This window comes from Gossypium arboreum, chromosome 3 (genome assembly GCF_025698485.1).
Source record: "Gossypium arboreum isolate Shixiya-1 chromosome 3, ASM2569848v2, whole genome shotgun sequence".
Lineage (NCBI taxonomy): Eukaryota > Viridiplantae > Streptophyta > Magnoliopsida > Malvales > Malvaceae > Gossypium > Gossypium arboreum.
The window spans coordinates 2661522-2733610 of NC_069072.1; the positions used below are offsets into that span (position 1 = coordinate 2661522).

At 31.5% G+C, this 72089-nt stretch overlaps 3 protein-coding genes and 2 long non-coding RNA genes across 6 annotated transcripts; 4 read left to right on the forward strand and 1 right to left on the reverse strand.

Annotated features, from left to right (window-relative positions):
* The first annotated feature begins 4774 nt into the window (after positions 1-4774).
* On the forward strand, positions 4775-5934 carry LOC108475474 (transcription factor MYB73-like). Its single transcript, XM_017777442.2, has one exon. The coding sequence runs from the start codon at positions 4909-4911 to the stop codon at positions 5617-5619; it is 711 nt and encodes a 236-aa protein (XP_017632931.1). The 5' UTR covers positions 4775-4908; the 3' UTR covers positions 5620-5934.
* A 1684-nt stretch (positions 5935-7618) lies between these two features.
* Positions 7619-12330, forward strand: LOC108474713 (uncharacterized). Of its 2 annotated transcripts, XR_001869925.2 has the most exons (4): positions 7619-7985; positions 8176-8432; positions 8522-8603; positions 12294-12330. It is a non-coding gene; the product is annotated as an uncharacterized LOC108474713 (long non-coding RNA). The 2 variants fall into 2 exon arrangements; XR_001869924.2 differs by having other exon boundaries at positions 7634-8432.
* Positions 12331-16039: 3709 nt separating this feature from the next.
* LOC128290330 (uncharacterized) lies at positions 16040-17018 on the forward strand. Its single transcript, XR_008280076.1, has 2 exons — positions 16040-16130; positions 16827-17018. It is a non-coding gene; the product is annotated as an uncharacterized LOC128290330 (long non-coding RNA).
* Positions 17019-49626: 32608 nt separating this feature from the next.
* On the reverse strand, positions 49627-51629 carry LOC108475618 (cinnamyl alcohol dehydrogenase 1). Its single transcript, XM_017777602.2, has 5 exons — positions 51436-51629; positions 51229-51342; positions 50902-51129; positions 50084-50523; positions 49627-49997 (listed from the first exon to the last, which is right to left on the reverse strand). Exons 1-5 carry the CDS (start codon positions 51522-51524, stop codon positions 49792-49794), a joined length of 1077 nt encoding a protein of 358 aa, XP_017633091.1. The 5' UTR covers positions 51525-51629; the 3' UTR covers positions 49627-49791.
* Positions 51630-63833: 12204 nt separating this feature from the next.
* LOC108475558 (UDP-glycosyltransferase 84B1-like) lies at positions 63834-65547 on the forward strand. Its single transcript, XM_017777536.2, has one exon. It carries the CDS (start codon positions 63981-63983, stop codon positions 65376-65378), a length of 1398 nt encoding a protein of 465 aa, XP_017633025.1. The 5' UTR covers positions 63834-63980; the 3' UTR covers positions 65379-65547.
* The last annotated feature ends 6542 nt before the right edge of the window (positions 65548-72089 follow it).

Genomic DNA, 72089 nt, shown 5'->3' on the forward strand with positions numbered 1-72089 from the left:
GGTGTAACAGTAAACTAACGTGGCCCGTTAAATCATCATTTCAAAAAAAAACATTTGGCTAAATCATACAATTAGTCCCAATATTTTTTTCATTTTGAGCATGTTTTTATTTTATGTTCTTTTAACTTTCTTTTTTTTCCTTTATTTTTCATTCTCTTCTGCTTCTCCATCTCTTTTAACGTAAAAGAAAAAAAATGCTCAAAATAAAAAAGATATAAGGACTAATTGTATAATTTAACTTAAAATTTTCGTTTAAAATGATGATTTAATATGTCACATCAACTTATCATTACACTGTTAATAACAATTAACACTCAGTGGCTAAAATATTACAACACGAAAATATAAGTAACTAAAATGTAACATAAAAAAAATAAAAATGACTATTTTAATAATTTATCCTGTATATATATTAAGATTTTAGACAAGTGATGTAAAGGTTTATATATAGGCTAATTATGGTGGGATGTGTCAGTGTAATTCTCATATACATGTGGCGTAAAATGGAGTCACATGTGCAGTGGCTATGGAGAAAAGCAATATCATCATTTAATTAATTAAAAAAACATTGTAAGTTGGCATAGGAAACATCCTCGATTATTCTCTATCTTGATTATGTTGTCTTTGAGAATCTAGATGTTTGATTATGACTGTTAATTGTTCAATATAAGATATTGTTTTTTAATATCTCTACTTGTTGGTAGTAGTGGTGCTTTTCAATTTCATCATTTCTTTTTTTATTTTCATATTCCTCACCCGCATTTTATTTTCTCCCCGATTTTTTTTTTTTAGTGACAGTACAATGTTTTTAGCGACACTTTTACCGACAATTGAATTCTATAGGGAAAAAAGAGACGCTCGTTTACCCTTTTTGTTTCCTTTGAGTCAGAATGTTAACTATCCTCATTCTAGGGTCGAAGCCAACAACTCATTATTTGGAAAGGGGGGAAACAGAATTTTAGAAGTTTGAGAGTTAAAGTTTAAACTTTTGTTTAAAAGGGACTAAAAGGTTTATTAAACCTGTCACCCTCTGGCTACACTTGAACTTCAAATCATTTTAATTACATCTGTAAACTATCGATATTATATCAATTAGGTCATTCCGTCACTAAAATTATTAATTTAACTGTTAAATGAATATTGTATAAATTTTAGTTTTGATGTTTTTACAGATTTTGCAAAAGCTTTTGAGTTGCTCTCTTTTATTTTAAGTTTTAATTTATTTTTTGCTTTTTCTTTTAAGGTAACTTTTTTCTTTAAATTGAATATGAGTATAGTAGCTTTGGAGACATTTATAACTCTATTATCAATATAAATTTTTTTGAATAGTGAATTGAGTCAAATCAGATTGAACCAAAGTTAAAAAAATTAAACCCAAGTTAAACCCAAAACAAATGATAAGAATCGAGTGAATGATAAGCACCGTCATCTGTCCATCACAACTTGTGAAGACAACAAATATACCTACAAAATAAATCTGCAAACTGAAAAGAGAGAAAACATGTGTAGTGAATGAGAAACAGAAAGAAATAAATGGTTGATGAGAGAGGAAAAAAGCAGGCGATAACCAGCTCGGAGGTTAGCATCGCTGCCAAGCAAAAAAATAAATAAAAATCGAGCTAATTGACCCAAATTTTAAAAAAATAAACCCAAATTTAACTCAAAACGAACTGAATCGAGTGAATTACCCGACTCATGAACACGTCTAACCCATTCTCATGATTTGTTTTTATGTTATTATTTATGGTTTCTTTCACTTGCACACAACTATATTATTACTTGCAATATAACAAAATTGAAAGCAATTACTACCATGTTTATTTACATTTCATTTTAATCCATATCTATCAACAATATTCAAGATTTAGGGTTAGTTTAGAAGTTTTCAAATTGGATTGTACAAATTCCAAACATGGTATTAATTTTTAAGAAGATAACTTAAATTCAACAAATCAATTTTCATTTGTTAAAGTGATTAACATAAATGAATTGGTTTTTTTTTAGGTAAAGTCTAAGAGAGTTTAAAAGTCTTAGGAGAGTTTAATTACGTGAGGTTTACATTACATAAAATTTTCAACCTTGTTTGTACAAATTTGACTCCTATAAATATACCTAATTATTCACGATTCTGATTACTTTCGGATTATTTTAGTTGTTTTATCCTTTAATGTTGAGCCTATTTAAAAGGTCTTTGTAATCCTGATTTATACATGCCAATCAATAAAAACTTTTCTTTGAGGGCGATAAGATATAGTCGCAGATGGGCTTTAGTAAGAGTTTTCGTGATAACTATGGAAAAAAAATTTGTATTCCTTTTGAAAGAACTCTATGAGAGTTTGGGAATTTTATTCGAGGTTTTGAATAAAGTGACAAAAAAAATACCTCATGAATAAATTAATTATACTTATTTATCATAAATAATATTTTATTTTTGAAAAAATTAAAGAAAAACAAAATTTAAACCATCTTATTTATCTAAAAAAATATAATTCTTTAGTCAATTGTGTTCTAATTGGATTGACAAATGTTATTATCAAAATAGTGAATTCGAGCATATAATATCTTACAATTTAATTACTCTAAGGTTTAAAGGAGTTTTAGAGTAATTTAAGAAATGAATAAAATATTTTTAATCTTTTAAAAATACAAATAAAAGGGTAACCCAATTATGCTTGCGTCTTTATTTTGGTTATCCAACTTTAAAAATTTTTAATTCAAGCAGTCGTTATTGTTTTGGTCACCCATTGTTAAATTGGTAATGAAAATAATAATGTGGTCTTTTTTTAATTGATATAATAACATATTTAGTTCTTAATACTTACATATTCTATCAAATTGATCCTAATTTTGAATAATTCATAAATTTATTCATTCATATTTACGAATTCTATCAATTTAATCCTCAAAGTTATTTTACCCTCAACCATAATCCCATCACATTTCCTCCCAGCCAGCTGTGCCTCCATGTCTGTCCTAATTCCCAAAATCAAAATGTAAAGTTACATAGGTATGTAGACCCCGAGATGTTAGTTCTTGCATTATTTCGGTTGTATCAACTTGTAATTAGAAATATTTTGATTTGGGTAAGGTTTTCTATTGTTATCATTATATCATCTTTGAAAATTTTCATTATTATTATTATTATTATTATTATTATTATTATTATTATTATTTTCGGCCAGAACAATAAATTCATAAATTGAATGAAAAACATAAAACATCACAGCATTAGCAAAGAAAAAAAAAGTCTAACAAAGATAAAAGAGCAGACAAAAATTCAACTCAATCTAAGTTAGGCTGAATTCAACATTATGCAACCTTATGCAACATTATTTAGTAAGTTAGATTAACAAAAAATTTGTATACCCAAAACTTAATTTGAGCTCAAGCTCAAGAATGGGTATCTAGTAATCAAGCCAAATCAAACGAGCTCAAGCAATTGATTATATCTCAATGATTAAATTGATAGAATTTATAAATGTGAAGGGTTAAATTTATTGAGTTATTAAGAATTAGAACCAAATTAATAGACTATGTAAGCACTAAGGACTAAATGTGTTATTATACGAGTATGAAAAAGGCCCCACCATTATTTCTATTTTCAATTTAGCGATGGTGACCAAAACATGAAGGAATACAATCCTTATTGCCTAAATTGAAAATTTTTAAAGCTAGGTGAATAAAATAGTTTACCCTAAATAAAAAGGTTAAACTACGATATTGATCCTCCATTATGCTTAGTCTTAAAATGTTGATATAATTTGTTTGTATGTGCTGAAAAGGGTTTTTTTTTTAATTTGATGTCAGCAATTTGACAGAATTTGACAGAAGTATTTAATAAAAAATAAAAGGGTTATTTTTATTATAAAATAAGAGATTAAATTATATCAAATTAATATATATTAATAGATTATTGAAAAGTGTGAGATTTTTAATATATATTTTTAATATTGAAATTTTAATCCTTACTTAACCATTATATCAATTAACTACAATATCGTAATTATTTTTAGTATTTTGTGATAATAATTAGTTGATATAGTATTACATAATAATACGATATAAGATTTTAGAAATAATAAAATTTAATAAATTTTATTAAATTAGGATTAAAAGGTAAAAATAAAAGAATTAAATCTATAAAATTTTAATATTACGAGCATCGAACTGTTGGGATAAAATTTGGTGATTTAGGTAAGGAGGGTCGGTGATGAACCCCTCGTGTCGGTGGCTTGAATGCCGTTGCTGTCTTCTCCGATGGCAGGTTTACAGGCTGGAATTTTAGAAAGCTGTCAATCAATTTTCCCAGGCTTACTTTGGCTGTTTTTGTCCACATCAGCAATATTTTTTGCTTTTGCACAGCACCCAAAAACATAACAAAACGACAAAATTTAATTTGTGAATTAAAAAAAATCAAAATAAAAAATTAAAGTCCCACGTAATGGTTTCCAGCCTGGCTGAGTCAAACTTATCCTCTTCCAAAATTTCTCCTCAATTTCTCGCGATTTTCTCACTCCTTCATTCTTTCCATTTCAGTAACTTCCATAACTGTACGAGTCAAATCAGGAAACTACCGTGTTGAAATTACTAAACTAACCCCACAAGGACATATTGGGGATTATTCAAATTTCAATGTGGCTTACGTGGCTACCTTGAAGGCTATCCAGCTGTATGTGTATTCAACCGGTTACCGGTTAATACCGGTTCACCTTAACGCTTATTACCTGTATTTGTTAACCGGCTCTATCAGTTAACCTAACGCATCGCCCTTTATAAACCCTTCTTGTTCCTCTTTTGCCTCTCACGAATGCAATTCGAGAGCTTCTTCGACATTTTTTTTTCCTTCACCGCCATTGATAAACAAACTGAGATCTCTGTTTATATTTTGAAACTGTTAGTAACAAAGCAATGGATCAAGATATTGATCGTGTGAAGGGACCTTGGGGACCCGAGGAGGATGAGTCATTGCGTAAGCTGGTTCAGCTCCATGGTCCGAGAAACTGGTCGTTGATATCGAGGTCAATCCCCGGCCGATCGGGGAAATCATGCAGGCTGCGGTGGTGCAACCAGTTGTCTCCTGAAGTCGCGCACCGTCCTTTCACGGCGGAGGAAGATGATCTCATCATCAAAGCCCACGCTAAGTTCGGCAACAAGTGGGCCACCATAGCGAGACTCCTTAACGGTCGTACGGACAACGCGGTTAAGAACCATTGGAACTCGACGTTGAAACGAAGACGATCGGCTGAAGATGGCGATTCGGTTCAGGAATCGGAGAGACGGTCCAGCAAGTTTCCGAGATCCGGAAGTATCAGCAACCCGGGAAGTCCTTCCGGCTCCGACGTCAGCGATTTGGGATTGAGCGTAGCCGAATCGACGCCGCACTCTCGCGTTTCGACCGCGCTTACGCTCGGACGTTCTTGGAGCGACGAGTTGGTCGAGTTGAACAACGATAACTCGTGTACGGATAAAGAGTCGGGCTCAGTAGCGGAAAAGCACGATAACGGGACGAAAACGGCGTCGTTGGGTACGGAACTATTGGCCGCAATGCAGGAGATGATTAGGAAAGAAGTGAGAAATTGCATGGCGGAGTTTGGTTTTCATAACCAATGCTGGGGTTAACGAGTGATTAATTTTAAATTAGGAAAACCATTAAAACATCAAATTAAAGAAAAAACAACTACAGAATCAAACCCAAATTCCTTGGTATTCAACAGTACAATAATTTTTGAGGGAATGTACAGTCACAGACGATAAACAAACAAAAAAAGGGGATTTAAATCAGTTTTGTCGTATTAATTATACAAAATTTTGTTGATTAAAAACTTGGGTTTTATTTTAATTTTCTCTGTTTGTTTTTGGTTTGTTTTTAGTGTAATTCTATATTTTGACAGCTAATATATATGTTTTCTTTGGTAATTATTGGATATAGGACAGTTGGGTTTTTGGTTGGGATATGTTGGAAAACAATTGACTTATGGTTGGCTGCATGCATATGGTCATATAAAACTGTAGTGAAATCTTGACCTACTGCCTACTTAATTATTTCGTCTTGGATTTTACTATCATTTAGGTAATTACGGTATTTGAATTTCCTTTTTTTTTTTCTTTTCTCCATGAAGCATTTCATAGTCAATCTTTGATGGAATTTCTATATGGTATGATATATATATTGTTGATATTTACAACCAGCAAGGGGAGAGGATCGAAGAGGTGTAAACTATATAGAGAGAAGGATTGTTTTGGATGCCCCTATTGATGAGATAAAGGTTTCTTGAAGTGTCATGTTATTGACTTTTCATATGAAAAGTAGTGATTTGATTTTGTAAAGTTGGTGTAGGTGATGGTTGTCTTATTGTTATTAAGGAATTTAAGGATTGGTTTTAAGTGTTGGCGACAGGGGGAGGTGTGAGTGATCTTTAGGTTTTACTTGATAGAGTATCAAGGAGTATTTAGGTTTTACTTGATAGAGTATTAAGAGTTTTAGTATTGGTGATAAGTGTTGGCGGCGGAGAGAGGTGTGAATAATCTTTAGGTTTTACTTGATAGAGTATCAATGAGTATTTAGGTTTTACTTGATAGAGTGTTAAGGAGTTTTAAGATTGGTGTTAAGTGTTGGTGACAGAGGGAGGTTCACATGATATTTAGGTTTCACTTGATAAAGTATTAAGGAGTTTTAGGATTGGTTTTAAGTGTTGGCGGCGGAGGGAGGTGTGAATGATCTTTAGGTTTTACTTGATAGAGTATCAAGGAGTATTTAGGTTTTACTTAATAGAGGTTTAAGGAGTTTTAGTATTGGTGTTAAGTGTTGGTGGCAGAGGGAGGTATGTATGATATTTAGGTTTTACTTGATAGAGTGTTAAAGGAGTTTTAGGATTGGTGTTAAAGTGTTGGCGGCAAAGGGAGGTTCACATGATATTTAGGTTTCACTTGATAAAGTATTAATGAGTTTTAGAACTGGTTTTAAGTGTTGGCGGTGGAGGAAAATGTGAATGATCTTTAGGTTTTACTTTATAAGAGTATTAATGAGTATTTAGTTTTTACTTGATAAAATGTTAAAGAGTTTTAGAATTGGTGTTAAGTGTTGGCGGCGGAGGAAGGTGTGTATGATATTTAGGTTTTACTTGATAGAGTGTTAATGAGTTTTAGGATTGGTATTAAGTGTTGGCGGTGGAGAGAGGTGTGTATGATATTTAGGTTTTACTTGATAGAATATTAAGGAGCTTTAGGATTGGTGTTAAGTGTTGGCGGCGGATAGAGGTGTGCATGATATTTAAGTTTTACTTGATAGAGTTCTAAGGAGTTTTAGGATTGGTGTTAAGTGTTGGCGGCAAAGGAAGGTGTGTATGATAATTAGGTTTTACTTGATAGAGTAAAAAGATTAAAAAATAATAAAGGGACAAAAAGAAAATTAAAAAGTATAAATTTTCTTTTGAAAATTAATCTCATTATACGTTTCTTATTATTTTTACTCTTTTTGATACAATATTTAGAATTATCAATAACCCCTGAGCTTCAGCACATTTGAACCCACGTCTTCCTGCACTAATAACAATATCAATACAAATCGAGCTAAAACTCAATAGGTGAAAAATGTAATTTTTTTTAAAAGCAACATTAGACTAGATAGAAAAAAAAGAATAAAAAATACAAAACAAGTTCAAAGCCCAAAAACAAATGAGAAACATACCCAAAGAAAATAAAACAACAAAACAAAAACAAACCCAACCACAAACTTCAAAAAGAAAAAAGAATATGAAAAGTCATTCTTTATCTTAGCACCTAGACTTCATCAAATCACTATTAAATTCCCATTAAATACACCTACCAGATACCCAAGAAATAGCAGTTTCCAAAACAAAAAATCAAAACCTTGGTCTACTATTCTTTGTTTTCCAAAAACCTTTCCCTCTCCAACCTCAATTTGGGGTCCGTTGTCTTCTCCTCTCTTCCGCCCTGCGCACGAAATCCGGGACTCTACCACTCAAGTAAATATCTTCCCCCATTATCAAGCTTTCTTTAACCAAATGATGAGCAAGAGAATTTGCCGATATTGAAATGTGCCTAAAAATAATATGTTTAAAGTTCTTTTTATATTGTTGAATGTTTTTAGTAATGGATCCTATCTCCAATTTATCCTCACTATTTGAGTTGGCTTTCTTTTTTGTTGTCAATGAGCCCTTTTCGATTATCGCACACTCTATCCTCATGGGAATACCTAGTTGCAACGCCTGAACACACGCCTGTGTTTTAGCAGCAAACGAAGAAGAGATTGCTTTATGACCCATGACCATGGAAACTAATATTTCCCCCAGTGGGTTCCTCACCACCACTCCGACCCAGATCTTGCATGCTGAGGGTCATAGGCCCCATCAAAGTTAATTTTAAAGAATAGTTCATAAGGGGGTTCCCACATATCAAAATCTCTCGTTTGGGTAAGCTTTTCCTTTTCAAGTTCTTTAACATAACTTATGGTCCAATCCGAGATCTCCTTACCAGACACAATTTTCCTTTCATGTACAAGGCAATTCCGGCTTGTCTAGAGTGTCCAAAGCCCACAATAGAAGATTCTACATTGCTCAGTGGTAGCAATCTGAAACACTCAGGTAACCCAATCCAAGAAACTGTTATCCGAATTATTCAGCATCCATGAGAAATTAAGACTAACCTAAGTCTCCATTAATATAAGGTAGTCACGAAACACAAGGATAGAATCCTTTATACTGCAGCATCGTGGGCACAAAGTATTCACTGCAATTTTTCTGTAATTTAGATTAACTAAAGTAGGAATAAAATTCCAATGAAAATCTCCAAATCATAGTTTTAATTTTCGAAGGTTTTTGTAAATTTCATAGATTTTTGTAGAAATGTATAGAATCAGGATGTGATGTATTGTCAGTAGGAAGTAGGGAATCATTTTGTAATAGTCTATAGGCGTTTCTCTTAGTAAAATCACCAGTCATTTCGCCGCATCAAACTTGTAGATCTTCAGAGATTATCCTCACCAATAGAATCTGTATAATAGTATTTGCGACATCCACATGAAAGGTATTAAAAATTAACTCTTCTTTCCATTTTCTAGTGCTAGAATAAATTAAATTAGACACAAATTCAACACCATCATTAGTGATTATAACATCTTCTCTGATGGAGATTCTTTCTCCCGAACCCACCCTCCAGTCTAGCCCCTTTTGAACTAGTCCTCTTGCCATTCACTCGCTTTTCCAGGTATATGAAGGTAGACTCCCTAACTTTTCATTTAAGAAATCTGTTAATTAAAGGTATTTCACTTTTAAAACTCGGCCTAGAAGAGAATTAGGATAATTAATAAGGTGTCAACTTTGTTTGGTTAACAATGCGATATTAAATTTTGCAAATTTTCAAAAACCCATTCCCCCATTTTTCTTGAGTTCACAAAGGGAATCCCAATTGCACTAATGAATACCGTTCCTGTCATGACCTTTCAGCCACCAAAATTTGGCCATAACGCTATCTAACTCATCACATAAAGACTTAGGTAATAGAAAACACGTCATTGAATAAGTAGGGATGGATTGAAGAGCGACTTTAATGAATACCTCTTTACCCCCTTAAGATAAACCCTAATGCTCCAACTTTCAATTCACTTCTTAAATTTATCCTTAAGAATTTGGAAAGATTGCTTTTTATTTCTCCTCACCAAATTAGGCAAACCAAGGTATCTTTCTGTATTATTTGATACACGCACCCCCAAAATCCCTGATGCAAGATATCTATCGCCTTCAAAAGTATTTATACTGAAAACTACTGTTGATTTATCAAAATTAACACATTGACCCGAAAAACTTTCATATTCTTTCATGATAGTTTTCAAAGTATGAGCCCCTTCATTACTAGCTTCTCCAAAGAGGATACAATCATTTGCAAAAAGTAGATGAGAAATTTTTGGGCCGTTCCTATTAGCTTTAGCACCTCTAATCAGGCCATCTCACATCACTATCCTCATAAGGGCCAAAAGTCCTTTACTACAAATCAGAAACAAGAACGGGCTTAGGAGGTCCCCTTGTTTAAGTCCTCTAGTTAGCCTAAACACCTTGCCAGCATTCCTATTTATGATGACAAAATATGAGACAGATGGGATACATTTCATGACTAAAGAAACCCAAGCCAAATAAAAGCCCATATCTATCATCATCTCCTTAATAAACTTCTATTCAACCTTGTCGTAAGCCTTACTCATATCAAGTTTCACTGCCATAAAACATTTTTTTCCCTACTCTCTTTTGCTGAAAAGTTTGCATAAGTTCATAGTCAATTAGAACATTATCTAAAATCAATCTTCACGAAACAAAAGCACTTTGTGCTCCATCAATGCAGTTAGAAATTACTACTTTAAAACGATTCACTATCATTTTAGCTATCACTTTATAAAGCACATTACATAAATTAATAGGCCTAAAATTCTTGAGATTCGATGGATGTGGAACTTTTGGAATCAAAACAATATTCGTGACATTTAGAGATTCAAAATCCATACCTTCAATTAGAAACTTCAAACAAAAGGTCATAAATCTCTTCCAACAATATGCCAACATTTTTGGAAGAACAAGGCTGGAAAACTATCCTCCCTCTATGCTTTCGTAGATCCCATCTCTTTAATCTCTATCCAAACCTCTTCTTCAGTATAATTCGACGCGAGCTTCGCATAATCCTCAACACAATATCGCTCGATCCCGGAAAGTAGATGATTTAGATCACCAACACCGTTTGAGGAAAACAGCTTATGAAAAAAGGCCCGAGCCAATTTTGTAATGACCTAAAATTCACGGGCATCAGAAAAGTACATTAACGGGCCTCCGTCTTAGTAAATCGAGTTCGAAAATAATTACTAGAAATATTTATGAGTTTAGCTTAATTTAGAGTAATTAGTAAAAAGGACTAAATTGAATAAGGTGTAAAAGTCTAATTATAAATTAATAGGAAATAATAAGGGCCAAATAGGTAATTAAGCCTATTTGGAAAGATAAGGCGGCAAAAGGAGTAAAAATCTAAGATTTTACTTGGTAATAAAGTATGATTTTGACAAGTGGATGGCAAAAAAAATAATAATAATAATAAATAAATTATTATTATATATTATTAGTAACTAAAGTAAATAAAAGAAATAGAATAAAGAAAAGAAACAAAAAGAATAGAGAAAAGAGAACAGAAAGCATTCGAACAGGGGAAGGAAAGAAAAAAATAAAAGAAAGAAAAGGGGAAATAGGGTTTTTGAAGCTTGGAGTTTAATTAGTAAGTTCAATCAAGTCCTTTTCTCTTAATTTTGATGTTCTAAAAGTATTAAAACAAAGTTTTGATTGAATTAAGTTAGTATTTTAGAAGTTTTAGGTTTTAAACAAAGTTCATGTTGAGCAAAATGATGAAATAGGGGTTTAATTGAATGAAATTAAGTTAGAATAGAGATTGAAATGTAAAGTAAATTATAAGTTTTGTGTTTTAGGGACTAAATTGAGAAAAATTTGAAATTAGGAAAATATGTTGAAAATTTAATAGCTAAATTTGAGTTTGAATGAAATTTGAATAGAAATAAAGTGTGAATTGGTGTTGTAAATTGGGTTATTAACATTTTTCACAAAATAGTTTTGGGCAGTGGTAGTGTTCTGATTTTGAAAATTCACAAAAAAAAATGAATAAATTGAACTAGAGAATGAAAAAAATATGGAATTAAAGCTTATTGAGTCTAGTTTCTTATAGAAGAAACGGTTGTAAGCAACGGAATTGTAGATCATGAGATATTATAAGTTTTGTGAGACAAGGTCAGAATGAATTCGGGTTTCCCTATTCTAACTTTGAAAAATCATTAAAAATTGTATAAAAATAATTATGGGTTGGAATTTATATTTTTAAAATCTTTATTGAACCTATTTTCAATATAATTAAACGGGAACATCGTTCGAATCTTGTACAAGGAGATAATCAATTTTTAGTGAAGAATGGTCAGAACTGTTTGACAGCAGAACAGGGGAAACTTTAAAGAATAAAATATAGTTATTGGCTAAACCAAAAATTCTAAAAATTTTATGGTAATAAGATATATGAGTCTAGTTTCAGGTAAAATTATTGGATCTTAATTTGGAGTTTTATAGCTTAAGATATAAATTATTTAGTAACAATGACTCAAGTAGACAGCTTTGAATGAACATATAAGTAAATAGTGGAATTATATGTATAAAAATGGTTAAATTTGCATGTTTAGGCTTATGGATTAAATTTAATTGTGTTGTATTGATGATTATAAATTATTATTATTTTCGTAGTTAACAAAGAACCCAAGACATCGACGCACAAAGGAAAGGAGAAAGCTATCGAGGATTAAAACGAGAAATTCACGGTTTGTATTACTATAATTCAAATTACTTTTTATTATATGTTTATATATAAATTCTATATTTAATAAGTGAGTTATAAGATAAGTATTGATATTTGAGTCGAATGTGAAATTGTAATTGAGAAGTGATCTTGAATTGGAAATGAAAGTGAATTGAGGATTAAAATACCCTATTAACTAGTCGGGCTAAGTCGGATATAGTTGGCATGCCATAGGATCTGAAAGTGTACGGGATTTGCTGGCTTTACCGATTAGGCACTTTATGTGTCGTATTTCAGGCACCTCGTGTGTCGTATCAGGCACCTCGTGTGTCGTATACTGATCAGGTACTATGTACCGTTTTAGGCACAATGTGCCGTAATGGTGTGTTGGGTTGGAATCCGTGTATCCGTTAAAGTCCGGGTTTGTTAATAGGGTGAACATCTAAAATGAGAAATTTAAAATAAATTGATTGATTATATTATTGAAATATTGAAAGAAACGAAAAAGTTGAATAATGGATTGAAATTGAGATTGAAAATGAAAGGCATGAACTGAATGTTCATGTAGTGATTGAAATTGTTACATGTAATATGTGATGGAAATTGAAGAATAGTTAAAATTGTATTGTTATTATTAATTAATAAAAGTTTAAGAATGAATTGATATTTGTGAAATTAGATAGTTACATGTTTGGTAATTAAAATTCTTTATTGCTATTATAATTTGAATTATGGTAATACCACTGAGTATGGAATACTCAAATGCTTGATTGTTTCCGCATGCAGTTAATAGGAGTCTAGTATCCCGTCAAGATCCGAACGATCCCGACTCAAAGAAATTTTTGGTGATGTTTTCTTTCTTAATTGAAAGTGGCATGTACTAGGTGTGGTATAAGTTATATAGATATGCTTATAATGTTAGTTATAAGAAAGGTATACCATATTTTGTTATTAGTTTGATAAAATGGTAAATATTATATTATATAATTTGGTATTAAGTTGGAATGAAAAATGAGTGAAGTTATTAGTTAATTTGGATTAATATTATGAATGTTTAGTTATTAAATGACTATGTTAATGAATTTGTTGTGATTTAAATATATTTAGGTTTAAATTGTTTTGATTGTGCCATTGGTTTTGGATTAGTTGGTTTCCGGTTTGAATTTGCAGGGGGTTTTATGTAAAAATAAGAAGAAATGCTGTCGAAATTTTTTTGTAAAAAAAAAAATCCCGGAATACTCGAACAAGTCCAGTTCCATTTTACTTTTAATACTTGTGTTGGGCTTCGAAAGTCCATTATAGGGACATAATTCTTCAATTATACTATGAATGTTATAATAATTGTGAAATATCCATAAGTTGTCTGATATATCCGGTAATGCCTCGTAACCCTGTTTCGGCGACGGTTTGGGGTTAGGGGGTGTTACAAATTCCTCTTTCTCAATTTCATCATAAGTTCTACTCCCGTCCTCATATATCAAGCAGCCAAAATAATTACCATGCCTTCACTGATATGCATATTTATGAAAAAAAGCAGTATTTCTATCCCCTAATTTTAACCAGTTCACTCGAGCCCTCTGTTCCCAATAGACTTCATCTTTTTCAATAAGTATTATCATAACATTATCGCATCATTCCACATATCACTCATCAACATATTTCACTTCAATTACACACTTAATCATAATAATTCATTTTCTTTCAACTTTTACATCTTTTACAATTTAGCCATTTTTCTCATTTTTAATCTTTCTCCCACCTTTCTTCTTTTTCTCTTTAACAAACTGGAATTAAATCATCACTTTCTTTATCCTTGATCAACATCAATTTTATTTATTTATTTTTGATGTAGTATAAAAGCTAATAACCAAATATCATGTAAATTTTTATACATCTAATTAAACTTGATAATTAACTTATTTAAAGTAAGTAAAATTCTAGTTGTACTTACAACCAAAAGCTTGGAATCAAGCTTTCTTCTTCTTATTCTTCTACCCTTGACTACTCATTTGTCTTAGTCCTCTACTCGCTTCTTAGTTTCCTTCATTTTCTTTATTTCCATATCAAAACACACAATATTTACACATCACAACCATAATCAAATATTATAATCTATATTCTTTAACATGAATTTCATGAAAAAATTATCATTTCTTACCTCAATCACTTGTACTCAACACTAATTCTTATTTTTTCTCTTCTCAAAGACAACTATGGATACATTTCTTATGAAATTTAGATAGCTACTATGCTTCTCTATTGATTTCCACTTACTAATCACGAAAGAAATTGGAGAAACTAAGATTGATAGACTTAGAAATGATGGAAATAAATTTATTTGTAAGAAAAACAAAAGTTGGAATAATGGAAATTGGGTGTAACATCCTGTTTTTAATGAAATCGGAACAGTGGTTTCAGAACCACAAATTCGAAGTCAAAAGAAAATTTATTTTAATATTATTTTATGGTCTACAGTAGGATAGAAATATCGTATGAAAATTTCGTTAAGAAATTTTATCGTTTACATGTCTAATTTGATGAAAAGGACCAAATTACATATAGTGCAAAAGTTGAATTCTAGTAGCTAAAGATATCGAATAGCTATGAAATTTAAAATTTGAGGTCCCTATATGACAAATAGACTATTTAAAGGAGTTAATATATAAAGGTTGTAACGGCCCAAATTTCAGTGATATCGAAATAGTGATTTGAGATCACTAAATCCGACATGTGAGTTTAGTTATTAGTAAGTAAAAGTTAAGTGTGGTTTTAGAAATAATTTCGAATTAGTGAAATTATGAATTAAAAGAAATTTGTAGATTAAATAATATAAAAATGAGGTATCGAGACCTCGAATTCATAAAATGAGAGTTAGTATTAAAGTTTTGTTAAGAAATTTTAAGGTTTCGGTAGTGAATTGGGTAAAAAGGACTAAATTGAATTAAGTATAAAATTGTGAAATGTGATTAAATAGCTTTAGTAATAATTAAAAGAAGACTAAATAGGCAATTAAACACCTATTATTGGGCTGGACGGCAAGTGTGTGCTGGAAAAATAAAAATCAAGTGTGAACAAGGGGCAAAATTGGAATTGGGTAAATATTAAATTGTAAAATATGATATATTAGGTAAAAATCTAGAGTTTTCTTCAATTTTCTTCATCTTCTCTAGAAAAAACACCATTGAAGGGTTCTTTTAAGCTGGTCTCTCATATTTTATTACATGTAAGCTCAATTCTTGATTATTTCTTGTAATTTTTGTGATTTTGAGACTTTTACAACTGGGTCCTGATATCTAATTCATTAGTTTTTTGCTTTTATGAATATTTTAGAAAGTTACCATGAGTAAGTGCTGAAATTTTATGGTGATTTATCATGGAATTAAGGTTTTAATTTCATTATATGATGATTTTATGAAGAGATTTACATAGAAATTTATTTTAGGACCTAATTGTGAAAGTTGTTGGAATTAGAGTTTTGGGTTGAATCTTGGAATGTAAAAGGCTGTGAAGTAGTTTGTATGGTTTAGATAAAATGATATTTGAAAGGAATTAGTTTAATTTATGAATGAATTAAGTAGGGACTAAATTGTAAAAAATGAAAAGTTTGGGGTAATTGTGTAATTTTAAAAATTAAGGGCATGAATTGTGAAATAGAATGGAATTGAAATAGATGCTAATGGAGGAATGATTTTATAATTATAGATCAAGAAAACGAAGTGAATCGTGGAAAGGAGAAAATTCAAGAATAGTCCCTGAATTTCTACGACTTTTGCAAATTAGCCCAGGTAAGTTCATATGGCAAAGTTCGATGTTTGATATGAAAATCTTATGATTGTTAAAGTATTTTATTGTAGATGAATATTATCAAATTGTATTAACTAATGAATAACGTGTAACTAAAAGAACAAATTAGTTGGAACAATGGTTTGAGTACTTTCATTTTATGACCATAATAAGTTGACGGAAAAGATGTGATATGTGCTTCCGTATAAGACCATAGCTAGGCTATGGCATCGGTACAATGTGATTCATACTCCCGTATAAGACCATAGCTGGGTTATGGCATCAGTGTGATGTGAAAATGAGATTCCGTATAATACCATATCTGCGATATGACTTCGGTATGATATGGGATCCGTGTAAGACCATGGCAGGGCTATGGCTTCGGTGTGTGTTGTGCGACAATGTGAAAGTCCATAGTTTACTATGGCAATGTGACAATATGAAGCACTCAATTCCATTATTGTTCCCTAATTTGACAATGGGAATAAATAAGAAATGGGCCCAAAAGAATTAAGTTCGTGAATTGCATCATGAAAATTATTCAAATGAGTTTATTAATAAAGTTGTGATTTGCAGGATGAAATAGTTTAACTAATACATATATAATTGTGTACAGTGTTCGGTAAGATTTGTGTTATTATGCCTATGAACTTACTAAGCTTCTATAAGCTTACTTGTGTATGTGATTTGTTTTGTAGATTGACATATATACATACGGAGGATCGGATCTACACTAAGGGTCACACTATCCAGATTTACTCTGGTAGATTTTGTTAAACAAATTTTTTATTTATATGGCATGTATAGGATTTGATTTAGTAATGTAATTATATGAATAATTAAGTATGCAAACTATGTTGAATGTGATGTTTTGTGATTGGAAAATGAAATATACATGTTTTGGCTTGAAATAGTTGATTGGTTGGATTCTATTAGTGTATAATTGTATTTAGGTACAAGAAATGGATAAAAAGAATGTTATTTGATTAAAGTATACAAGTAAATGTTTTGGGCATGAATAGGGTGTGTGTTATAGGCCAATTTTGGGCCCATTTACATTAAACCCCATAAGCCCAATTACATTACAATACCCGGAGCCCAATAAGATAAACCCAATTACCCATTTACCCCTTTTAACTACCCAAACCCGAATGACCCATTTACACCCAAATCCCTTGACCCATTTACAACTATTACCCCTAACTCTAAACTAGCCCAACCGAAACCCTAGTCCCTAAATTCGACTGACTCAGCCACTTGCCTCTCCCCAATCTCCCAGGTTGTCTGCCACCAGCACCATCACACACTCCCACCGCACCTGCAAAGACAGAGGAAGGAAGCAAGCACGCAACATGAGTAAAAAATAATAGAAAAAGAACTTGTAAAGGCTATAAAAGCTGAAATGATATCAATGTACATGGGGGCTGTTTTGAGAAATAAAAATATCAGATCTTTGAAATAAAAGCCAAACAATGTGTTAGTACACAAAAAAAAAAAAAAACAAAGCAGTCCAAAGAAAAAGAGTCAAAAACGCCAAAACAATAGCCGAAACCTTAAGGTGATTTTTCTTTTTTTTAAATCGGTTTCTTTTACTCCTTTCTCGTTTACTCAATCACATATACATATATATATACATATATTATTAAGCAAAAAAAAATATTTACCTTTTCCGCCAGTGATTGGTGGCGTGGTGGTTGGCATGCGGCGGCCATGACGGTCCCGGCGATCGACCGGTGGACTGCTCCATGGCCTAAGTCCTCCTCCTCTCCTTCTCTCTTCCTTCTCTCTTTTTTTCTTTTCTTTCTCTCCTCACCAAATGATTTTTTGTTAATTTTGGCCTTTATATAGCCTCCCAAAACGACGTTTTGGGTCGCCATTTAACCCTAAACGACATCGTTTTGATGCGACCTGCCTAACCCGACCCGACCGCCTCGGGATCCGCGTGTTTTTGAAAAGGGAGAATTTGCGTCACGGTCCTTCGCGCTTTCAAGCTTTTGCAATAAAGTTTTTTATTTTAAAATTTGCCCCATGAAGTTGTCGCTTTTCAATTTAGTCCCCATCGATATATTGTGTTTTGATGGGAAGGAATATTTGCTATTTTAGTCCTCCTGTGTTATGCGTGTAGCATTTTGATCCTTTTCTTTATTTCTCTTTAAAATTACCCCAAAACTTTGTTTTTGTTCAAAATTTAGTCCTTTTTAGATTTTAGTTTATTTTCGTATTATCTTTGTTATTTTATTTCATTTTAAATATTATTCAATTATCGTTATTATTATATTAGTGTATATTTTATTTACATAGGTATATGTATTTATATCTACATAGTATTTTTTAAATTATTTTATTTTAATATTATTATATTATGTTTAGTTTTTTGAATTTCTATATTATTATTATTATTATTGTTACTTATTATTATTCTTTGTTATGTACATATTATTTATACTATACTTAATATTATTATTATTATTATTATTATTATTATTATTATCATTATTATATTTACTATTATTATTTATAAATATTAGTGTATATTTTATTTTAATATCATTATATTATGTTTACTTTTTTGAATTTCTATATTATTATTATTGTTACTTATTATTATTACTGTTATGTACATATTATTTATACTATACTTAATATTATTATTATTATTATTACATTTACTATTATTATTTATAAATATTAGTGTATATTTTATTATATATGTTTATATATACTCTTTATGTATGGTATTTTTAACATTATTATATTTACTATTATATTTATATATCTAATATATTATATTTTATTTTCCTTACCTCATTATTACGTCATACTTTCTTTTGTATTTTTACTATTATTGCTATTATTGTTATTATTATTATTATTATTATTATTATTATTATTTATTATATTTATATAATATTATTAATAGGTACTTTTAACATTATTGTTTCTAATATGTAAATGCTATGTAAATACTTTTAATACCATATTATGTATGTATTATTATTATATCTATTTTATCCCTATTATATTGTTAATACTAGTATATACATTTTATTATACGTGTATATATATACTTTTATATATAGTATTATTTTCATATATCATTATATTTATTACTATGCCTATTATTTTCACTGTCATCATTTATTATTTTATTTTAATATTATTATGTATATATTTTTCATATACGTCATGTACATACATTTTTCAATATTTATTTTATATATATATATATGTATATACTATATATATTTTAACATTACTAGTTATATATTTTTACTATCTTATGTATATACTTCAAACACTATATATAGTATATTTCTAACACTATTACTATTTATATATATATATATATATATATATATTTTACGTACATACTCTCAATATCTTTATTATGTATATATTCATTGTTTTTATTTCACGTTGGATGCTATTATTACGTTTAATATATCGCATGCATTGTTATTGTTTTAATATTTTTATCATATTTATTATTTGTTTCAATTTATTTCCAACTCGTTTATTTTTTGTCTCCCGCTCATTTTATATCATTCTGTTGTTCATTACTTTAAAGATTTTTATTCATGTTTTTACTAATTTCAATAAATAAGGCAATGTTTCGCATTCTGGAACGTCGAAGAATTGTGCCCTAACTTACGGGGTTTCTGTAACGCCCCCTTTACCCGAGACCGTCGCCGGAGTCGAGCACGAGGCATTACTAAACTTATTTGAGCACTTAAACAAATTCAAACAATTTATATCACACTTTCCAGACAAGCTGTCCAACTGTGTCATAGTTGCTAAATAATTCATATCTCGAGTTATAAAACTCGAAATCCAAATCCGTAAATTTTCTATGAATTTATACTCATATATCTACTTACCAATTTTTTCTAGAATTTTGGTCAAGCCAATTAGTACAGTTTATTATTTAAAATCTCCCTGTTTCAGGGTTTGACTACTCTGACCTTTGTGTATTATGAATCAGATATCTCTCTGTACAGAGCTTCAATGACTATGCTGTTTGTCTCTAATAAAACTAGACTCAATAAGGAATCTGTACATATAAAGTATGACTTCTAATTATCTTTGTAAAATTTATGGTGAATTTCAAAGTCAGAACAGGGATCCAGAAATTGCTCTGGCCCTGTTTCACAAAAATTTAAACATCTCATAAAATATAGCTCATATACCTGTTTTGCTTCTTCCATATGAAAATAGACTCATCGAGATTCGATTCCATAATTTATTCATTATTTAATTCCATTTCTACTATTTTAGTGATTTTTCAAAGTCAAACTACTGCTACTTACGAAAACTATTTTAGTACAAATATTGTTAACTAGTTTATAACATCTTTACTTCAATTCATTCAAACTCTATACATGCCATATAAATCTTCAAACATAAAACAAAAGCTACCGAATTGATCTGGATAGTGTGCTTTGTTGTGTTGATCCGATCTACCCACTTCACTTCAAGTCAATCTACATAAAAATATTAAACACACACAAGTAAGCTTATTGAAGCTTAGTAAGTTCATAGGTTAAAAGTAATGCTTACCAAACATAATATTTCCAAACAATACCAAAACATTTACTAAAGTTTCCTGCGATTCACAACCATTGTTATAATAATTCACATAGTTGAGCTCAACAAGAATAACTACTCAATCTCTTTCATTTGGATCACTTCTCTTTATTTCTTATAATCAAATTAGGAAACGGCTATTTAAATTGAGTACGTCGTTGCTCAATGCCACGATTCACAACTCAGTATGGTTTTCCTCATTGAAATACCATACCTACATTTTTTAACTCGGTATGGGAAATGCCATACCTACATTTCTTAACTCAAGATGGATTTGATAATACCATACCTACATTTCACATTTCAGTATGGATAATACCATACCTACATTTCACAACTCAGTATGGATGATACCATACCTACATTTCACACTTTGCCATGGAACAACCATGGTCTTATCAAATCAATTCATCACACGTCACGATACTGAACGTACTCAATCCTGCGTTTTTCCTAATTTGCATTTCCACATTTATTCTTTCATTAACAAAATCTACACAATCCCACAACAAATTAGTATATAATAACACATTATATACTTCAATCATTCACAAATAAACATCTAATTTCAACCATATGAACTTACCCGCTAATTTGTAGAAGATATTGAAATTTTGGGACTATTCCGCAACTTTTTCTTTTCCTCGTTCTTCTTTGGATTCTTGATCTATAATATAAAATATTTCTACTCATTAGCATTTATTTGATTTCTATTTCACTTCACAATTTATGCTGTTCAAATTTTGAAATTGCACTTTTACCCCAAAATTTACAGTTTTCACAATTTAGTCCCTACTCAATTCACCCATCAATTGAACTAATTTTTCTCAATTAACACTTTATTTTATCATTATAAACTATTTCAAAACCTTTTATATTCTGAATTTCAACAGCAACCTTCAATTCACAACTTTTTCACAATTAGGTCCTAAATATCATTTCCTATCAAAATCACTTAATAAAACCACCTTAATATGAAATTAGAACTTAAATTTCATAATAATTCATCATAAAATTCCTTATCCATCCAGGGTAACTTCCAATTTCACCCATAAAATCAAAAACTAATGAATTCTACAAGTGGACCTAATTGTAAAAGTCATAAAAACATAAAAATTATCAAGAAAAAGCAAGAATTAGACTCACATGATGTAAAAATATGAAAAACAGCTTTCTCCAGACCTTCTATGGCGTTTTGGCTGAGAAATTATGAAGAAAATGTCTAGATTTTTCAATTACATCATTATTTAACTATTAACTTTTATCTATTTCCAATTTTGCCCTTGTTCACATTGTTTTCTTGCTTATTTCATACCCAAACCGTCCAGCCATTAACCTTTGGGTCTAATTGCTCTTTAAATCCATCTTTTAAATACTTAAGCTATTTACTCACAATTTAACAAATTTTGTGCTATTTTCAATTTAATCCTTTTCAATTAATTAGCCATCCAAACGTTAAAATTTTCTAACGAAACTTTAATACTAACTCAATGACACTCCATAAATATTTATAAAAATATTTATAGCTCGATTTTCAACTTTGAGGTCTCGATACCTCATTTTTGACCCGCTTGACCTAATAAATTCTTTTAATTCACTAATTTCACCATTTCACAAATTCTTCTAAATTCTTACTTGACTCATAAATATTAAATTACTATCTTGTTCAATCTTATTTGTCGAATTTAGTGATCTCAAATCACCATTTCCGACACCACTGAAAATTAGGCCGTTACAGTTTCGGTTCTCTCGTTGGTTCTAAATAGCTAAATATCCTTTTGAGTTTTTAAATACACGAATTTCCAATATAAACTAAAAGACGACCTTGTGCTCGGGAATTCATGGTATTGTGTCCTAACTTACGGGATGTGATACTCCGATATCTCGAGATAAGGAAATCTTTAAACAAATCGATTTAAGCCAATTTAAGAATTTTAAAATCAGTATCAATAGAAAAGATCGTATTTCAAGTCCCTTCCCGATTTTTAATTTTCGACATTAAGATACTAACTAATCAATTCGGTACCAATTTTTGGGCGTGTCGAGGGTGCTAATCCTTCCTCGCACGTAACTGGCTCCCGAACTCATTCTCTCAAGTTTCATAGACCAAAGGCCCTGTTTTAGTAAACTAAAATTGATTTATTAAAACAAAGGTGATCCGATCACACCTAATAAAAGACCGGTGGCGACTCCTATTTTAATTTTCACTTTCAAACAAAGTTGATCCCTGTTTTCAAAAGAATGGTTTCGATAGCCTGGCGACTCTGCTGGGGACCTCGAGAGTCGAGCCTTAAATTGATTATTTTTTGTCTTTTGTCAAAAATCGAAAATCAGTTTTAAATTTACTATATTGCATGTTGTCTGTTATTTTCGCGACTCTCTTCATAATATGCTTGCTTTAAGTGGTTTAATTCTTTAAGGGATCTTTGCATATCACATCGCATTATTGGTCAATTTCACCCTCTTAAGTGGAAGTGAAAAACTACTCCTTTGTGAGGTCTTCACCTCCGTATAGGATAGTGGATCGCTTTCGAGATACATCCGTACCTGCGTCTTCGTGAGGTTTTCACCTCCGTATAGCCGTAGGGAAATGTATTCCCCTGAATCGAACTCGGTCTGTATGAACCTATAATGGGTGAGGATCGATGAATCTACTGATTCAGGTACCTTTACTTTAGAACCAAACAACATGAAATGAGCCATAGGAGCCTACCCTAGGTAGAACCACATTGAACCCTAGTGGTTACCTGATTAGATGCTTATTTACTCCTTATTTGCTTTGAATTATATTCTTTGTATATAATACTGACTTGTTGTATTTTGATTATTTTCGTATGACATTTCATCATAAAAGGGTGTTGATTTACGTTCGGTTACTAATTAGAAGAGTTTAGCATGGAAAAAGGATTTCTTGATAGACTGGAGGATAATGCGGCCGTCCGAGTGTGGTCTAAGAGAACGTAACAGGAGAAAGGAGATAGTTTGATCGAGGGATATGAATCAGAGTTATGGGATTTCACTCGCATCAGTGTGACTCAGAACGACCTGCAAGAGTTAAAGGATATATGGAATAGTTGGAATGGCGAAGTCAAACAACTCTTTTACTGTAACTACAGTGACTTACCCTATTTGCTCGATGTAAAAGTGGACAAGTACTTGTTTCGGGCCCTCGCGTAATTTTGGAATCCCGCTTACAGTTGCTTCACTTTCGGAGGAGTTGATTTAGTACTTACGGTGGAGGAATACATGGCGTTACTTAATTGCTCGAAGATTCAGGCTGATAGGGCTTATTCAAGACCTGTCAACGTCCCTCTATTTTTGAAGAAATTGATGAATATCACAGGGATGAGCGAACAATGGGTTACGGCCCGCATCAAGCAAAAAGGGGACAGTAAATGTATTTCTTGGAGGAATTTGAGGGACTTGATCCTTGCACACCCAGATTCAAAGAAAAATGTTGATGTTTTTGCCTTAAGCATCTATGGTTTGATCATCTTTCCTAAAGCACTTGGACACATAGATGAAGCCGTCTCAAATTTATTCGATCGACTTAATAAAGGTACCACACCCATCCCGGCAATTCTAGCAGAAACTTTTCGATCCTTGAATACATGCCGGAGAGCGGGCGAAGAAAGATTTATTGGTTGCGCACAGCTTCTTTTAGGTTGGTTCCATAGTCATTTTTGGAAGGTAGAGAAGGTCTCCTATCGAGTATTCTCTAAGGATTATTCCCCATTAAGAGAATTAGTGGCCACATCGAGGCGGGACGACATCTCCGAAGAGAGGTGGATAACTATTCTCCAAAATTTACGGGCCGAAGACGTTGAATAGAGGGCTCCATGGTTGATTCCTGACGAGATCTTATATAGGTGCGGTGATTTTGACTAGGTCCCTCTGGCTGGAATATGGGGAGCCGTTGGATACACTCCACTGATGGTGTTAAGGCAGTATCGATCAAGACAGTTTATACCGGTGACATAAGGGTTAGCACAATGTGAGTTCCCCTATAAAGATAACAATTATAAGAAGAGGGTTCGCGAGATATCAGATGCATGGAACCAAACTCGAAGAATAAAAGGATTCACCGCAGGCCCGATGACGACCCCCGAGTATGAATGGTGGTGGGGTAGGAGAGTCAACGACAATATCCCTAGGCAGAATCAAGGGAACACTCAACCAATAGAGGAGCATTTATGGGTCATCCCATCCGAGTTAGAGATCATTAAGCAAGATTTTGAGAAAAGAAACTCGGAGTTGGGGAAGAAGATAGAGTAGCTAGAAGAAGATAAAATGAAGTTGGGGTTAGACGTCGATATCCACAAGCTAGAGGCCGAGAAGTTAAGGAAAAGAAAGAACAAGGCCGAGGAAGATTTAGATAGTCTGAAAATCGATTACAAGAAGCTTCGTATAACGATAAAAACTGCCGGATTAGGTAAAACATCGGAACAATAGCGTCAAGAGATTAAAGAGGAAAAGACTAGAGCCAACTATTGAGAGAAAAGGTTTCAAAATGCCCGAGTACGAGAGGACACTCTGAAGAAGAGTTTGTTAGAAACCCAAAACGAAAAGGAGAAGTTACGAGCTCGGGTGGCTGAATTGGAAAGATTACTTCAGCAACATCGTAGCCATAATTCGATAATTAAACTGAAGGCTAGTCTGAGTAGGAATGAAGAGTTGAAAGGGAAAATAGAAGAACTCGAGACCGCACTGCGTGATAGCAAAAGTCGAGTGGAACTTCTTGAGACAAACAACGACCATTACAGAGAACAGCTTCACCACTCTCAAAATCAGATTAGAGAAAGAGATTATGTCATGGGCGAAGCTATAGCTCAGGTTCGGGAGGTAGCTGATCACTTGCAAACCTTGGCAGTTCAGGCTGATATATTGAGTTTGAAGTATGAGTCAGAATCAAACCGAGGCGAAGCTTAGCTTGGCTTCTTAGGAAAGTTAAGACTTTGGGCATTAGGGCGAATTCGTATATGTAATCATCCGTTCTATGTAAAGAAATTTTTCTTCTAGTAAAGTTCTTCTAATGAAATTAAATTAGAATCAACGCATCTTTTTGCATTCATTCATTGCATGTGCATGTCCCATAATTATTCGCTAAGGTTAAAACATACAATTTGCAGTTGTAATACCACAAGACTAGAACCACGCAATTCGTATAGAACGTGCTGACAAGCTAGAGTAATGGAGGCCGAATTCAACGGAAGGATTGAGAGGATGGAAAGAATTCAAATAGAATTACAAGAGCAACTAGCTAAGTCACAGCAAGAAACGAGGGATTTGATAGTAAGATCTCGAGAGGAATCACTTGAACAAAAGGATCAAATGGCTAGAATGATAGAGATGATGTCAGTTTTGGTCAAAGGAAAAGGACCCATGCAGAACCCCGACAGTATGGAACCTCAATCAAGAATTAATCATGACCAGAATCTACTCTATCCCCCAGGATTCACTCCACCACATGCCCACGTAGCATAAAAAGGGTATACTCAAGGGGAATCCACAGGCTTGGAACAACGACCTATGCCATTTGCTTATCTAGGGCAAGGAACATTTATGTCAAATCCCTGAGCAACCCCTGCCAATCCTGTAGTTCCAGATTTAGATGATCCAGTCGAAATAGCCAAGTTGAAAATAGATGATCACGAGGCTCAAGAGAAGTATAGGAGTTTGGAAGAAAGACTCAAGGTAATAGAAGGCACTGAAGCCTTCTCGGTACTAGGTGCTAAAGAACTCAGTTTGGTACCTGACCTAATCCTGCCTTTGAAGTTCAAGGTGCCTGATTTCTAAAAGTACGATGGGACAAGATGTCCAAACGCACATATTGTCATGTTTTGTCGAAAAATGAACGGTTACGTGAATGAAGATAAGCTACTTGTACATTGTTTTCAAGATAGTCTAGTAGGATCGGCTCTTTGGTGGTACAACCAGCTCAGTAAGGAAAGGATCCGATCTTGGAAAGACTTGGCGTCGGTATTCTGTGAGCAGTATAAGCATGTATCAGATATGGTGCCTGATTGGATGACTTTTCAAATGATGGAGAAAAATCCGTCAGAAACTTTTAGACAGTACGCGCAGAAATAGAGGGACGTCTCAGCCCAAGTGGAACCCCCACTAACGAAAACGGAGATAACCGTACTTTTTATCAACATCTTAAAGACGCCGTTTTATGACAAACTAGTGGGAAGCACCACGAAGGACTTCGCGGATATTGTAATATCCGGTGAGCTTATAGAGAACGCCGTCAAGAGCGGTAGAATAGAAGGTTCAGAAGGTTAAAAAAGGACAGTGCCCATGAAGAAGAAAGAATCAGAAGCCCACATAGTGGGAGTAGAAAGCCGTTATGCCCCTAATCCATATCCAAACCAACCCCGACCTCGAAGTTATCTACCTACAAATTTCTATTATCCCCCTCAAACCCCTGCTACCAAGCACCACCTCCTTCCTACCCCGTATACGCCACGAACAACCAAAGACCCGTCACCATATTCCCACAAAACACGGCACCCGCTCAAAGCCAGCCCAGAAATGAACCAAGACCAGCAAGGCCTAATCCCGAGAGACCGCAATTTACTCCTATCCCAGTGTCGTATGGGGAATTGTACCCAAAAATTTTGGAGAAACAACTGATTTCTCCCCATTACATGGCACCCCTTAAACCTCCATGCCCAAAGTGGTACGATCCAAACGCTAGTTGTGCATACCACGCGGGGAACCAGGGGCATTCCACGGAGAATTGCCTAGCCTTTAAGAGGAGAGTTCAATGACTCATTGACACGGGTATTCTACGATTCGATAGTGCCAGTAACGCAACTGGGAACCCGTTCCCTAACCATGCTGAAGAAAATGTGAGCACAGTGGGAAAATAGGACGAATGGAAAGTCAGAAGATGTGTTTCGGAAATAAGGACGCCTCTGCAGAAAATCTGGGAGGTACTGGTTAAGAAAGGATTGCTTTGTCACCCCGATAGAATTCTCGGAGAAGAAGGTCAAAGTTTTTGCAATTTTCATGGAATTGTAGGACACGACATTCAGTCGTGTGAGGAATTTAAAAGATTGCTTCAAGACTGGATGGATAATAAGGAGATTAAGGTCCTTAACAAGAGGGAAGAGACCAACGAAAGAGAAGTATGCACCTCTGACAACCAGTCATCAGGTCTCCCTTATAGCACGGATCGACCGTTAGTAATTTATTACGACACGACGAAAGAGTCGGTGAAACCAAAAATGATAATCGAAGTACCGTCTCCTTTTTCGTACAAGGACGACAAAGCCGTACCATGGAAATATGACATCAATATCGTCACACCGGAAGATGAAAAGCTCAAAGCCATAACTGGAGATGTTGGAGAGGTAGGTCATTTTACCCGAAGTGGAAGATGTTATTCGAAAGAGGTCGAACCAGTGAAGAAGAACAGTGACTGGAAGCAAAAAGGGAAAGCAGCGATGCATGAGGCCAAAGTCGAGCAAGAAATTTCACCCGTGCAAGAAACTAAAAAGCCTGTGGATGAGGAGGAAGCACAGGAGTTCTTGAAATTTATCAAACACAGTGAATACAATGTGGTGGAACAATTGAATAAGTAACCAAGACGAATCTCGTTTATCTCTGCTGCTAAATTCGAGCTACACCGAACGCTTTCTTTGAAGGTGTTGAATCAAGCTTACGTGGCAAACAATATATCCGTGGAGAAGCCGGATGATGGGTGAACAACTTGAATGCGGATAATTTCATTTCTTTTAGTGATGACGAAATACCACCCAATGGTAGAGGCTCCGTGAAAGCACTGCATGTTACGACTCGTTGCAAGGGCTACATAATACCGAATGTGCTTATCGATAATGGCTCGGCACTCAATGTCATGCTTTTGGCCACGCTTTCTAGAATTCCGATAGATCTGTCCTATTTAAGACCCTGTCATTCACGATAAAGGCATTCGATGGGTCAAGGAGTGAAGTTATGGGAAAGATTGATATCCCTTTAGAAGTGGGCCCTTACATTTACAATGTCGAGTTCCAAGTCATGGACATCACACCCTCGTATAACTGCCTTCTGGGAAGGCCCTGGATCTATTCTGCTGGAGCAGTTCCATCCTCTCTCTGTCAAAAAGTAAAGTTCATTATAGATGGTTGTTTGGTTACTGTCGAGGGAGAAGAAGACATTATCGCATCTATCTCTGCTGATGCGCCATATCTTGAAGTAAGCAAAGACGCAGTGGAATGTTCCTTCCGATCCTTGAATTTGTCAATGCCACTTTTGTCGCTGAGGGAAATAGAATTTCGGTGCCAAAACTGTCGAGAAATACCAGAATAGGTGTCAAGTTGACTGTAGGAAGGGGAGCTCGAGCGAGAAGAGGTTTAGGGAGATATCTGCAAGGAATAGTCAGGGCTTTAAGGCCAGTACACCACAAGGCCCGATACGGTTTAGGTTTCCAGCCGGACATGCGTCAAAGAAGAAGGCAGTGGAAGAAAGATCAGGAAAGAAGGATCGCGAGAACCTTAGGCCGAGAACCAGAATGGGAGCCTATGGAATTCCCTCTTTTGTCAAGAACATTTATGTCTGAGGGAATGATATATCCGGGGCGGGATAATGCACAAGGCACAATGTTAATGATCGAAAAGGATTTTCAGAATATCAGTATAAACGTCATTGACAAATGAGCTAACGCAAGTAAAGACGTCTCAAGGATACGTCCTTGTCCCCTGGGTTTCAGGTTGAACAATTAGACTACCGAGGATCTTCTTGTAATTTATAAGTCTTCAGAGTAATGCTCAAAAATTAACATTCTGTTATGTCCTTAGATATAATAGAATTCTTTTATAAGAGCCTGCATTCGCTCTTTATCATTCAAATGAATATCAATGAAGATGTATTTTGTCATAATCTTTCACATTATCACTAATTTCATAATCATTTTCTCATTTCATAGCCAATCCTTACATTTGCCTCATGCCATGCCATAACATTTCGTTTGTTGGTTCCAATACTTGGATGCCCTTCTATAGTTTCCTTTTCCATTCAACTTTCAGTGCTCGGATGTCAACAAAGATGAACAAACTCATTTGAGTCCCGAAATCAATTTTGAGAAGGTTGTTTGTTTAGGAGAATTCAAGTCAAGAAAATGTCAAGACTATGTCTCGTCTCCTGACTTGCTAAGGATGGTGGAACAAGAGGATAAACAGATTTTGCCTCATCAAGAATCTGTTGAAACAATAAATCTGGGAACTGAAGAAAGGAAGCAAGAAGTGAAGATTGGGACTTCTATTTCAGAGGGCACCAGGATAATTTGATTGCTTTGCTCCGCGAGTACAAAGATGTATTCGCATGGTCATATCAGGACATGCCAGGATTGGATGAAGATGTAACGATCTATAAGCTCCCATTAAAGCCAGAATGCAAGCTCATTCAACAAAAGTTAAGACGGATGAGACCTGAGATATTGTTGAAAATAAGAGAAGAAGTTAAGAAGCAATTTGATGCTGGCTTTCTACAAGCCTCCAAATATCCAGAATGGGTGGCTAACATAGTCCCGGTACCAAAGAAAAATGGCAAAGTACGAATGTGTGTAGATTATCGTGACCTGAATCAAACAAGTCCTAAAGATAATTTTCCCTTACCGTACATTGATACATTGGTGGATAACACGGCAAAACATTCATTATTTTCCTTCATTGATGGATTCTCGGGGTACGATCAGATCAAAATGGCCTCGGAAGATATGGAGAAAACTACATTCATAACAATGTGGGGAACGTTCTGCTACAAAGTAATGCCATTTGGGTTAAAGAATGCTGGGGCAACATATCAGAGGGCTATAGTGACACTATTCCATGACATGATGCATAAAGAAATAGAGGTCTACATTGACGATATGATTGCCAAGTCCCGAGGCGAAGAAGAGCATGTAGTGAACCTCAAGAAGTTGTTCGGAAGGCTGAGAAAGATTCAGCTAAAGCTTAATCCAGCCAAATGTACGTTTAGGGCTACCTCGGGAAAGTTGCTAGACTTCATTATCAGTGAAAAAGGTATCGAGGTTGATCCAGATAAAATAAAAGGCATTCAAGAGTTACCACCTCTGCGCACGCAAAAGGAAGTCAGAGGATTTTTAGGGAGGTTAAACTACATCGCCCGATTCATTACTCAACTTACCAACCAATGCGACCCAATCTTTCGGCTTTTTCGAAAACATAACCCGGGAGAATAGAATGAGGAATGCCAGGTGGCCTTTGATAAGATAAAACAATATTTGTCTAGTCCTCCAGTGCTAGTACCGCCAACTCCAGGAAGGCTATTGATATTGTATTTGACTGTGTTTGAAAATTCAATGGGCTGCGTTCTGGGGTAACACGACGAGTCAGGAAAGAAAGAAAAGACGATCTACTACCTCAGCAAAAAGTTCACTGAATATGAGGCAAAGTATCCGTCCATTGAAAATACTGTTGTGCTCTGGTTTGGGTAGCTCGGAGACTCAGGCAATATATGTTGTATCATACGACATTGTTAATCTCAAAGCTAAACCCAATAAAATACATGATGGAATCATCGGCACTCTCAGGAAGAATAGTACGATGGCAGATCCTGCTATCAGAATACGACATTGCCTATGTAAGTCAGAAGTCGATAAAGGGGAACGCAATAGCTGACTTCTTAGCAACCCGAACAATGGATGAATATGAGCCATTGAGATTTGATTTCCCGGATGAATATTTGATGTGCATTACAGAAAAAGAGGGCGAGTCATCAAAAAAGAAGTCATGGAAGATGAGCTTTGATGGTGCATCGAACGCATTGGGGCATGGGATTGAAGCAGTCTTAGTATCGCCAGAAGGGAACCATTACCCACTCACTGCCAGGCTGAATTTCTTCTGTACCAATAACATAGCGGAATATGAGGCATGTATCATGGGACTTCGTGCAACTATTGAACGAAACGTCAAAACTTTAGAGGTATACGGAGACTCAGCTTTGGTGATTTACCAAATCTGTGGAGATTGGGAAGTGAGAGATTCGAAATTGGTTAAATACAGTGATCTAGTGGCAGAGTTGATTAAAGAATTCGAAGAAATAACTTTTAATTACCTTCCACGAGAAGAAAACCAATTGGCTGATGCCTTGGTCACTTTGGCCTCAATGTTCAAAGCAAACAGAGAAACAGAAATAATACCTCTTCAAATGAGCATATATGAAGTCCCAGCACATTGTTTCAGCATTGAAAAAGAACCAGATAGACGACCATGGTTCCATAATGTCTTAGAATATATCAAGAATCAAAGGTATCCCGAAGAAGCAAATGAGAACGACAAAAGGACAATTAGAAGAATGGCAGCTGGATTCGTTCTTGATGGGGATATCCTGTACAAAAGAGGAAAAGATTAGGTACTCTTGAGATGCGTAGATGCTGTTGAAGCCAGAAAAATACTTGAAGATGTCCACGAGGGAATTTGTGGGACACATGCCAATGGCTTCACTATGGCCAGGAAGATTATGAGACTCGGTTACTACTGGCTGACGATGGAAAGCGAATGCATTAGTTTTGCAAGAAAATGCCACAAATGTCAAATTTATGGCGATAAGATTCATGTAGCCCCTTCGCCCCTTCATGTCATGGCTTCTCCATGGCCCTTTTCTATGTGGGGCATGGATGTTATAGGGCCAATTTCCCCAAAAGCTTCTAATGGACACCGGTTCATTTTTGTGGTTATTGATTACTTCACAAAATGGATAGAAGCTGCTTCGTTTGCCAATGTGACAAAGACTGCAGTTTGCAGATTTTTGAAAAAAGAAATCATTTGTCGATATGGTTTGCTTGAAAGAATCATTTCAGATAACGCTTTGAATTTGAACAACAAGATGATGATGGAAGTGTGTGAGCAATTTCAAATAAAACATCATAACTCATTGCCCTATCACCCGAAAATGAACGGAGCTGTTGAAGCGGCCAACAAGAATATTAAGAAGATTATTGGGAAAATAACTGAGACATATAAAGACTGGCACGAGAAGCTACCATTTGCTTTGTATGCATATCGCACATCTGTACGGACATCTACGGGAGCAACTCCTTTCTCTCTGGTCTATGGAATGGAGGCTGTGCTACCCATCGAAGTTGAAATCCACTCTTTACGAATCTTAATGTAGTCGAAACTAGAGGAAGCAGAATGGGTTCGAGCTCGATATGACCAGTTAAACCTTATCGAAGAAAAACGTTTAAAGGCAATTTGTCACTGACAGATGTACCAGAAGAGAATGATCGCGGCCCATGACAAGAAAGCACGGCCAAGAGAATTCCACGAAGGAGAACTCGTACTGAGAAAGATTCTCCCAATACAGAAGGACTTAAGAGGAAAATGGACACCAAATTGGGAAGGACCATACGTCGTAAAGAAGGCATTCTCGGGCGGAGCTTTGATTCTCACTGAGGTGGATGGGAAGGAGTTACCGAATCCAGTAAACTCAGATGCTGTGAAGAAATATTATGCCTAAAAAGAAAAAAAAAGATCAAGGTGAAAATCCAAAAAGGGCATCTTAATTAACACAAAAGATTAGGATGAAAACCCGAAAGGGCATTCTAATGAAGCAAACCCGGGCTTAAAGAGTAAGGCGGTTGAACGGTAGGTTAAACAGTGAGACTACAGTATTTGAAGCATTTTTCAGTAGCTCGAAATCCTCTACAGAAGCCATGCTCGAAAAGATTCTTGATAAGAAACGTGGAAGAGCTCGTGTGTTGAATATCTAGAGCATCTGTATCCATTGAATGCGATCCCTTTTCTCTTTATGACATTTTTTCGTTATCATTGGTTAATTTTCTTTGTTTGTCACATTTGAAATAAATAAATGTGAGGTATCCTTTTGTCCCTACCTGACCATTTTCATGCATCTCATTATGTCGTTTATTTTCATGATAAATAGTGAAATGACATACTCTAAACAAAAGAAATGTTAAGCATTACCTAGATAAGTACTTGATAAGTACAAGAGCCTCAAAGCAAGGACAAAGTTCAACCAGGGGCAAGAGAGCGATAACTGAGAAACGCAGATTGTTCGTGAAGCCTGAGGACGGGTACAGGACCTAAAGAGAAAGTCAAGAGCCGAAGTAATGAATACATGTCATCTCAAAAATCATGATGAAGAAGGACATACGACAAACATGCCTAAAGCTCATAGCATAATCATGTAGGCATAAAATCATTCAAGACAAACATGTGCATATCATGATAACGTCATGCATGACATACACAGATACTCCAATAGAGCGAGAAGATGTGATAATAGTTGTACTGAATCAAAGGAAAAGAAACCTGAGTTCCACCAGATAACAGGTTTTGGTATTTTGGTATTTTGATATTTTTATTTCTATTTTCAAAATTCAACTCATATTAAGAGAAATGAGTTGAGCCTCAAGACACGTTGAGGTAATTTTTATTTCTATTTTCAAAATTCAACTCATATTGCGAGAAATGAGTTGAGCCTCAAAACACGTTGAGGTAATTTCAATTTCTGTTTTCAAAATTCAACTCAGATTGCGAGAAATGAGTTGAGCCTCAAGACATGCTGAGGTATTTTCAATTTCTATTTTTCAAAAAATCAATTGACTCATATTGCGAGAGGTGAGTTGAGCCTCAGGACACGCTGAGGTAATTTCAATTTCTGTTTTCAAAATTCAACTCATATTGCGAGTAATGAGTTGAACCTCAAGACACGTTGAGGTATTTTCAATTTATGTTTTCAAAAATCAACTCATATTGCGAGAGGAGAGTTGAGCCTCGGTTCACATGCTGAGGAATTTTCAATTTCTATCTTTAAAAAAAAATCAACTCATAATGCGAGAGGTGAGTTGAGCCTCGGGGCACGCTGAGGTATTGGAAATTTTTGTTTCTTAATTTATGTTTCAAAATTCAACTCATATTGCGAGAAATGAGTTGAGCCTCAAGACATGCTGAGGTATTTTCAATTTTTGTCTTTCAAAAAAATCAACTCATTGCGAAAGGTGAGTTGAGCCTCAGGACACGCTGAGGTAATTTCAATTTCTATTTTTCAAAAATCAACTCATATTGCGAGAGGTGAGTTGAGCGTCAGGGCACATTGATATATTTTCAATTTCTGCTTTCCGATTTCTGCTTTTCAAAAAAAAAAAGAAAGAAAATCAACTCATATTGCGAGAGGTGAGTTGAGCCTCAGGACACGCTGAGGTAATTTCAATTCCTGTTTGTTAAAATCAACTCATATTACGAGAGGTGAGCTGAGCCTCGGGTCACATGTCGAGATATTTTCAAAGTATGCTTTTTCAATTTATTTTTGTCAAAAAAAAAATCAACTCATATCGTGAAAGGATCACATGCCGAGTAAAGAATAAAGATTGGAGCTGATTGAAGACACCAGAACTTGTCTCCCTGAAGTTGCAGCGGAGTTAATCGAGGACATCAGATCTTGCCTTTTTGAAGTCGCAGAAGAAAAGACTACAAACTTTACCTCATTGAAGCGATAGAAGAATAGATTGAAGTTGTAGATCTCACCTTCCTGAAGATGCAGTGAAGCAAATCAAAGCTACAAATTTTATATCCTTGAAGTTACATTGGAATAGTTTAAAGCTACAAGGCATATATCAAAAGATACAATAAATTGAACCAAAGCTACAAGATAGGGTGGACTAAAAAGAGACTACATGAACAAGAGAAGCACCAAAGAAGTCAAGACTCGACGAGATTAGGCAAAATTGGCCTTTCTTTGTGTCTTTGCTCTATTCCCGTTATACGACAATGAGCAAAGAGGGGCAGCTGTTATAGGGCAATTTTGGGCCCATTTACATTAAACCCCATAAGCCCATTTACATTACAATACCCAGAGCCCAATAAGATAAACCCAATTACCCATTTACCCCTTTTAACTACCCAAACCCGAATGACCCATTTACACCCAAATCCCTTGACCCATTTACAACTATTACCCCTAACCCTAAGCTAGCCCAACCGAAACCCTAGTCCCTAAATTCGGCTGACTCAGCCACTTGCCTCTCCCCAATCTCCCAAGTTGTCTGCCACCAGCACCATCACACACTCCCACCGCACCTGCAAAGACAGAGGAAGGAAGCAAGCATGCAACATGAGTAAAAAATAATAGAAAAAGAACTTATAAAGGCTATAAAAGCTGAAATGAGATCAATGTACATGGGGGGCTTTTTGAGAAATAAAAATATCAGATCTTTGAAATAAAAGCCAAACAATGTGTTAGTACACACAAAAAAAACAAAGCAGTCCAAAGAAAAAGAGTCAAAACGCCAAAACAAAGAGTCAAACCTTAAGGTGATTTTCCTTTTTTTAAATCGGTTTCTTTTACTCCTTTCTCGCTTACTCAATCACATATATATATATATATATATTATTAAGCAAAAAAAATTTACCTTTTTCGCCAACGTAGCGTGGGCGGTGGCCGTGTTGGCAATGCATGGCCGGCGACGGTCCCATGATCGACCGTGATCGGTCCATGGCCGGAAGTCCTCCTCCCTCTCCCTTCTCTCTTCATTCTCTCCCTTTTTTTTTCTTTTCTTTCTCTCTTCACCAAATGATTTTTTTTGTTAATTTTGGCCTTTATATAGCCTCCCAAAACGACGTCATTTTGGGGGCTTCCATTTAACCCCAAAACCACGTCGTTTTGATGCGACCCGGTCTGACCCGACCCGACCCGCCTGTGGATCCGCGTGTTTTTGGAAAAGGGGGAATTTGCGCGTACGGTCCTTTCGCGTTTTCAAGCTTTTGCAATCAAGTTTTTTTTATTTTAAAATTTGCCCCATGAAGTTGTCGCGCTTTTCAATTTAGTCCCCACTGATATATTGTGTTTTGATGAGAAGGAATATTTGCTGTTTTAGTCCTCCCAGGTTATGCGCGTGTAGCATTTTGATCCTTTTTCTTTATTTCTCTTTAAAATTACCCCAAAACTTTGTTTTTGTTCGAAATTTAATCCTTTTTTAGATTTTAGTTTATTTTCGTATTATCTTTGTTATTTTATTTCATTTTAAATATTATTCAATTATCGTTATTATTATATTAATGTATATTTTATTTACATACGATATGTATTTATATCTACATAGTATTTTTAAATTATTTTATTTTAATATTATTATATTATGTTTAGTTTTTTGAATTTCTATATTATTATTATTATTATTATTATTATTATTATTATTATTATTATTATTATTGTTACTTATTATTATTCTGTTATGTACATATTATTTATACTATACTTAATATTATTATTATTATTATTACATTTACTATTATTATTTATAAATATTAGTGTATATTTTATTATATATGTTTATATATACTCTTTATGTATGGTATTTTTAACATTATTATATTTACTATTATATTTATATATCTAATATATTATATTTTATTTTCCTTACCTCATTATTACGTCATACTTTCTTTTGTATTTTTACTATTATTGCTATTATTGTTATTATTGTTATTATTATTATTTATTATATTTATATAATATTATTAATAGGTACTTTTAACATTATTGTTTCTAATATGTAAATGCTATGTAAATACTTTTAATACCATATTATGTATGTATGTATTATTATATCTATTTTATCCCTATTATATTGTTAATACTAGTATATACATTTTATTATACGTGTATATATATACTTTTATACATAGTATTATTTTCATATATCATTATATTTATTACTATACCTATTATTTTCATTGTCATCATTTATTATTTTATTTTAATATTATTATGTATATATTTTTCATATACGTCATGTACATACATTTTCAATATTTATTTTATATATATATATATATATGTATATATTATATATATTTTAATATTACTAGTTATATATTTTACTATCTTATGTATATACTTCAAACACTATATATAGTATATTTCTAACACTATTACTATTTATATATATATATATATATATATATTACGAACATACTCTCAATATCTTTATTATGTATATATTCATTATTTTTATTTCACGTTGGATGCTATTATTACGTTTAATATATCGCATGCATTGTTATTGTTTTAATATTTTTGTCATATTTATTATTTGTTTCAATGTATTTCCAACTCGTTTATTTTTTGTCTCCCGCCCATTTTATATCATTCTCTTGTTCATTACTTTAAAGATTTTTATTCATGTTTTTACTAATTTCAATAAATAAGGCAATGTTTTGCATTCTGGAACGTCGAAGAATTGTGCCCTAACTTACGGGGTTTCGGTTCTCTCGTTGGTTCTAAATAGCTAAATATCCTTTTGAGTTTTGAAATACACGGATTTCCAATATAAATTAAAAGACAACCTTGTGCTCGGGAATTCATGGTATTGTGTCCTAACTTACGGGATGTGATACTCCGATATCTCGAGATAAGGAAATCTTTAAACAAATCGATTTAAGCCAATTCAAGAATTTTAAAATCAGTATTAATAGAAAAGATCGTATTTCAAGTCCCTTCCCGATTTTTAATTTTCGACATTAAGACACTAACTAATCAGTTCGGTACCAATTTTTGGGCGTGTCGAGGGTGCTAATCCTTCCTCGCACGTAACTGACTCCCAAACTCATTCTCTCAAGTTTCGTAGACCAAAGACCCTGTTTTAGTAAACTAAAATTGATTTATTAAAACAAAGGTGATCCGATCACACCTAATAAAAGATCGGTGGCAACTCCCATTTTAATTTTCACTTTCAAACAAAGTCGATCCCCGTTTTCAAAAGAATGGTTTCGACAGTGTGTTTAGTATGTGAAAATAGCTTTAAAATGGTCAAAAATTATGTTTTCACACGGCCAAATCACATGGGCATGTGCCCAGGCCGTGTGGAAAAGTCAGAATCTGCACATGGGTAGGCCACACGGGCGTGTTCCAGGCCACACGGGCGTGTCCCAAGCCACACGGGCATGTGCCCCTATCTTCAAGGAAAATTTTCCAAAGTTCCTGGTTTAGTCTCAAATCACTTCTAAAATATATATAGGGCTCCGTAGGCCCATATTAAGGACTTTAAGATGAAATTTGATAAGAATTGATCTGAAATGTAAAGTTTATGACTCAGTTTTGTATAAATGTTAATGTTTAAGTCCGGTAATGCCTTGTAGCCCTATTCCGATGATGGCTTGGGGTTAGAGGGTGTTACAAGGATGATTATTCATCATTGAAAATTGAAGAAATATTAAGGTTGATTTTGTAAAAATAATAAAATAATGATGATAAATGAAATAAATAATTAAATTAATATTATTTTCATCATTTTTCCTAAAACAAAACATGGAAACCCTAGCCATGAGAGTTGAGCTGAAGCAAGCTTATTTTGCTTAATTAGGTAAGTATTTTGGTCCTGTTTTTAATGATTTTTATGTTTTCGATATCTAATAGCTTAATCTAGCTATCTCGGGGATTAATTTGCAAAATCGTTAAAGTATTAGGGTTTTTCCATGGATGAGTATAGTTGAAATTTGAAGTTTTATGGTAGAAAATAAAAGGTTGTTGTTAGATAAACAACTTTTGTAAATAGAATTTTGATGAAATTATGATTTAAGGACTAAATTGAAAAGATGAAAAAATAATGAAAAAATTCTGAATTTTGTGAAAAATATGGGCTTCTATTGATATGTATGAAAACCGGTTAGGCTTGAAAAAATGATTGAATTGAACATGAATTGTATTAAATTGAGTTAAATTCATTTGTATAGATCCGGATAGACCTAGTACGGAATTGGATCGAGGAAAAGAAAAAGTATCGGATTAGTAGCTTACAAATCTACGTATACTTGTCAAGGTAAGTTCGTATAACTAAATTGTATATTTGTATGATTTGAATTGAATATTGTTGTGTGTGATTTATATAAATTGCCATGTATATTATTAATCACATATTCGACAAGCACAGAGTCTCGTTTGAACTTCAGAAATTCTAAGGATACAAATGACATGTCATTAGTGTTCCCAAATTGGTTGTGATCTTGCATGTGTTGCGGACACACCATGGCTCTCACGAGCTTCCCGATATTTGGCTCTGTCATGAGCTTCCCGATTAATGGCTCTCTTAAGCTTCCCGATATACAGCTCGTATGAGCTTCCCATTACTTAGCTCACATGAGCCTCACATTATATGGCTCGGAAGAGCTTTCCGTTTACATGCTTGTATAAGCATACGTGTACATGAATTGACAAATTACAGTTTTGTACACTTCGAGTGTACTACCATGTATCCAACAATATTTTAAACGATTCAATGAACAATGTTCTGTTATAAGAAAATGTGAATCTAATACGAACTGTTATCAGTATATGCATGAAATTACATGGAAATGATATTACATGATATATATTAAAATATGATATGGAAGATACATGTATGGAACTTGCTTGGTGACTATGTTTACCCATGTTTATGGGTTATTATATGTGTTTACATGGCTAACATGTTGAGGATATGTGTTAGGGCTTTTGGCCAATTTGATTTGAATATGCCTTGAATGCTTACCTTAAATGTGATTAAATGGTAAGTTAAATTCCATGTTATACGAACTTACTAAGTATTAAATGCTTACTCTGTGTTATTTTCAATGTTTTATAGTAATTCGGAAACTCGTCTGGGTTGGAAGCTGGTCGGAGCAACTTCACACTATCCACGGCTTTTTCGGTATATTTAGTAAATCAATTTTGGTTATAATGACATGTGTAGGTTAATTTGGCCAATGTTGGCATATAAACATTTTGTTGAAATTAGCTATTTGAATGGCTTGTGTTGGATACATTTCGATATATATATATGACCTTAACATGTTTGATGTGTGTTTGAAATGGATGAATGATGGAAATCATATAGGCATATTGGTGATTGGTTTGAGATAGTATATTTGGTAAAAATATGCATATATGTGTATTTGGTCAATTTGGTAAGTTTGAATACTTGGATATATGTGGTGATATGTTATGTATAAAACTTGTTTTTGGCTTGATTTGAATGCCTTGTTATGGCTAGATGATGTCCAAAAATGTTGGTTTAGGTGGATGACAAATTAGGTGAGAAATATGGCTAGGAAAATGGCCTATTTTTGTCTACACAGGTAGAGACACAGGCGTGTGTTTCAGCCATGCCGTGTGCGACACACGGATGTGTGTCCCCTGTATCTTTTAATTTACACAAGTTAGTATGCTCAAATTGCTCAAATGGCCTAGCAGACGGGCGTGTGGTTTGGCTGTGTGACCTAAGTCAGTATACTCACACGGCTTAGCACACGGGCGTTCTTGGCCATGTGACCTAAGTCAGAGAGCTCCCAAGTTTGAACACGAGCTGAGACATGGCTGTGTGTCCTTATTTCAAATGCCCACACGACCTGAGACACGGGCATGTGTCCTCTACACCTTTGAAAAATTTTAATGTTTTTTGAAAAATTCTTTAAGTACCTAATTTAGTCCCAACTTGTTTCTAATGTGTATTTTGGACCTTGAGGGCTCACATAAGGGACATTATGCTTGAATTCGTTTGGTTTTTGATATGAATGCTATATGATATGAAATATCTGTTTATTTGTTCTGTAAATTCAGGTAATGCTCTGTAACCCTGGTCTGGCGACGAATACGGGTTAGGAATATTACATTGGGAGTGATGTGAATGGTATGTAAGAAAATGGATGAATTTTTCTCCTTAATAATAAAAACTATCTAGTAATAAAACATTCCAACCAATCAAAGTTTGGCAAAATTTAATCGTTACATTTTTCATAATTATTTTATTTGAGTATTTACTATTTTTTCCCTCAACTTTTTCTATAATATCACGTTCCTATGTTATATCTTTTGGTAAATTTTCACCTCTAGTCCCTCCTCCTTTTTCCTTCAATTTAATTTAATCATTCCCACTCCTAATTTTCTTACTTTGGATCCAGCACTTTTCATTCTCTTGCAATCTAGTCAATACCTCGAGTTTATTTCTCTCAATATACAAGCCTTTCCAATCACCTTCAATATTTGTCTTCACCTTCTACTAACACTGATAATTTCCAATTTATAACATCCTCAAATTCTAATTCATTTACTATTAATTTGACACCATTTCCAATTCATGGGATTTTGGGGATGTTACAATAAGTTATTGTACTCTTCGTAAATTTAGAATTTAATCCTCTAGTTTTTATATTTCAAAATCCAAATTTGTGTGTTAACATTGTTATGATTTTATTTTATTTTTTAAATTCAGGATAATTTCAATGTTGTTTTTTAGTTACATTGCTACCAAATAAGTATTAACAATTAGACTTAAATTTTAAAATCTGAAAAATAAAAAAACTAAATTACTAGAAATAAAATTATAAAGATTGAATTCCAAATTTATGAATCCGGGCATATTTTAACTATTCAATATTATAAAAATATGTATTATTTATTATATTATAATTTATATTAAATCAACCAAGCCCAACAATACAATTCCAAACCTAATAAAATTAAATGGGTTTTATTACACAAAAAAACCCCAAAAATCTAACCCAATTATTTAAAACCCTAAACCCAGATCTAAATATATAAACAACTTCAATATTTGTTATCATAAAATAATTTACATGATATATAAAAATATAAAAAATAACATATTAAAAATTTAAAACGAGTTGAGTTGAGTTTGAGGCTTAAATATTTGAAACAAATTTAACTTAGGCTTTATTTGATAAAGGGTTGAAAATTTTAATTAATTGAAATTTAATATTTTCAGCTATTTAAGTTTTTAAACACGTATGATAATCTATAATAAAAACAAGTAGATAATTTTTTGACAAAAAGTGTAGAAAATAGTAAATAGATAAAAGACTTACTTATAACTGAATAGAGAATAAATTTAATTTTTATTTAATTTTATTCTTTTCATTTAAGATTATATTATATTTTATTAAGGAAAAGCTACATGTAATTTTAAATTTTATATAAAAGAATAAATACGATTTTTAAAAAAACAACTTTGTATTTACTGTTTTGATCCATACTGCAGCTATATTTGCCACAAATAAATTGTAAATTCTACATGTTTTGATCGTGGATGTGTTGTCAGCCTTTTATATAAAAAATAATAAAAATGTAGAAACACATTGAAAGCATGATAATTGAGTAATAGTTGTGGTCCACTTCAAATTTTATTGATAACTTTTTGAAAAAATTATATGATATCAACAAAATCTCTTTTAATTCTTCTTTTTTTATGGTTAGATTTTATTTCAAAGGTGATATGACGAATGAACGTAGATTGTTTTAAGTGTTGTATTGATTTACTTTTGAAAAGAGTCTAGACATCTTTTCTTCAGTTGATTTGGATTGAAAATCGACTTTTAGCTTCTTCTACATGGTTGAATTGGACCGGAAGGTGACTTTTCTTCAAAATTGACGTGGTATTTTCTAGAATTCCTTCAAGTTCTTTGGCTTCTTCAAAAAATTCTGCAAAAATTTTTTAGACTTATTAAACTTGTGAATATGTAAAATGGCTTAGGATGACCCCTCTTTATAGTGTCAATTACTTGAATAAAAGAGAGTTATTGTAGAATTTAACTGCTCCATTTTATTGTTTTACAAAATTTAAACTATTTTATTTATTATTCATCTCTTATTAATGTAATAAATTAAAGATAAAATAATTATTTGATATTATTTTATTTTTAATTAGTGATAATATAAAAATATTATTTATTAATTAAAGAAAAATAGTTAATATGATGTCATTTTCATAATGGTAACTTTGACTTTGACCCACAATAATTTCAGTTTAACATGTGTCATTTTGTAATTTGCTCGTAAATTTTCTTCCGCTATACCATAACGTTGTAATTTTGTAAGTCAATATCTTTAATTAAAAAAATTATCTCGCGAGTCGAAACCACTTACAAATCCAAAATCTCTCGATTTCGTAGCATCAGGATACATTTCTGATAGGGATATAGTATTTACTATACGTCGCATGTATCCATTTTTCAGACATGATAGCTCATACCTACAACAATAAAGTATCAGTAGATCAACTAAATCTCAAGAAGACTAAAACCAATACTTGAGTTAAACATGGCACTTTGGGCAAAACCTCACAGATGTGGATTAAGTCTAAACCGCATTAACAACTTTTTATGTTTAATCTGTTAATCTTTCTATGTTGCTTATTGATTTACCATTTGATGTATCAACATCTTTTGGCACACCCTACGCTTCGAATTTTTATTTACTATATATAAATTTGTCATAAAGAAAATACTAATCTTTTAAAAAAGGATAAAGGGGTATATAAACCCCTAAACGTTGGCGAAAAAATCAATTAAGTATTTCTATGAAAAATGTAACACCTCTTTCTTAACCTGATAATAGATCTAGACAAGAGATGTCACATTTAAAATTTTCAATAACTTTCATAGCATTCAAACGCTTAATTTACCATTATTGGACTCAATTTCAACTTTTGAAATTCACTTTCATGTTTTATATAAAAATTTATACATATATATCCACCATCCTATTTAATTTTATACATAATTATTTATCAAATATTTTATGTAATCGAGTATATAACTATTATGTCAATATTTAGTCCTTATACCTCAAATTTTACAGTTTTACAAAATAGTCCTTAAAATTCAAATTTTATAATTTTTACGATTTAGTCTCTAAAACCTAAATATACACAATTTTACAATTCAGACCCTGAAAATCAGATTCTATTATTTTTACAGTTCAGTCCTAAATCTCAGTTTGCATATTTTTGCAAAACAGTCCCTTTTCCAAAGTTTCTAGATTTTACAAGTTAGTCCCTACTATTAAAATTTTGTAAAATTTTCAAAAATTAGTCCTTGATTTTCAAACCATTAAACTCTCATATTCAGATTTTAGAATTTTAAATTCTCAAATCATATAAATCAGTACTAAAACTCATGTTTTAAAATCCTTACAAATTGGTTCTTTTAAAACATGCTAATTTAAGTACAATTTTTCCTATACTTTAGATACCATGTTCTTATAGTCTTATCATAAAACCCAAACTTTAATTTCTCTATTTAATTACTTGATTTTGAAATTTTGCATAATTTTAAATTTAATCTTTATTTAATTTTTTTCTCAAATTAATCACTTAAAATCATCCATCAAATTATTCATAAAATCATTCACCATTCACATCACACATGTACATAATATTTCACCACTTAAAACATCTTTCTTTCATTTCCATCTTCATCTTCGAGCCTCCATAATTGATTTCATGTGAAATAATACTCTTAAATGATGTGACATCTCACTTTAATTTCAAAGAATTTAAAGTTAGACATAAGCCTGAATAAGAAAAGTACCACATTGAAATAAATGAAAAACTTTTTTTTCCTTGTCTCCTCTCTTCATGCACCCCACCTTGGGGTTTCTATTGAAGAGAATAATCATCATCTCTCTAGATTTTTCTTTATTTTTCTTTATTTAAATCTAATTAATTAATTAAATTAATGGTTCACATTTAATCATATGATTTTAATACAATGGTTATAATTTTTCCCATCAAATATCTCTCTTTAATGATTTAAAATAAAAATAACATTTAATGACAAAATGATCTAATTGCAATTTAAAATATCTTTTTGTCATATTTAAGACATAAGAGCAAGAGTCATTCTATCCTTTTCCATCACTCGTTTGTCTGATATGTAGATATTATTTATTCATGGTATATTGCAAGTAAACCATTTTCTCACAAAATGGTAAAATTATACTTTAGTCCCTATACTTTGTGTCCATATCTCAAATTTCCAATTCTACCCATCAATTCATGTCCATTTGATATTCATAAAAAAAAAGAAGATATTTCTTAAATTTTTGCCCACTTTTCTAAAATAGTAAATTTACACTTTTAGTCAATCCATTTTTCTAAAATAGTAAATTTACACTTTTAGTCAATCTTTCACAAAATTTTCAATTTCATCTTTACTAAAATTTTACTATCCACACTTTCTTTTCCAATATAAAAAATTTGACCTTACTATTGCTGTTCAATTAATAAACCCTTATTTTTTGGAAAAAAAAATTGTTATTAATCTTTCGAAATACCACTATTAGTGGCATTAAGATTTTTGAGGTGTTATAAAAAATACACTCAATCAAACCCTCAAACTCTCAAATTGCATCAATTAAACTCCTTGACCAACATTTTTCGTCTTTGACTATTATGACGTTGATGTGGCGGTTAACGACACTAATTTGATCGTTCCAATCAAAAGTTTTAAATAATATTTTTTTTTGCTAATATGAAGCGACACATCAATCTTGTAATGATCAAAGACAGAAAATATTGAAAAAACCTTAATTAATTAAGTACGTTTTTTTGAAGGAACTTAATGATCATATATAAAATATGATTTTAATAATCAAAACATAATTTTTATAATTTAATGAAAGAAAAAATCAAAACTATAAAAAAAAAAAGAGGTAGATTTATTTTGCAATGATTTAAGAATAAATTTAATCAAAATGATAAAAAAAAAGATTATATAAAAATAACATTTCAAAATGAATCTTACATTATTTAAGAGATGATAATAACATTACTTTTCTCCGAACACATCCAAAATGCTGACAAAGAAAGACATGACATTTGTTCAACAAGAAAAAAATAAAAACATGACATTTGTTCAACAAGAAAATAAATAAAACATGACATTTTTGTTTCTCATAATATCAAATTTAACTCTTCTTAACATTTACCTTTTATATTAATTTAGTTATTTTTTAGCTAAAATTAACCCTCAACTTTTAGAAAGAGTTAAATTTAATCACAAAATTTTAAAAGAATCGATTATTATTTTTAATATAAATATAGACTAAAACATTAATTTTTAAACATAAAATTGAATTTTTATGAATTTTTAAATATTTTTAAATTAAAATTTTATTTTAAAAATATTTATTATAAAATTTAAATTATTTATTGATGTGACACATAAGACAAATAGTGTCATATCAATATGAAATATACATAAACCACCATGTGAGCTACTATGCCAACATTGTCAAAATAAGTTTTAGTCAATATTTTTGTTAAAAAAAGTTATTTGACTCTTTTTGCAAAGATAATAGTCAAATTTAACTAAAAAATGAATAATGGCCAAATTGATAAAAGATGTAAATTTTGAGGGCTAAATTTGACATTGTATTTTTTGGATGAAATGATGTAAAAGATTAGGTGAGTTTGGTTTGATTTGATTTGGTTTAAATTAAAAAGATTTTATGAATTTTTATGATAATTTAATTCATTTTGGTTCGATTCGATTTTCAATTTTTTATATTAATTTTGAGTTTTAGATTTTATCTTAACAAAATTAGCTTTCTTTTGTGGCTTTTAGACATTATTTAGCAAAATTTTAAAGTCATTTTCATAAATATATATTTTTAAAATTAAGTAATTAAAAATTTAATACCTATTTTTGAAAAAATAATTTACTAATTATTTAGTTATTTTTATTATTTTAAATATAAAATATTTATTTTTACATAATAAAAATCAAAATTAATTACAAATTTTAAAAACAGAATTCAAGTCAATTTAAATAAGGGTAATTTTTTAACTTGTGTTTTTAAAAAATCATCTAAACACCACAATTTAGATAAATTTTCGATTTCTAATTTTTACTCAACTCTAATAAAATGTCATTATTTTGTATGTTTTTGGTAAATTTAGCTTTTCTATTATAATCATATCATTTTCATTTAAAAGATGATCTCATACATAGTTAGAGGTGGATTTAGGGGTTAAAAGGGGCCTCAACACTTTTCATTTTGGTTCTTTAAATTTTAAAAAATTTTAAATCAGTAAAGGTAAATTTATATTTTGGCCCATTAAAAATGATAAAAATTTTATTTAATCTTTCAAAAATTATAAAGATATAGATAATTTATATTCACCCCCTAAATTTTTTTTCCTGGCTTCGCCCCTATGTGAATTTTTTTAGAATTCACACAAAAAATTTAAAATCCACAAACAAAACGAGTATGTGACATGTATCTAATAAATTAAAATAAAAAAATTAATATATATAAACAAATGAAACACTTGTATTTATGCCACTACGCGTAAATTATATTCCAAATAATTACTCTTTGTATTTTCTCTATTTTCTGATTTTTTTATTAATTTAAGGTGGTTTATTTTTAATTGAGTTCAACAGATATTATACATGTTTTTTTAAACGTGAAAACGAATTATTTTAATCATTTCTCTTAGTTTGGTGTGAACTTTTTAATCACGAAATAAACACCTCCACTGACTACCAAATCTTGGTCAACAATTCACTAGTTCTGCCATAACTACAACTAATTTCAAACTTTTTAAAGCTAAATTTTACTATTAATGCATGTAATATGTATAAATTATCGTAGATGGTGAATGATAAGTTACATCAACATAACAAAAGTCTTAATCTTAACATTAATAGAATATTATGACACATTGATAATTGACTTTGTCACATCTCAAGCACACATATTCGGAGTGATTATAAGCACTTAATACGATAAGGAAATCAACTTTTGATGGTCCAAAGTGGCGAGCAAAAATCAATAAAAGAATCGAGTATTCACCAAATTAGAGAGGACGACAACAACACCATCCCTAAAACCACTTGTAAAACTAAGATTATATGCATAAACTAAACTAAAAAATGTGCTACAAGAGCAGACAAAAACTTCTAAAATTGAAGACTTTTAAACAATGAAAAAATAAATAAAAAACATATAAATCTTAAGACAACACGGATCTAAATTGACTCGTGAAATCATTTATATTATTCTGAAATACTCTCAAAACAGAAACAGATTAAGAAGCTGATGAAGAGTCACCCACTTTTCAAGAAAAACTACTGGTGGCCAGTGGAGCTTTAGTAAACAACAAACACCATCATCTGTCCATCACAATTTATGAAGACAACAAAGATACCCACAAAATAGATATGCAAACTGAAAAAGTGAGAAGACATGTGGAGTGAATAAGAAAAAAAAAAAAAAAAGAAATGATTGGTGGGAGGGAGAAAAAATGATGATGATAGCTAGCCCGAAGCCTAATTTGGTTATTTTTAATTTCTCATTTTTTGAAAATTTAAGATTTCAATTTTGAATACAAGTTAAATTTTACTATTACCAAAATTTTAACAACTATTGCTTGAGTGATAATTGAAATATCAAAAATTTGAAAAATATAAAAACTAAAAATGATCAAATAACCAATAGGGACTAAATCCACCACTTATGGACCAACAATTGAATTTGACCTAAAGGATTTAACTAGTTAGATTATGTTATTAGTCATTCTACTTTACGAAAGTTGTGGATTTTATTCATGTACTTTAATTTGGTATTTTTTTTAGTCCATATATTTTTTAAAATTTAAAATTTCAATCCTCACTAAAGATTGGGTGCAACAAACATATTATTATACATGTAATACCATATTTACTTGTTATTTTCATATATTACTCATTAAGAACTCAATTAATGGATTATCGACTGTTATTTGTGTCAAGATTAAAATTTCAAAATTCAAAACATATAGGGATTTAGAATGATCCAATTTGAGAATATGTATCAAATCTACGATTGTACGCATCGTACATGACTAGTAATTGAATTTAGCCAAACAAATTTGACTACTATTGTTTGGGTCAGGACTAAAAATTCAAAATTCAAAAAATATAGAAACTAAATTAATAACTTTCGTGTGAAGTATATAAACTAATAGCATAATTTAACCATTTAACTATTATTTAGTTCAAGAATGAAATTTAAAAACCAAAAATTATTAATATGCAAAATATAAATACTAAAACCCATCAAATTAAAATATAAAAGCAAATTCCTTAAAACTAACTAATAGCATAATTCTAACTTAAAACACAAACTTTATTTTATTTGGTAAATTATAAGAGGAGGTAAAGCCCTAAACCACATAATTACGTTGACGGTCATGCCAATACAAAGTTAAAACACACACCTTATTTTCTAATGTGTAAACAAAAACAGAGTCACATTTATATATATATAGTTCTATTGGTCATCAATTTTGCTTCCTGCAACATCAACCACAAACCTATATCGAACATCATTTTTCTCAAGCCTCTCTATAGCTGTGTTTATATAATCCATCTTCACCACTTCGATCATTGAGGTCAAATTTTTCTCCTTACAAAACGCCAACATCTCCTCTTGTTCCTTCATGCTCCCAACCAACGTCCCTGCAATGGACTTCCTCCCTGTTTCCACACAAACAAAACAGATACTCTTAGCTTTAGACTTATGGAAAAATGAAAACCCAGAAAGAATTTCAAATTTGACTCACCAAGCATGACCGTTGGGGTGAGGAACTGAAGAGGGGTGTTAATTACGCCAGTCAATATCAATTTCCCATCGATTCTCAGCAATGAAAGGTAAGGCTCGAGAGGGTGAAAAGCAGGCACGGTGTCGATGATGTAGTCGAGTGATTCGGCTGCTTTTTGCATCGCTTCGGTGTCAGAGCTGACTAAGTATTCATCGGCACCGAGGTGGTCTAATGCCTCTGTTTTTTTCTTGTCGGTAGAGCTTATGACAGTGACGTGATGTCCCATTGCTTTCGCCATCTTCACCCCCATGTGCCCTACTCCTCCGAGTCCTAATATTGCTCCTCTTAGACCACTCTCCTTTAAGCCGAAGTGATTCAGTGGGCTGTAAACTGTCACCCCGGCACATAACAGTGGTGCTGCCTGTTCTGGTGCTAATCCATCTGGGATTTTCACCACAAACCTGAGAAACATAACAATAAATAAGTTCATTCATAAACAAAAACCAAACTCAATATTACATTATTTTGAGAAGCAACCACAAACTCGAACGAATTCAAAAGAATTAATCTTTCATAAACAGTAAAAGTATCATAAAATATTCTAATTAAATCTTTAAAATATGGTTAATCATATAAATCTTGCACTTTCATCAACTTAGTAATCAATTCAAATTTCGAACATTATATATTAATTTGAATTAATAACTAGATTGATAGATGTACCTAATTGTCATGGTACTTATATTTTGAGACCTCAATTAAAATTATTTTGAAGTTTAAGGATGGATTTGTAATTATTAAATTGACATGGTTTTGTTGAAGTGGTGGGCGATTCTTACTTTTGATCAACAACCATGGAACCAGAAAAGCCACCTTGAGTAGGTTTACCGTCGGTATAAACATCATTGTACGTCCAGATCTTCTTAGCACAGTATTGTTCACGGTCGGTGTTGCATGGACTACAATTCTTGCAACATCCAACAACATAACCGACGCCGACGATGTCTCCGGCAGTGAACTTAGTTACATCCGATCCTACTTCCACCACCTCACCAACCACTTCATGCCTGCAAAAAATAAACCAAACTTACTGAAAAATCACAGCCCAACAGGGTCAAAAATCATCAGCTTAAACAACATGGCAGCTAAAAAAAAAGAAAAAGTACCCGGGAACCATTGGGTAGTTTGACATGCCAAGATCATTTTTGGCTTGATGAATATCAGTGTGACAGATTCCACAACATATAACCTTGATGAAAACATCTTCTGGACCAGTGTTCCTACGACATATATATACATGATTATGTTAAGAACAAAACCAGGAAATTGAACTTAAAAAGGTGAAAAAAAAAAAACAGTAAAATTAAGAATACCTAAGAGAGTAAGTATAAGGAGACAAGATGCCAGAAGGGTCTCTAGCTGCCCATCCAGTTGTTTTTCTCTCATTTTCAAGGCTACCCATTTTAGGTTTTTGATCAAAAGCTATTCTGGGATTGTGTTTTAGAAAAAGAATTTTTCTTTTTTGGTGTTGTGAATGGAGAACCGATGCATTCAACAATGGGTATTTATAAAGAGGAAAAAGTAGAGCACGATTTGAGGACCTTATTTAGGAGGAATTGCAATTTTTTTTAGTAAATTAATTTATTTGCCTTATATCAAAGAGTAAATTAGTTATTCTATTAAAAATTTCATCCATTTTAATAATTAAAATTTGGTCAATAAATATATGTCAAAATGAAGTACACATGGCACACCACATATAATTATCTCATTATTCTGTCACCAACACTAGTTTTTAATAATAGAAATTGATAAAATCTTTACTAGCAAGACCCAATTTGCTCTATACATGGACTAATTTATCTATTTTTTAATAAAGGGGTAAAATGTAATTTGACTCCCAGTACAAGAGCCTCCATGATATTTTTACCAAAAATGGATACATAGTTGGAAGAAATGGGAGTGAATTTTTTTCAAAGTATTTGAATTAAGTTTGAATTCTAAAATTATTATTGTTGGGAAGGTTATATCTGATATCAATCTGGACATGAATACATTAATCTCAAACCATGAGACGGATAAAGACAATTCTCAAACCGTGAAATGGAGGTAAAAGTACTATGGAAGCTATTGTATTAAGTGTCAGGTTATATTTTACCCATTTACTCAAAATGAGCAAATTAGTCACTAGATGACAGATCGAAGAGTAAATTGGTCATTTTTGTTAAAATTTCATCCATTTTTATGGTTAGAAACTGGTGTGGTGCTTCATTCTGAAGTACAATACCAGTTTCTAACCATAAAAATAGATAAAAATTTTAACAAAAAGAACAATTTATTCTTTGATTCAATATACAAAAACTCATTTATTTATTTTTTAAGTAATAAAATTGATGATGCTGTAATTTTAAGAATAAAAAACTTGTGGTTAATTGGTTCACCTCAGCCACATAGAAGCATCAAATGTCCTTCTCATTAAGGGAGTTGAAAAACACCTTGGAAGGGGTAAATTAGTTGAATATGCTCTTTCCTCTTTCTGATGTAACTAATGTTTTAAAAACCCAACTTGTGATGGAATCATTTAAATAAAAAATAATTTAGTTACCTTTTGATTGGTTTAATCCACAATTTAATAATAATTAAATAATTAATTAGAAATTTAAAACTTATAAATTAGTTTAGCCGCCCTAGTTTTATCCTGGCTTTTGATTTAGATGTTAAGTCAATAATAATAATAATAATAATAATAATAATAATAATAATAATAATAATAATAATATCGATCCATTCTTAATTTGATTTTAACTACATTGGATGTGATAGGTACTAATAATTTTTAAAATATTTTACTAATTCTAATTATATGATTAATTGTAATTTAGAAACTAAAATTTGATTCGATTAATTTAAATTTAAATTTAAATTTAATCGAACATAAAAATTAGTAGCTTGAACTTGAAAATCATCATAATTTGAAATACTCCAAACTGAAACGATTCGAACAAAACACAAATATTTTAAACTTAAAATGAGTTTAATTTAAAATTAAACCATTCAAAATTAACTTAAACCCAAAATTATCCCAAACAAAAATTAAATTTGAAATTGAATTAATTGTATCCATATTCAACCCAAGGAGTTGGAGTCAGTCACCACCTGCTTTACTAGGGATATAATTGAAGGAAGCTTTTTCTAAATTGCCATTATAGGAAAATAGGACTTTAGCGGTGTTTTTAGTGACGTTTGGACAAAAAAGGCCGCAAAAGTTATACATTAGTGGTGCTAGCAGAAAAACACCACAATAAATCAAGCAATAGTGGCTTTTATGAGAAAAACGCCGCAAAAGGTGAGTAATAGTAGCCTTTTTGGTCTAAACTCCAAAAAAGTTGAGCAATAGTGACGTTTTGTGTCCAAACGTCGCGAATATGTATTATTTTTTTGTGAAACAACGCCATTTTGTTAGCCCCGAAATGCCTTGGTCTTTTTCCCAAAATCAATTCCCCCCTCCCCAAAATCCCAAAATCAAACTTAATCAAATAATTTTGAATGCCTCGATTTTTATAATTGAATCTTATAAAATTTAATCCAACTTGAATTTGAGCTTTTACAATCTCAAGTGAATCATATTCAATTAAAATATTTTACGAATTCTAATTATATGATTGATTGTAATTTAAATTTGAAAATTTGATTCGATTAATTTAAATCTAAATTTAATCTGAACATAAAAAATTAGTAGCTTGAACTTGAAAATCATCATAATTTGAAATACTTGGAACTGAAATGATTGGAACAAATAAATTAAATTAACTTTTAAATTAAAATAAAATCATTCAACATTAACTTAAACCTGAAATTTATCCTAAACAAAATTAAATTTCGAATTTAAATTAATTGTATACATATTCAAACCAAGGAGTTGGAGTTGGTCACCACCTGCTTTACTAGGGATATAATTGAAGGAAGCTTTTTCTAAATTGCATTGTCAAATCAATAATGTCAACTTAAATGACTGTGTGTGAATATTTCACCGACAGTTCTCTACACAATAGTTTTCCTTTCTTCTTTTAAGCAATAATAAACAGGTATTCATGTAATTTAAAAATAGTAAAATATAATTTTCGTGGGATCGAATTTCTTTTGAGATAAGTTTTTAAAGTACTATTTGTGGAGTTTTTGTTTAGACTCGTAAACGAATATATTGTGTCCGAGGTGTCTATACTTAATTATCCTAAACGTATTTTGAGGAGAGCTCAAAGAAGTTCACATTGAGGGAACATCTAACTACTAAGGAAATGTTTAGCATTTGATTTTTGTGAGATTCGAACCCATACCCTTACATGACATTAGTTAATTCGACCAACTTTTGGCGAACAATACTTAAAAGTTACCTCACAAAAGAGAGTCAACATACTCAATAATAATATTTATAGTATATCATCATACTTTTTTATCTAAAATCATTAAATCATATTAGCATTAATACAATACACAATTATTTTATGGTATTTTCTATGTTTGTTTTACGGTTTATATTTAAGGTTTGTGGTTGTCTCTTTAACAATTTCATCTCTAAAGTTTGAATATAAATTCTCCCTTAAAAGTACAGTGTGCTTTACTACTGCACTCAACATTTATTTATTGATACATAATTTCAAACTAATAATCATCATTACAATCCACATATTATGCAATTTATGTCCATTTTAAAAAGAATAAAAAGAAAAATTAATACAATATGTTACATGTGTTGCATCTTAATTTAAAGGGCTAAGCCGATTGAATTTTAGTTCGAATGGCATGACATTGTTATCAATATAAGAGGACGTATGTTCGAACGTAATAAAACGTATTATCATTTTATTTATAAGTTACAGAGGGATTATAAATGCTTTTATGTATTGTGTAAAAAAGAACAAGAGATTATTTAAAAAGATTAAATGAAATAAGCATGTTTTCAACGTGATAGAAGCTGATATTAAATTACATTTAACATTCTTAACTGAATAGAAAAATTGGAATGAAAAATTTTCAGCCAATGAAATTACGGCACGTGTCATTTGAGTTGCAAAGTTATCCTTTAAAATAGTTGAAATTATCATTGTAGCTATCCGCCGTCGTTTTTCGGGTGGGTTGGATTTGAAGTAACAGACTTAATCGCTTAAATCCCTGTTGGGCTTCTAATAAAAGTAAAACACTTTAGGGTCTAATCTTTTACACTTTCACTTACGGACTCTTGTTACTATATACGTTTATATATCAATTACGGATTAAGGATTAAGGGTTAACTTGATTGGCATCGGTGTTATTAATAGTGGGAGAAGACATGAGATCAAGTAGATATGATAAGAATCTATAATGAGATTAATGTTAAAAAATTATATATCTATTATGAATTACACCATGGATCCCTAATATTCTTAAAAGTAAATATAAATATTATTAACAATTAATCAAATTTGTTAATATATATAATTCGATAGTTCACTAATAATATACATAATTTTAATAAAATGTTAAAAAATTAAAATTTTAAATTTGATATATGAAATTTAAGATTAATTTCCTATTGTTTTAATATTTGTATTTTTGAATTTGTCAATTTCAGTTTCTATATTTTTAAAATTTGAAATTTTAGTCTTGACCCAAAAATCTATTTGGTTGAATTTAATTATTAGTCATGTTACTCATGTTCTATGTGTATGATAGTAGATTTGTCCCATATTCTCCAATTAGATCATTTTAAATCTTTATACTTGTTATATAATTATAATAAAACAAAAATAACCCGGGTCTGACCCGATATAATAAAAGGAAACCCTAAACTCCAAAGTGAGGGGAATTCCTTCTGGAGCTTCCATTTTTTCTCAAGAGCGAGGGATACCATTTTCTCTCATTTTGGGACCTCCATCTTTACTTTTGTTGATTCTTTGTATTAGTTAGATTTTTAGTGAGTAATATGTGAAAATAACAAGCTGACATAGCATTGCACATATAATAATATGTTTGGTGCATCTAATTTGGAAATAGCATAACTTAAATGAATATAATTGATATTATGTGATGAGGATTGAAATTTTAAAATTTAAAAAATATCAAGATTAAAAATGACCAGATTAAAACATAATGATTAAATTCACAACTTTCGCAAACTACAAAGATTAATAACAAAATTTAACAAAAAAAATTGAAGAAGGGTAAGACATATAATTGCTTCAAATCAAGATATAATTGATCATATTATTCTCACATACACCATTTGAGTTGAGTGGTAAGTTACTTGCATAACGTCGAAAGAGTTCTTCTTTCATCCGATTTGATTCGACTCGAAATTTATTCAAAAATTCAACCAAAAAAAAAGAAAATAGTATTGGATATCAAAAATATGAAACGAACAAAAAGTAAACGAAGAGGATGATGGAGACTTTATAACTTTGTTCAACAAGCTAATGGGGTATATCCTGACTCGGTGCTTCACCAGCTCTGTGTCCTGGACCACTCGTACTGGGTCCAGAATTATCCTTTATCCCTAGAAATGACGAACCCTTCTCGATTTCTTCCACCGAGCTCGCTAACTCCAGTCTCCTCGGTGACCGAACACTTTCAGTTTCGGGGATGAAGAAAATGGTGAGTACTAGCGAAATAAAAGCAATGGCATTCACCAAACGTGGTTGCCTCGCCATTGTTGAATGTGAATGCATATGTATTTGGCTACTGATTTTACATGTATATATAGGAAAATTTTCTCATTCATCATTTTCGGAGTTTTTTAAATTAAATTTATACAGTAAAACAAATGAAAACACCCGTAATTATAAAAAAAATTCCCATAAATATTAAGTTTAATTTATAGTACTTGCATGAGAGTTGTGAATTTGCTTAGTCCAAAGTAGCATCATGTGAAAATTTCTTTATTTTCAACTCAAGGACTTCCAAGTTGCCAGAATTTTGGGATCAGTTTGAGGAAACCCAAAAAAATGTGTGCATTGAAAGGAGAAAAATTATTCAATCACACTTTTATTTTTCATTTAATAACATTTTCCTGTTTGGTAACTTCGAGTAAACACACTGATAATAAATCAAAAGTATTTCTAACTTTTGTCGTTATGTATTAGCAGACGTATGTTAATAGGCGTTTTTTTTTTTTTTTTTGAAAGCAAGCAATTTTGTATTAGAGTTAGAATCAAATTAAAAATTTTAAGGTCAAAGGCATAAATTTTATATTTAAAAAATCTAAATTAAATTATAATTTTGAAAGACATTTAAAATTGTAATTTAATCATTTGAATTAAGATGTCCTAAAGCGGCTAAATTAGTCAAATATGTTGAAAATTTATGTTAATTGGTCATATAGGCTAAATTTTTGAAAATTTAGCAAAAATAGGCCTTTTTTTTCTATAAGAGAGTGAAAGCGCGTCCAGCTAGACGAGCTTTCTGCTGACATGTCAGGGAAAGCGCGCTTAGCCGGACGCGTTTTTTATAGAATTTTCAGAAAACGCTTCTAGTTGAGCACGCTTTCTCAACATGTCAGCAGAAAATTTGCTCAGCTAGATGAGCTTTCACACACACTCTCTAAAAATGACCTATTTTTCTAAATTCTAAAAAAAAAGGACATATTTAACCAATTAACAAATTTTTTTGACATATATGACTAATTTAATTGCCTAAAGCGGCCATCTATTCCATAGATTCGCCCCTAAAGAAAAAAAAAACTAAATTATTTCCATGTATGAATGGTAAAATAGGAGAAAAAAATAAATGTAATATACATGTAATATTCCTCACATGAGTAAATTTATATTTTAAATGTCACATAAGATTATCAATTAAACTTTAATTTTTAAATAAAAATACTAAAATTTTAAAATTAAAAGTTAAGAACTTAAATTTCGAGTGAAAAATAGTGGTAGGGCAAAACTAGGGGCTGGCAAGGGCCCCAACCTCTCAAAAATAAAAAAATTTTCATTTAGGTCCTTTAAAATTTTTTAAAAATTTAAATTAATAAAATTAAAATTGCACTTTGACCCCCTTAAATATAAAAAATTTGATTTAATCCTTTAAAATTATAAAGTTAAAATGGTGAAATTACAATTTTTGCTATTATAAAAATTATTATTTAATTTCGGCCCCCTAAAAAAATTTCTAGTTTCGTCCCTAAGTAGGGCGACTATAAGGTGGTTAGGAAGGGCGATGGCCCCGCCAAAAACGAAAAAAAAAGTTACAATTTAGTCCCTTCATAAATGATAAGTTAATACATAGTAATGTTGTACTTTACTCTGTAAATGAAAAAAAATCTGTTTAGTTCTCTTATGTTACAAGCCCAATTTGCCCAGCCCATTTTATAACCCCTAAACCCAATTACAAACAAACCCTAGCCTAAATTAACAATCAAAAAAAAAAAAAGAAAAGAGAAAAAAAACCTTAGCCGCACTTGTCCCATTCACCACCGACGTCTGCCACCACCTACTCAGCACCGCCCCAACTGCTCCTGCAAGAGGAACACGCAAACAACAGGAAAATAATATTAAAAATACATGTAAAGGCTTTATAAAAGCCGAAGAGATCAAATTGTTGGGGGTTGGATTTTCTTTTTCGAAATACAAAAAAATATCATCAAAAGGCTTCAAATACTAACTCAAAATCGCAGCAAAAAATATCAAAGACAGAATCAAAGGTCTATTTATTTTCTTTTTATTTTTTCTTTCTTTTTTGAACCTATTTGTGCATATCAATCTCTGTTTTATTAAAAAGAAGTATATATATCTAGATATAAATATAGCAAAAAAAATTTAAAAAAATTACCTTTTGGCGGTTTCCGGCCACCGTCTATGGTGGTTGGCGCGATGGTCTACAGCGGAGATGCGGTGCCACTTTGGCTGGAACCTGGACTCAGTCCAGAGAGAAAGAGAGCAATTTCAAATTTTTTTTTTAAAGAAATAAAGGGGAAAGTGATTTTTTTTTAAAAAAAAACTAACTTATATAGGCCACCAAAATAACGTCATTTAGGGACTGGCCTTAAACACCCAAAACGACGTCTTTTTGAGTATACCCGATCCGTCCGACCCGAAGCTGCCTCAGGATCTGCGTGTTTTTTGCTTAATGGTCTATTTTTGCATTTAGCCCTTCTGCTTTTTTTATGTTTTGCAATTAAGTTTCTATTTATTTTAATTTGGCCCTAAAATTTGTTATGCTCTGCAATTTGGTCCCCCGTGCTGCGCTGCGTTTTGAGGGGAAGGAATAATTTCTGTTTCGGTCCTTCCAGATTATGCGCGTGTTGCATTTTGATCATTTTCCCTTTGTTTCTTTTAAATTTGCCCCAAAACTCTGTTTTTAGTTCAATTTTAGTCCTTTCTTGTATATTTTCGTTTCTTTATTTAATATTATTATTATTATTTCTAATATTATTAATCTAATCACTATTATTATTATTACATATTAGTGTATATTTTTTTATTATATATGTATATGTATATATATTTATACATAGTATTTTTTAATTACTTTACTTTAATATTTTTATTATATCATATTTGCTTTTTATATTTCAATATTATTACTATTATTATTATTATTATTATTATTATATTATTATTATTATTATTAGTGTATATTTTTTATTATATATGTATTTGTATATATATTTATACATAGTATTATTTTTAATTACTTTATTTTAATATTTTATTATATTACATTTGCTTTTTGTATTTCAATATTATTACTATTATTATTATTATTATTATTATTATTATTATTAGTGTATATTTTTATTATATACGTATATATATATATATATTTATATATAGTACTATTTTTAATTACTTTATTTTAACATTATTATTATATTATATTTGTTTTTTTTTGTATTTCATTATTATTGCTAGTATTATTATCATTATCATCATTATTAACATATATATACATGTGTATCTTTCATGTACATATTAGTATTTTCTACTATTATACAAATATATTATTTCTTTTATTATATTATTAGAACATTATTTTTACTATCATTTTCTTTATCGTGAATATTATTGTTATTTTTATTCTAATATTGTATTTTAATATTTTTCATTAATTGTATCATCGTTTGCATCACTTACAAATTCCTATTGCAAATGACATTATTTTTTATGTTTTGATTTAATTTCAATAAATAAGGCAACGTACCGATTTCAACACTAAGTCGCTGATTTCATCACTATGTTGGGTGAATATCATTGGCTCGTGTTAAAAACGAGATGTCCTTTTCAAAAAATTTTTTTCAAATTCTCGTATTTCAATCGGATCGCATTGGATATTAAATTAAACTCGTATTTTTGAGAATTAAGACAACGCGTGTTTAACAAGATACCAATTTTGGGCGTCGCGAGGGTGCTAATACCTTCCTCGCGCGTAACCGAATCCCGAACTCTATTTTTTTCTGGATTTTCGCGTAGACCCCAATTCAGCCTTCATTTTTATTCAAAAATAGTTTTTTTTAAAAAAAAAGGATTTATTAAGTGTCCGATCATACCTAGAAAAAAGATCGGTGGCAACTTCTTTTCTCTTTAAAACTGAAATTCCTTTTTCAAATTTTCAAATAATCGCCCCAACTAGTGACCAAAGCGAAATCTTCACGTCGCTACATCTTAAAACTTATGAAATCATAAATTAATACATGACAAAATTATAATTTTACCTTTCAAAAATTTACAATTCAATTTCAACCCTTAAAAGAAATTTTGGGTTCACTCCTAATAAAGAGTACAAAGGCTAATAGTAGAATTAGACCAAAAGAGGCTATGTGACTTAATTTATGCTTCTTCATATTGAATGAATGATAGATATTGAACCCAAGTTTTAACTCGATAATAGAATATCCATTTTCTTTAAGAATAATTTGAGTTCGAACTAAATTCATTTTCAGTGAGGTTCTCAGTTTCTGTCATTGAGATGATTAACATTCTTTAACGTTTATTCAAAATAAATTATGAAGAGAAATGCATGATTATGTATAAATCAAATGAAACTATATATATTTAAATAAAATTTTGAATTCAACAAATTTATGAATTTAATAAAAAATTAATATTTTTAAAATTTGTGTTAAATTGAACCTTATGTGATAGTCTAATGGTCAAGGATGCTCACCATCCCAAATGTGGCTCAAGTTTGAGTTACTTTAAGTTATTTGTAATTTATCGAAATTCGTGTTAAACCAAATTAGTGTCTTAAATCATGAATATTGTGACTAATCAACGGGAGGAATATCCTTCAATCTCACGTTATTTAAAATATAATTTTTTAAATTATTTCCTTAAATTTTATGGTATAAATATATGAGCCCCAAACACGTGCAATAACATTACTAATATCTCGGACTTGATGACACAAACTTAGAAGTCCAAATTTTGTGATTAATTTAAGGCTGCATTTACAAAACATTGTAGATAGATTATTGAAAATTAACAAATGAAAAAAAATAACAAATATATATTCATTATCGATTGGGTCGGTTGACATTAGTTTTATTGTTAATGCAGGAGGTCGTGGGTTTGAGTGCATTGAAGCATATTATCCTCTTATCTTAAGGGTTGGAGAAGGGTTATGAGTAGTTCTAGGCATTGTATGAAAAAAAAGAAGATAATTTATAAGGTTATTAGTTCAAAACCGGGCAAGTTTTTAGAAACTTATAAAAATACGAGAAAACAAAAGCATTCTTGTAATATTGGTTTATATCTCAAAAAAGCTTTTAAAAAAATGCAAAAAACTCAACTAAGTTATTGTATTAAATTTGCATCCAATTAAACTTTTATTGCTAACTAAAATAATTAATTAATCTCCTCCATTAACAGTTTTCGTTATTGATCACATTGACCGTTAAAATAAATTGATGACCAATCAACCGGTGACACGTGAATTTTTATTTAATATAATATATTTCCCATAAAAATAATTAAAAATTTTAAAATCAGAAAAATTGTAAAAATTATAAATATTAAAAAATAAAAAATTTAAGACTGACATCAACTTATAAAACTTATAAATATTATAAAAATATAATAAATTATAATTTTTAAAAAATTAATAAAACATATTTAAAATATTATAAAAATGTATTAGAAATCTTAAAAATATAAAAAATATTAAAATTCATATAAGCTTACAACAAATATATAAAAGTTATAAAACTTGAACTGGACCGAGTAAGTCGATTGGGCCAGTTAGATCGAAACAATAAGGATACTGGTCCAAAAAAACAGTAGATCGGTTGACTTAGGAATTGAGTGATTGAATCGATTTTTTCGATATTTGAGGCAACATTGAGGGTAAGTCATTCTCTTATAATTTTTATATTTTTTAGGTCATGAGAGCTTGTAACCCCTAAAGTTTTAGGTCATGAGAGCTTGTAACCCCTAAAGTTTCAACTTGTCTGTTGCTTTTGTCAAATAAGTTCATATGGAACTTATACTTTATTTCCTACAATGTTGAATTGGAGGATTGCTTCCTCTTTTTTTTTTTGTGACTATTTCTCTTAACAATGTTGCTTCTAAAATTCAAATTTACGTTCTTATGGGATATTTAGCAAGTTACTTAATATATAAAATTATTTAAAGATTGTTGTCGTTTTTCATTGGTGGCCAGCAGATTCGTTAAGAATTATATTGTAGTTGTCTTAAGATACTTTTTGCCACTATTGTTTTGTCTTTTACTAATTTTGGTTCTTTTTGCATCACGGGTTCGATTTCCTACACTTCAAACTTATTTAATATCAAGTGTCTATATGATATTATTATATGATTTGGTACCTTTGGATTGTTTTCTTAATTTTGGAATATCTGTGAGTTAAGTCCTTTTGGCTTTCCATACATTTATAATTTAGTCCCTGTTTTAATTTAATTTGTTTATTGAAATTAGTTTTTTTTTCTTGATATGAAATAAAAAATGATTGCAAAAAAAAAATTGTTTTTAGAAAACCTTTAAACATACATACAAAAATTAGTTAACTTGTTAGAGTTGTAACCCAAATTCTTATTAAAATAAAATACAAGTGGCAATATAGGAGATCTACGAGAGCGAAGGCTATGGGCCGGAGACCTTCGCGGTACAGGTTGCACAAGAAGAATCCATATAGAAATTTACTTCTTCTGTTTGATATTGATTTGAATAAGGTATTTTAACCTAATTACATTACTTCTATTTGAGATCGAATAGAATAAGGTTTTCTAAATCTATAAATAGACGCAGTCTATTTTTCTCTCTTTTCTTGTCATTGTCAACATTCTATTTTTTCAAAACTAAGTTTTTTCTATAAGTAAAAATTCATTTAAAACTTTATTTTTAAAATTAAAAAACCTAACATATCTATTATTTCTAAAATTATTTCTAAAATAAAAAAATTAAAATTTTATTACTAAAAGTAAAAGTATTAGTTATGTTTTATTTCTAAAATTAAAACTTTATTTCTAAACCTACATTTATGCGTTAAGATTTTGAATCTTATATATATAAATTTTATCTTTCAAATTTTTTCATAATTAAAGCATAAATTATATTTATAATATTAAAATTTATTATATTATATTTAAAAATTTAATATATTTTTAAGTATATTCTTCTTTTTTGTAATTAGGGTGACATCTAGAAAATTTTGTTGGAAAGATCAAAATTAAATTATAATTTTATAAAAATATAATTTCATCATTTTAATAATCTATATTTTTATAATTTCTATTTCATTTTACTTTTATCAAATTAAAATTTAACAATTTTGAAGGGTCTAATGTGGGTCTGGAATGTAATTACCTGGTATATTCAGTTGCTTTAAGTTCCAAGTCCAACCACTAGTTATCTTCGAGCCTTATCTCTCTCTCTCTCTCTCGCTCTCCTTCAGTTCATCACCGTACCGCACATAGATCTATAATATCTATCAATGGAGTTGAATGAGGGCCAAGAAGAAATCCACGTACTCATGGTGACATTAACAGCCCAGGGTCACCTTAACCCCATGCTTAGACTTGCCAAACGCCTGGTTGATGAAGGCCTTCACGTCACCCTCGCCACCACTCAATTCGGTTGCCACCGTATACTCAAAGCCGTCACGACAACCACCACCACCACCGACGCCACCAACTTCATATCCGGGATACGACTTCTCTCTTTCCCCGACGGGTTCAACCTAGATTACGACCGCGGTGCCAATTTAGACCATTACATGGACTCCTTAGCCAAAGTCGGACCCTTTAGCCTCTCCAACCTCATTAAACAACATTACCACCACACCAAACTCTCTTGCATCATTAGCAATCCCTTCGTTTCGTGGGCTGTCGATGCAGCTTTGGAGAATGGAATCCCTTGCGCCATGCTTTGGATACAACCATGTTCGCTTTACGCCATTTATTATCGGTTTTACAAGCTAAACCAGTTTCCCACCACATTAATAAGCAATATGATTATTGAGCTACCAGGTTTGCCTTTGTTGCACACCGAGGACTTGCCTTCTTTCCTTCTCCCATCAAATTCTTTCGGAGGTGTATTCAAGCTGTTATCCGATATGTTTGAAACCATAAAGAAATATAAATGGGTATTGGCCAATTCGTTCTTTGAGCTAGAGAAAGAAGCCATTGAGTCAATGACCGAGCTCTGTCCGATACGACCCGTTGGTCCATTGGTACCTCCTTCACTACTTGACCAACACCAAAGTCCTGACGTTGGTATCGAGATGAAAAAACCAGACGAAACCTCCTTAGATTGGCTAAACAAGCAACGACCCCATTCAGTTATATATGTATCATTTGGTAGCTTAGCCGTCTTGTCGGCCAAAACAATGGAAGCCATAGCAACAGCTTTGAAGAACACCAAGCATCCATTTTTATGGGTGGTGAAGACTGCAGGCCAGTTGCCGCTAGGGTTCGAAGAAGAAACCAAAACTCAAGGACTCATCATCCCATGGAGTCTACAAACAAAAGTTTTAGCCCACCCATCGATCGCTTGTTTTATAACACACTGTGGATGGAATTCCATGTTGGAAGCATTAGTAGCTGGTGTACCAATGATAGCATATCCACAATGGTCTGATCAGCCAACAAACGCCAAGCTTGTTGTCGACGTTTTCAAGGTTGGTCTAAAATTGAAGCCTGGTCCCAATGGAGTTATTAGCAATGAAGACATAGAGGAATGTATAAACCAAATGCTTAGTGGGCCGGAGTTTGAAGGGTTCAAGAAAAATGCTGCAGTGTTGAAGCAGGCCGCCCGTGAAGCAGTCACTAGCGGGGGATCCTCAGAGCGGAATATTCGGCTGTTTGTGAATGAGATTGCTCGGAGATCTTGATCTCTTTAGTTTATGTTGCAAAATTTTATTGTGCTAAATTGTAAGTAAATTGGACCATGCAGGTACGTGGGTTGGTTCAGTGATAAAATTTGTGAAATTTTAAATGGTTTTGTTTGTTTGGGGTAAAACTGCAAATTAAAAAATAAATATTATATTTTTAAATAGTAAATGTTAACTTTGTGAAAATTTGATTTTATCTATTTCCTTTTAATAGTGTGATGATTAAATCAATCCATTTAATAATTAAAGAATTAATTTGATTTATCCCTATATATAAGGACCTAGAAGGTAATTTTACCAGAAAGTACAGGTAATTTTTATCATTAATTTTTTTAAAAATATGTAACTAAATAATTTTATTAAATAAATAAATAGAAACACATTATTATAATGCTTCTATAATTTTTAAAAGAAATCAACTATCAATCTAGCGTCAATCATCAATGACTTTGAACTCAGATGAGAAATAATTTAAAATTATGATTTTTTTACAAAATTAGATATATTATTACCATAATATTTATATATATAATCCACACATAATAAAACTTGAATTTTGAATGAATTAAAATGATAAAAATTAAGGATTTAGAGATTTTGTTTAAATTTCATCAATTTTAATTTATTTTGAGTTTAAATAAAATCATATAAAAATTAGAAAATAATCTCATAATAATATCATCTTTTGAAATAAATCTTTATACGAAAATATTTTATCAAAATTGATATTAAGTTAATTAAGATAGTAAAGATAATTTTTTTTTAAAAAATACCAATAGAGGATTTGCATGGGAGGTTTGAATGTATCATCGATGTGTCATGTGTCCGCATGTGGTCGTGGTATAAAGTAGAGAACTGAGAATAAATCCTTTGCATTACTCAAACTCCATTTTTATAGCATTCTTTTAGAGGGTATTGTGCCAATCAACACCTCATTGAGAGCGATACCTCATCAAGACAAAGTTTTGTGAACATACATATGCATACTACCTCGCCATTAACAGGTGTTGGTCATTCCTTGCATGAATTACATGTGGGACCTCAATCATCTTCATCCTATTGCTACCTATCTAGAGAATTATAGTGCTCTTCAAGATAAAACTTGTATCATACATGTATCAAGATTCAAGCTAAGAGAGATTCAAGCTAAGAGAGTGTGACCCTCAACTATAAGAATAGGACTCATCCATCCATGACTCTTTGCATGACCTCCGTCGCATGACTCATCAATTTATTATCAACAACATGAATAATGGCATGTGACATGACATTACCATATCACTCTATTATTAATTTATAAAGAATTGAATAAAATTTAAATTTTCATAATGTCACATTAAATTTTTTATACAATTTTTAAATTACTTACAAATCCATTTAAATTCTTAAATTAAAGAAAATTACGCACTTAAACACGTTTGAATTCACGATTTTCAGATTGTTACATTAAATATAATATTAACTGAGCTAATGTTGTTTTCAATATAATTGGATAATTAAATTTAAATACTATATGGATAATATATTTATTCTTGAGATATTTTTACAAAAAAATTTGTGCGAATGTAAAAGGGTATCAAGTCAATATTAGTTTGATAGAGAAAGGGAAGCAAAAGCCAGCGGAAAAATCCACGAGACAAATACCAAAAGATAGGAATAAGTAGGAAAAATTGAGAAATCGAAAATTAACTTTAATTGAGGTGTTTAAATGGTTTATAGAATATAAGTTAAAAAATTGTAATTATTTTAATTGAATCAAATCTTATTTTTATTTAATTTATAATTATTTGTTATGTAAAATATAAGTATTTTATATTTAAAATAGTGAAAATAATTTATTAAATTATAGCTTTGGGTTGAACTAAGATCATGGATTATATCTAGCCCATCAATGAAGATTATATTAATTGAAGAAATAAATTTAGAGAATTGGATCGGATTGAGTTTATGTAATCCCTTAGATCAAGGAAGTTAGATTAAATTGGAACGTTGAAGACTTATTAAGTTGCCAATAGTCCAATGTTTAATTTACCTTGGTTGTTATTAATATATATATTTTCAGCTTATTTAATTATTGTTTAACAGGGATTGTGATAGATCTTCACTATGTTAGCAAGTCTTCAAAAATTCTATATAATTGAGAGACTTGTATAGGTTATGTACCGCGAATTGAGAGCACTTAATCTGTTTAAGGGAGGAATACTATTTGTGAGAGCGCATTTGAGATTGTAAAACCTTCGTGTTGTGGTTTTACAAACTAAATTTTCAAGTGGATAATTTAGTGGTAGGAAGGTATTCAAAAATGCAAACAAGGGCAAATCCAGAAATTTTTTAGCACAGTTGGAACTTAATTTTAATTTTTCCATTTATCAAAAATAAATTTATTATGTATTAATTTCTAATTTCATCATTTTTGAAGGGACTAAACATAATTTTATTCATTTTTGTGAGGGCTTAAGTGTAATTTCACTATATTAATTTATAATTTTTTTCTTTGTAAAAGAACTAAATTGATTTTCTTTTTTTGGGGGGGTCAAGGCCCTTGTCTGCACCAAATTTACCTCTTAGTGCAAAAGTAAGGAATTATCATTGGGGTATGATACATTTAGTATCATTGATTTTAGTTGTTTGAAGATAGTAAATTATTTTCACTTAGTTAAGCTTTACAGACATAAGAAAATTAAATTATGTAAATAAACTTTATCATCTCCTACTTACTTTATGTTTTCATAGCACTCGAAAAATGTCAATTTCCCCAAACACTTTGTTGCTTAGAGTAGTCACCTTCAATTTGTACACTTTAGGCAAAAGGTTGATGGGCTATCTAGACTGAGTGAGAGAATTGGGAAGAGAAATACATTTTGCATTTCTCTTTGTTTCTAAATTATTTTAAATTGGGTTTGTATTTAGGTCAAGGCATTTCTCTTATTCAAAACATACTAATAATGTCTTTTCGTTTGTCAGATGATTAACTCAACGTTAAATGCTAATTTAGATATGATATTAAAGTAGTGTAATCTCATTCCTTAAATATTAAGGGTCTCTTTAGATGAGCATTTATTTTTATTGTGGTGTGCTTTTTTTTTTTGCACGTTACAATATCGCTATAATATCTAATTTTATCGTAATAATTATTTTTATACTAACCGTAATTAAACACACTGCCTATATAAAGAAACTCTAAGATCCCATTTGGTATAGTAGATGCGAAAGAGGGGTGATGTGTTAAATAATACTTTTGTACTAAAAAGATGGATGTTACTATATTAAGGTGTTTGGTTGTTGAAAATTGCGATATCTATTACTATTCTTTCCTTGTGTTTTGACAAGAGTTAAAAGATAAGTGTTATTAGTAAATGTATCATATTATCCTTAAAATCTTAATTTTATATTATTTTCATTATTTTGATAATAAATTAATTTTAAACATAAATTAGAACATAAAATATTTTATTTGTAAAACTATATATTCACATGATGAATCACAACCAAACACAACCTACACCCAAATAAAAACATTTGATTCCTAATAAAAATCATTTAAGCAATTGATAAAATATTGTGAAAAGTTCCAACATTTAGTTATCATCACTCAAATACATTACAGAACTATTAAAAATATGATAAAATTGATCTTAAAAATAAATAAAGAGAGAGAGATTGGAATTTAGAAATTAGTTCAACTTCTATATAAAAATTAGAAGAGAAATGTCGATTGAGTCTTAGTTCAATTGGCATTGTAACGCCCCAATTTGGGAATCCTGTGAATGTTGGCATAGGTTTAATTATGTTAGTGGGCCTCTAGAAAGCCTAAGCTTAAGATAGAACCCGACAATTTTAGTTAATTTTTGTTCCATAAGAAAAAGGGGGTGAAATTATGAAATAGGACCTATGTGAAAATGTTTGAAAATGCTATAGGCTAAATTGAAGTGGCCAAATAAATAGGAGTGCAAAATAGGAGGATTTGCATGACAAACCTCCCATTTTACATGAAGTGGCCAACCATCATGTTGTTGTAGACAAAATGTACACTTGATATCCATAATTTATGGTACAAATTGATACAAATTGATAATAGGTTAGGTAAATGTTCCTTGATAATGGGTTAGGTAAATGTTTCATGATAATAGGTTAGGTAAATGTTCCATGATAATGGGTTAGGTAAATGTTTCATGATAATGGGTTAGGTAAATGTTTCATGATAAGAATATCATGTCTTTTGTATTAAAGAATTAAATGGATGAAATATGAAGTTTTATTAAAAGAAAAGGGGTGAAAAGAACAAAGTTTTGTCCATCTTTGTTCATCATAGCTGAAAGTTAGAGAAGAGAAAGGAGAGGAGAAAGCTCTTGAGTATTCGGTCATTAGGAGGAGGAAAATTGAAGGTAAGTTCTTGGTACCTTGCTTCTATTTTGAGGTTCATGAGTTCTTCTTGATTCTACCTTAACTCTTGAAGTATATTTTGATTTTTAGTTGTGTTGTGAGCATTTGGTCATGAATTAAAATGAAGGAAATGGTTGTTGTTTCATGTTCTTTTGATGAAAAATGGAAGATATGTGAAGTTGAGCCAAACAAATGAGCATGCATGTGCCTTAGATGCTAAAGGGAAAAATCGGCTAACATGTTGTGCTTTGAAATGATGAAATGGAGATTATGCTTAAGTAAAAATCATAGATATGTGATGATTGATTGGTGATATACATGTTTAAATAACATGCATGCAAGATAGGTGTATGAAAGAGTGATTTGGTAATAAATCTGCTTGGGACAGCAGCAGTAACGTGACTTTGGAAAATCACCATAAATTGTGGGAGATGAATTAGAAGCTGAATAAATTATGTAATTAAAGCTTATTGAGTCTAGTTTCTAATGAAATAAACAAGAACATATTTTGAATTCTGTACAATGAGAAATTTGATTCGTAATGAAGAGTGGTCAGATTAGTCAAACAGTGAAACATGGGAAATTTTGAGAAAAATCTGGTATTGATTGGCTAAACCAAAAATTCTGAAAATTTTATGGATAGAAGATATATGAGTCTATTTTCAAGGAAAATTAACGGAACTTGATTTGGAGTTTAGTAGCTCCATTTATAAATGATTTAGTGACTGTTGCTCAGGAAGACAGCTTGCAGTGAAATTATGATTATGTGGTAAACATTGACAAAAATTTGTTAATGAGTTGCTTATTGTTTTCTTATAAGCTTACTATGATCTTTAGGTGTGGTTGGCCAAATATTGTAAGGGGTTAATACGTAGTTTGTATTTGAATAGTTAGATTAACGTGTTAGTAATCCAATTGTAGGCGGTTCGTGTGTGGATCTCACAAGATATCGTCGCAAGCAGTGTGTAACTAACACCCTCTTTCTTAGTCTAGATCGGCAAAAGCGAAAAGTAAAATGCCGAAAACCGGTATTTTGTAGATTTTTGATGTGTGCGAATGCTCGTAAGGTAAATCGATTAATGTTTTTGGTAAGCTGCAAAATTTGGACTGCAAAGTGCATGATTTACGTGCCTCGATATTTTTGGGCTTAATGGGCCAAAATTGGAATGATGGGCCAACGGCCCAATCGGTAAGAACCCTCGGTAACGTGATTCGGTAGTACGTGAAAGGTAGGAATATGCATGAAAAACCCTAAAATAGATAAATTACTGAAATACCTTTAAAAGTGGAAAATTTACAGTTTTACCCCTAGTAGATAAATTACCGAAATACCCCTAGGGTTAAATTGACCTAAATGCATGTTTGACTGTTGTTATTTACTGCATGCCATGTTGTTATTATCTGATGCATGGGATTGGGATATTGACGGAGGAAGTACTGAAAGTGGCTTGTCCACGATACTGGAGGCTTTGCCTCAATTTATGTTAATCGAGCAAAGAAGGTCAGAATGTGGAGTGTTAATTTGGGTGGGTTGAGCTATTCCCACATGGAGTGTATGGCTGGTACGGGTGGAGTGTAGTGGTTGGTGGGTTGAGTAGTCTCCCAAATTTGCTTGCATATGTTTCTCGATGTTGCATGTATTTTGAAATGGGCCTATGGGCCATAATTGTTATCTGAATAAGGGCTAAGGCCCGGTTTATTGTAATCTGAAAAGGGCTTTGGCCCAGTATCACTGTTACCCAAATGGGCTTGCATATGTTATTGATGTTGCATGTATTTTGAAATGGGCCTATGGGCCATACTGTTATCTGAATAAGGGGCTAAGGCCTAGTTTATTGTAATCTGAAAAGGGCTCGGCCAGTACCATTATTACTGAATGGGCTTAGGCCCAATGGGCTTGAGTGACTTGGACTTTGAATGGGTTTTCCTTACACACTGTGTTTCCCCAAACTCACCCTTTTATTTTCATCCACGCAGAAATCCCCAACCATAGTGGGCTTGGAGTGTGAGGGAATTTGAGTGGCCACCCGCTCGAAAGTTTGATTTTCTTACGGTGAACTGGACATCCTTTTAATTACGTTTGAGGTTTTGGGCTTTTAAATGTAATAAGGCCGCTTATTTATTTTTTATGGTTTTAATATGTATTACTAAAATAGGTATTACTTATTTTAACTGTTGAAACTGGATAGCTTTAGGGCGCGTTTTCAAAAACTATTTTCCAAAATTAATCACTTTTCCTAAAAATGACTTAATCAAATCAGTTTCCTAGAAATATCCATGACGTTAAGGTGTGGCAATGGCAGTATGCATGTCTAGGATTGGATCTGA

Coding starts and splice junctions, on each gene's coding strand:
- LOC108475558 (XM_017777536.2), top strand. CDS start 63,981: ATGGAGTTGAATGAGGGCCAAGAAGAAATCCACGTACTCATGGTGACA.
- LOC108475474 (XM_017777442.2), top strand. CDS start 4,909: ATGGATCAAGATATTGATCGTGTGAAGGGACCTTGGGGACCCGAGGAG.
- LOC108475618 (XM_017777602.2), bottom strand. CDS start 51,524: ATGGGTAGCCTTGAAAATGAGAGAAAAACAACTGGATGGGCAGCTAGA. Junction 51,130..51,228: donor AACTACCCAATGGTTCCCGG/GTACTTTTTCTT, acceptor TATTTTTTGCAG/GCATGAAGTGGTTGGTGAGG. Junction 50,524..50,901: donor TCCATGGTTGTTGATCAAAA/GTAAGAATCGCC, acceptor TATGTTTCTCAG/GTTTGTGGTGAAAATCCCAG.